The 72,089-nt window shown below is 39.2% G+C and overlaps 1 protein-coding gene across 5 annotated transcripts; it reads right to left on the bottom strand.

The window, feature by feature from the left end:
- Positions 1–47,026: 47,026 nt before the first annotated feature.
- On the bottom strand, positions 47,027–68,074 carry MACIR (macrophage immunometabolism regulator). Of its 5 annotated transcripts, none has more exons than XM_049871744.1 (3): positions 67,905–68,074; positions 60,461–60,550; positions 47,027–50,196 (listed from the first exon to the last, which is right to left on the bottom strand). In XM_049871744.1, the coding sequence occupies exon 3, from the start codon at positions 50,171–50,173 to the stop codon at positions 49,550–49,552; it is 624 nt and encodes a 207-aa protein (XP_049727701.1). In that variant the 5' UTR covers positions 50,174–50,196; positions 60,461–60,550; positions 67,905–68,074; the 3' UTR covers positions 47,027–49,549. The 5 variants fall into 5 exon arrangements, with proteins under 5 accessions (XP_049727701.1, XP_049727709.1, XP_049727717.1 ...); XM_049871752.1 differs by lacking the exon at positions 67,905–68,074 and adding an exon at positions 67,087–67,608; XM_049871760.1 differs by lacking the exon at positions 67,905–68,074 and adding an exon at positions 67,144–67,608.
- Between the last annotated feature and the right edge of the window lie 4,015 nt (positions 68,075–72,089).

Genomic DNA, 72,089 nt, shown 5'->3' with positions numbered 1-72,089 from the left:
AATTGTGGTATTGGAGCAGAATATTGAATATACCATGGACTGCCCAAAGAATGAATAAATTTGTCTTGGAAGAAGTACAACCAGAATGCTCCTTAGAAGCAAGGATGGCGAGACTACGTCTCACATACTTTAAACGTGTTCTTAGGAGAAATCAGTCCCTGGAGAAAGACATCATGCTTGGTAAAGTAGAGGGTCAGTGAAAAAGAGGAGGACCCTCAATGAGATGGGTTGACACAGTGACTGCAACAATGGGCTTAAGCATAACAACGATTGTGAGGATGGTGCAGGACCGGGAAGTGTTTCCTTCTGTCGTACATGAGTTGGAATTGACCTGATGGCACCTAACAACAACAACAACGGAGAGTTTTAATGTTCTATTGTTTGAAAGCTAACTTAGGTTAAAATGATTCCTATAATCAGTACTATATTACACATTGTATAAACTGTAAAAGGAAATTTATGTTTATTGAGGATTCTTTGCCGTTATGTACCTAGACATTTCTATGTTCGGTGTAATGCATAAGTCAGGCTGTACTGTATGGAATGTCAAAAACCAAGAAACCAAACCCAGTGCCATCGAGTCGATTCCGACTCATAGCGACCCTATAGGACAGAGTAGAACTGCCCCATAGAGTTTCAAAGGAGCGCCTGGTGGACTTGAACTGCCAACCCTTTAGTTAGCAGCTGTAGCACTTAACCACTATGCCACCAGTGTTTCCGTATGGAATGTATTGACTGCCAATTAACTTCTATAATACTTATTCCATTGTTCAAATATAAAGCATTCAAATTAATCACGACAGAATTTGCTGAGGCCATGTTCTTTGTATCACTCAATATTTGCCTTTTCTATATTGCAATAAGGAGCCCTGGTGACTCCATGTTTAAAGCACTCAGCTGTTAACTGAAAGGTCAGTGGTTCGAACCTACCAGCTGCTTTGTGGGAGAAAAGAACTGATGATGTTCTGTAAAGATTACAGCCTTGGAAACCCTATGGTGTGGTTCTGCTCTGATCCTGTTGGGCCGCTGTGGGTTGGAACCAACTCAACGGCACACAACGACAACATATTGCAAAACTTTGGAGAGTATCTCATGCTTGACCAGTAATATTGGCTTCAATTAACCTATAATTAAAAAAAAAATTATCATTGCCTTAATAATAATATGTTGCCACTCATTTGTGAATAATTATTGTTGCTTGTAGTATAATGACTTCACTCTAAATGTCTGGGGGAAAAAAAAAAAACTAGTTTTTTTGCCCTGTCTTCAGAGATTATCAGAAGTCAAAACGGTATAATGGCTGGGGGGCAGGCAGCCATTTTTTTTCTAAGAACTTGTTCTGACTCCAATGATTCCAGCTAAGAGTTGAGTCAGGAAAGTGTGACACCTTGATATTAATAGATCTACTTCCATGCACTGGGTCAATGTCTGTAGACAGGTTTTTATTCACCCACAATAATGATTTAACATGCATTACCAGCCTTTTTTTTTTTTACCAGCCACTGATTAGATTCATCAGGAACTAACACTAATGAATCAGCTGGAAATTTTATGCACATAAAAATCTGGCATTTGTATTTTTACAGTATAGAATACACTGATATTACCTTGTTAATAAGAAAAATATGAATAACAACTAACATTAGTTGAGCCCATCCAAGACACTCTTGCAAGTAGTTCATATGGATTAGCTCATTGAATCCTCACACAACCCTGTATTGTAAAATAGAGACTTTCAGAGGTTCAGTAATGTGTTCAAGGTCACATAGTTATTAAGGGGCAGAGACTGGATCAGAACGAAATCAATTTTACTCTAGAACACCTATTTAAACTAGCATGTTATGTAGCCTATAAACTGAATTATAAATCACACCTCTACACAGCCATGCCTGAAATTGTTTTGGATTAACTCCAAAAGGACTAATTCCTATGATACCACTAGACAGTTTCTTTTCCTCCACTCCTCAACACTCAAAAGGCACAGGTGAAATGCAATCACCTTCTGAATTTCCTAACTGTTCACATATCTAAAGCACAATTCTTTATTGGCCACTGTGAATTAGAAAACAACTGCATATACGAGAGTGCATAGCTCCTTAAGAAACAGATTTTTCTTTCATGAGAATAAGAAATCTGTTAAATATCTAAGTGTCACCCATCCAGCACAAACTTTTAAATTTGTATTGGTGCAGATAGACAGACAGACAGATAGATGTAAAGATACTTATGGAAGAAAGTCAAGATAAAGTTACCTCAGGATACAGAGAGAACTGTATCGCCCAGAGCTAAATGACCAAGGGAAGGTTTCTGTGTGAATACACACATGAAAATTCAGGAAAATTCACCTTCTGATGTTAGTGATATAGACCTTCAACAAACAGGTATTGGGTGTTACTATATGTCAGGCCTGGCTGGAGTCAGAGATCCAAGTATGTTTGCAGCCTAATATGGGAAGAGAGGTGTTTAAACAAATTGTAACACTACCAACTGGTAATTGCTAAGAAGAGGTATTTACAAAGTGCTGGTGGTGCAATGATTAAGAGCTCGGCTGCTAACCAAAAGGTTGGCAGTTTGAATCCACCAGTCACTCCTTGGAAATGCTATGGGGCAGTTCTACTCTGTCTTATAGAGTCGCTATGAGTCGGAATTGACTAGAAGACAAGTTTGAGGTATGAAGAAGAAGGAGTAACTGCCTACCATGTAGGAAGAGGATCCTAGAAGTGGATTGCAAAGGCTTTTTTTTATTAAGAGCTCAAAGAGTGAGCAGTAGTGGGGGTTGTGGGGGTAGAGTCAGCATTCCAGGTAGAAGAAACAACACAAGCAAGGTCTCAGAGATGTGGCCACGCATGGCAATTTAAGGAACATCAAAGACTTCTTCTTGAGGACAGATCATTGTGTGAATGGTGGAGAATAGCAGGGATCTGATTGGAGAAGAGATTGGCAAGGATTGTAAGGGCCTTAGAAGCTTTGCTTCAGAGATTGACTTTTGTCCTGAAAAGACATCTAATCTTTTCAGCACATGGGCAGTTTTCATTTTTGTAGAGAAAAAACTGGAAGCAAGAGAGACTAGTCAGCAAGCTATTGCAATAGCATAGATGAGAGATTAAGAGAGGGAAGGGCCTGAGTGAAGGCAATGGTGGGGGAATGGAAAACAATGGATGGAGTGAAGAAATAGTTAAAAGGTAAAATCACCAGCCTGAAAATAGGAAGTTCAGGAGATAAAGCATTCAGGCCAGGTAACTTAGAAATATCCTGCTGGATCAGGGTGGAAAATAATCACCTCGTAGAAGCCAAAAGCAACTTGGAATTTAAAGTAATGAACTCTGACTAAATCAAGGAAATGAAAAAAAAAAAAAAAAAAGAGAGAGAGAGATCAAGGAGTTTATAGTCTTATTTTCTTACCCCCTGGATGACTCATGTCACTCCAACCTTATCTCAGACGTATCTGTGTACACCACGGCCTACTCATCATCATATACCCACCACTAAACCCCTTTTCAAAGAAATACCAAGAACTTATAACATACTTCTCCCTCTAAATTACCAGTCCATTTTTTGCCATTAATTTCAGATTTCCCAAAATCCATCTTTTCCCATAAACTCATTCAACATTGATCATTGAAAAGCTATGGCTCAGCTATCTTCATGCTTGGTATCGGAGTTCAATAGCTACTCTTTCCAAATTCTACCCAACTAGTATACACATACATATAAACCAGTATAAAACCAATTACCTTTGTATCAACTCTTACTCATGGTGACCCCACGTGTGTCAGAATAGAACTGTGGTCCATAGGGTTTTCAATGGGTGGTTTTTAGGAAGTAGATCACCAGGCCTTTCCTCCAAGGTGCCTCTGGGTGGACTCAGGCTTCCAATCTTTTGGTTAGCAACCAAGCTCATTAACCATTTCACCACCCAGAGACTTCCCACCTACATATACACTCCTCAAATGCACACCTTCTCAAATTTATGTTTGTTATAAATTATCCCAAACTTTTCTGTTAGATTTACATATGGTCCAATATCATTTCAAAGTAAGTTTTCATTCAATAGCTACTAAACCATATTACTATAATTTGCGGGATCCCTGGCGGCATAGTGGTTAAACTCTGCTGCTAACCAAAACAGCCAAAAGATCAGCAGTTTGAATCCACCAGCCACTCCTTGGAAACCCTATGGGGCGCTATAAGTCAGAATTGACTTGACAGCAAGAGGTTTGGTTTTGGTATAATACATGGGGATTTTGCCATTATAAAGAATCTTTCATAATAAATATATTTCACACCTTTGGTGGAGAAGTACACAGACTAGTAGATAAGTTGTATTTGTTGGGTATTTTAAAACACACTTATTATTTGTTAGAAAATGATTAGCTACATCACAACCTTGATTTTGCTTGCTAGTGTGAAAGCAGCTAACATGCACATTCACACATACGTTTTCTTAATGCTAGGCTGCTCAGTTTCAGCGTATATCCATTTGCTTTGCGCAGATAGCAAACTGAATGGCAACAAGATAGTCTTAATAATAACGCCATTGACAAGCTTTGGATTTCTTTGCTAATCAACTAGATAGTCCATTGTTAAGTAACTTCTTGTTCTAAAATTTGTTTTATTTCTTCTACCCCTTAAAAGTCTTAAGTAGGCAGCATATATCTCCTTATATGAAATATAATTTGGAGAATGTCACCTGTTTCCTTCTAATGCAACAAATATTTTTAACATGTTGCTAGGCAATACAAGACCTATAGTCTTGTGATTGAAAAACCAGATAACATGAAATACTGACTAGTAAGACAAGATGTCATATGAACAAGAGAGAAGGAGTGTCATGGGGTTAGCAAGTGGGATCAGAAGAAGATGGCATCAGTATGGATATGTTGCAAGCATTAGGAAAATATCTCAAAATAGCTGAACAGATAAAGGAAAACACTATTGACTCACATGACTCATAGGCACAGAGGCTGATCAAGCTCCAGGGAAGATTGTTTGTGATGTATCACGACTAGCTGGAATTCTCTACAATGCTTTCAGTTCCTCAATTCTAACTACAATCCTCCGAATAATTCACTTCTGAAAACAAAAATGGCTGCTCCTCTGCCTACCAGACAAGACCACTTGTTTTCCAGCATTCCCAGAACATGTTCTAACCTCATTCTGATTGGACAAGATCAAATCACCTCTGAACCAGCTACTGTATTTGGGAGGATGGAGTTCCCTGATTGGATTAGATCAAACCTGGTTTGGTGTCACCTTCCCATATCCACAGCTGGTGGGATGGGAAGAAATAGCAGCATCAGATAGGTATCTTTGTAACTTGTTTTCCCCTTGGCTTAGCTTTTCTACGTACCTGAGAATTTTCACTGTAAAAGTAAAATATTAAGCTAAATTTATTCTTTGTCACTCTGTTCTCATATATGGTGTAAATCCAGTGTGATGCCCTTCTAAGGAAGCCATTGATAACTAAATGAGAGTGACAAATTGGTCAAAAATTCCTGAACTTACATGTAAAAGTGGCCAGTGTTTCAAAATCAAATAAAACTAGACTCGGTTTTTTCATTTGTAACCTGGATTTAACACCACTGACTTAGAGTATTGCTGCAGAGGTTTGTGCTAACAAAGACAAAGCACCTGGCCTTTGGAGGTGATCACAGAAGTTATTATTGTTGTTGTTGTTATTGTTGTTATCATCACCACCCACATGATCCTCTCAACCCTGAACAAATGGAAGAAACAGAGTCATAGATGGATAGACTTTTAGAATAAAAGGGCTGCCTTAGTAATCAAGGGAAGATTTTCTCTAATGTCTTTCTTCCTACTTAGGAAGCAAAGGATACAATAAAGAGCCAGTTTTGTGAGCCAAGGACATCATGTCCCTTCTTTACAATGAAATGAAGATTTCTCTTTAAAAGACAAAGTTTTCATTTCAAAAGTTTAAATGGGAAAATATTTAACAAATAATTCCAGTTAGTTAAATTCAGGGAAATGGAAAAGTCCCATAAAATAATGTGTTCTCGACCATTTATTTTATTTGTATATGTTAAGTTTGAATTCACTATAAGCTGCTTGCCTCTAAGTTTTTATTCTAACATAGTTGATATAAAAATAAACCCATTTGGACTTCTAAGTCAATGGGCAAAATAATTCTATTATGAAAACACTCTGCATCCCACTTTGAATTGTGGCGCCTGGGGTCCTAAATGCCAACAAGCGGCCGTCTAAGATACATCAATTGGTCTCAACCCACCTGGAGCAAAGGCAAAGGAAGAACACCAAGGTCACACGACAACTAAGAACCCAAGAGACAGAAAGGACCACATGAACCAGAGACCTACATTATCCTGAGACCAGAAGAACTAGTTGGTGCCCGGCCACAATCGATGTCTGCCCTGTCAGGGAGCACAACAGACAACTCCTGAGGGAGCAGGAGACCAATGGGATACAGACCCCAAATTCTCATTAAAAGACCACACCTAATGGTATGATTGCGACTAGAGGAATCCCAGAGACAATGCTCCCCAGAACTTCTGATGGCACAGGACAGGAACCATCCCCGAAGACAACTCATCAGGCATGAAAAGGACTGGTCAATGGGGGGGAGAGAGATGCTGATGAAGAGTGAGCTAATTAAATCAGGTGGACACTGGAGAGTGTGTTGACAACTCTTGACTGGAGGGGGCATGGGAAGATAGAGAAAGAGGGAAGATGGCAAAATTGGCACGAAACGAGAGACTGAAAGGGCTGACTCAATAGGGGGAGAGCAAGTGGGAGAAGGGAGTAAGATGTATGTAAACCTACATGTGACAGACTGATTGGAATGGTAAATGTTCACTTGAAGCTTAATAAAAAAAAATAAAATAAATAAAAATAAATAAATAAATAAACCCATTTGTACTTCAGTGGACACTATCAAGAAACTAAAAAGACAGCCCACAAAATGGGAGAAAAAATTGCAAATCATATATCTGATAAGGGACTGTTGTCAGGTGCTGTGGAGTCAGTTCTGACTTACAGCAATTATGTTTGGTTCTGTTGTACATAGGGTTGCTATAACTAGTCAGTCAATAAATACAAGTAAACATCTTTCTGGTATTCTCTGCTTTCAAACAAGATCCATCTGACATCAATGTCAACATCCCTCCTTCCACATCCTCTTCTGAATCAGGCTTGAATTTCTGGGAATTCTCTGTCAATGTACTGTAGCAACTGTTTTTGAATGAGATCTTGCATCTGGTATTAATGATATTGTTCTACAATTTCTGTAATATGTTGGATCACCTTTCTTTGGAATGGGCAAAAATATGGATCTCCTCCAGTAGGTTGGCCAGGTAGCTGTCTTCCAAATTTCTTGGCATAGACATTTGAAGAGTGAGTACTTCCAGTGTTGCATCCATTTGTTGAATTATCTCAATTGATATTTCATCAATTCCTGGAGCCTTGTTTTCACCACTGCCTTCAGGGCAGCTTGGATTTCTTCCTTCAATGTCTTGATCATACGTTACCTTCAGAAATGTTTGAACATTGACGAATTCTTGTTTGTACAGTGACTCTGTGTATTCCTTCCATCTTTTTTTGATGCTTCCTGAATAATTCAATATTTTGCCCACAGAATCCTTCAGTATTGCACCACGAGGCTTGAATTTTTCTTCAGTTCTTTCAGCTTGAGAAATGCTGAGCATTTTCTAACTCCATGTCTTTGTACATTTCATTATAATACTTTACTTTGTCTTCTCGCGCTGTACTTTGAAATCTTCGATTCAGTTCTTTTATTTCATCATTTCTTCCATTGGCTTTAGTAACTCTACATTCAAGAACAAGTTTCAGAATCTTTTCTGACATCCATTTTGGTCTTTTCTTTCTTTTCTGTGTTTTTAATGACCTTTTTCTTTCTTCAGGTATGATGTCCATGATGTCGTGCCCAGAATATATAATGTACTCATACAACTGAACAATAAAAAGACAAACCAATTTCAAAATGGGCAAAGAATTTGAATAGACATTTCTCTGAGGAAGATAGACAGATGGACTATAAGCACATGTAAAGATGCTCAACACCATTAGTCATTAGGGAAAGGCAAATCAAAATTACAGTAAGATATCATATATTAGGATGGTTAAAATAAAAAAAGGCAAAAACAAGTGTTTGTGAGGTTGTAGAAAAATTGGAACCCTTTTACACTGCTGGCGGGAATGTAGATTGGTGCAGCAGCTATGGGAAACTGTTTGTCTGTTCCTCAAAAAGTTAAACAGAGTTTAACGCAGCAAGTTGACCCAGAAACACGCAGGTATATATGCAAGAGAATTAAAAACATACATCTATATAAAAACTTGTTCATGGATGTTGATAGCAGTATTATTTATAATGGTCAAAAAGTAGAAACAATCCAAATGCCCACCAACTAATGAACACGTAAATATAATGTGGTATAACCAACAAAGGAATATTATTCAGCCATAAAAAGGAATGAAATACTAAAACATGCTTAATATGAATGGATCTTGAAAATATTACACTAAGTGAAAGAAACCAGACACAAAGGCCACATTTTACATGATTCTATTCATATAAAATGTCCAAAATAGACAAACTTACAGAAACGGAAAGTAGATTAGTGACTGCCTAGGACTAGATTGGGTGAGAGGATAGCTAAAGTGTATGGGTTTCTTTTTGATTAATCATGTTACCAGAATCAGACTGTGGCTATGTTAACAAAACTTTGTGAACATACTAAAACACCTGAATTATACTCTTTAAAAGGTTATATTATACCGAATTGAAATTTTTTATGTCAATTAAAAATGAATGCAGGGTCTATAATACTCTCCACTTTATTTAAGTAAAGTAAATACATTATTCTTTCGTTGGATAGCCTATTCTTTACTGAAATATTTTCATTAAATGATTCTTAAAGAAGTGTTGGAATTAAGCATTATCATTTTGCATATTCAAACATGAACCTACCCTTCAATATATTGCCTTTTCCATTTTGAATAACTACATTTTTTAACAGACATCTTTTAGAATCAGTGTTTTGATCAGCCACAAACATCTAACGATTGGAATTTTCAGTTGCTGTAGATGATTTTTGGAAACACCAGTGGCATAGTGGGTAAATCCCTCGGCCTCTAACCAAAAAGTCGGCAGTTCGAATCCACCAGGCGCTCCTTGGAAACTCTATGGGGACAGTTCTACTCTGTCCTATAGGGTCGCTACGAGTCGGAATCGACTCGATGGCAACGGGTTTTGGTTGGGATGGGTAGACGATTTTCATCAGGCGAAGACGTCATCTTGGTAGGTGATCACTTTAACTGTGGTTCTGCTGTTTGCTGAGGTTTTTGTTGTTTTTGATGTCCTTGCCTTACCATCCTTCTCAAAATTCTCCATGGCTGCTTGTTGTGCTCTGGTGCCTCCACCTTGGAAGGTCTTGATAGAATCAGTACACTTGGGAGGGAGGAAGGGAGTGGCCAAAGGGAGATAAGCAGTGGTGGTCAGGTTTGGTTTTGGGTTTTGGTTGGTGCATGTTCTGACTGTTCCCACTTCTGTTACCCTAAATAAATCCCTGAAGTTTGTTCCTGTTTTGTCATCAAAATAAGCTAACCCTTATAATTTACAGTAAATTTGACTAGGTTAAATAAAGTTTTAAAATACCATTCAAGATTTTCATACGCTAATGTGATGTGTGAATCTCCTATCATGTGGCATTAACAGAACATCTATTAATATTTGTTGGAACACAATTTGAGAAATGTTGCTCTAAAGTTATGCCATTAGACTGGAAATCCCATCAGACCAAAAACAACACAAATAGACAAAGCATCTAGCTATGAATATGGAAACGGAGACTAGTAAAGCCCATAAGATTTTATATTTTGTTAACAAATGTTTAGACTCTCTGCTTAACAAGTTGCACCTCCTCCCCAGGGTGGGAGGCAGGGGAAAGAAGCTAGAAGAATTATTTGATCACTCTTTAAGCCTCAGTTTCTTCATCCAAAAATAAGTTTATTGGACTAGATGATCTATAAGTCCCTACTAGGAGTAAGGTTCTATTTGAATTTATAACTCTAATACCAATATAGCACACATGTGGTATAATTTGATGATCCTAAGAAATTTCCTCCATTTGAATATTATCCTCAAAAATATTTTGAAAACAATAGTGCACCCTTTTTTTTTTTTCTAAATGTGCCGACAAAAACAGAATGTGCTTTCTTTTTTCCCAGAAATGGTCACTATGAAACAGGTTGGGAGAATGGCTCCCTGTTCCTAAGCTAACACAATGTCCAGGCTGAAGGTAAGCTCCTGGAGACAGTGTCCTGGGGGAGTGGGATATAAACTCTCCAGTGAATTTCAGAACTAGACTTAGTTCCATCTAAACTTTTTAACCTACCCAAGATTTTTATTGACTATTTAATCCTTTTTCTCTATACTTTCTTCCATTTACTTAGCAGCTTAAAATGTTGACTAAGATTGATGGTAAAATGAGGATGTCTTTCATTTTTATACCTATTTCATGATTATAAAAATAAGATATGAATATTATAGCACTATTAGAAAATATAGAAAGGGCCTTCTCATCATCTGTAACTACTTTATACCCAAAGTTACTAATGCAAGAATTCCATTCTTTAACCACTACTTCTACACACATTTGATGACTCCAAACTGTGGTTTATCTTTGGCCCATATGAAGCCACCCCACTGACCCTCTATTTCATGCCAACTCATCATCCCTCTCCTGTCTTCACATGTCTTGTTATCCAGCTTAGGTTCCATAGTATATCATTATAGAAAAATCCATCCCAATATACTAAACCCTCTTGCCTCTCTACATTTACAGCTCACTCGTGTGGCAAAATCTCACCTATGGATGAACCCAACCATTAGCTTTCTCCATTCTTGATCTGAGTGGCTGAGCACTGCTGGAGAAAGTCAAACACCAGGGCGGACTAACATCACTATGAATTCATTGTCACCAACCTCAAATGGGCTGACACCTCTACTTGACCTCTCTATCCTGTTTCACAGAACACCCCATACTCACTCTCTAAAATGGCTATTTAAAGTGTCCCCATTTTTCTCAAATTTCTAACTTTCCCACTTTCAATTCTTCTTACTCTTTCTGTCAGGAGATGATATATCCCACTTCACAGAGGAAAAATAGATTATCTCCCTCAACATATCAACCTACTTATTCCTGCATCCTTCCCTGCCACCTATTAGAAAGGAAAAACTGTCTTCTTCCTAAGGACTAACCTGTCCCTCAGCTTTTACTTATTATCCTCAGCTTTGAATTCCATCTCCTCTGACCTTTACAGGAAATTTATATAATAGATTATCCCTATCTTTCTATTATTTTCGAATCCTACACACTCATACACATACATAATCTGAATCCATCCTTCTCAATGGCATCTAACCAAAATCAAATCCTTGGTAATAAAAAAATAACAATAATAATCTTCTTTAACCTCCAACATCACCTTTCAGATACCAGCCTTACTCCCTCCTCCTCTTATCTCCTGCTCATTCTTCACCTAAATAGCTCTTGCTAAGGCCACCAGTAGTATTCAATAGCTAAACCCAAAGGACATGGTTGACTTCTCCCTCCTGGTTTGTATAACACCACTCCTGGGCTTTTTTGCTCTCTTTCTCTCTACTTCTTTGTGTCCTTTCCCCTCCTCTGAAGTCATTAAATGGGGATTTTCTGTCTCCTCTTCTTCTCGTTCTATACTCTGCTCTTATGAATTGTATCAACATTGGGCTTCAGTTATTAACCATATGCCAGTGACCTCTGTCTTGGTCATCTAGTGCTGCTGTAATAGAAATACCACAAGTGGGTGGCTTTAACAAACAGATATTTATTCTTTCTTTCTTTTTTTTATGTTGAAACAAATTACTCAAATTTAGATTTTCAAGGCTGGGATAGACTAATCAGGTCATTGCAAGCACTTACTCAAATTTCAAAACAAAAGCTTATGCATAAGTCACCCCAGGGCAACCCTGACGAAATGTTTTGCAGGATGCACTTATTTTTCAGAGCTTTGTCCTAATGCCCAGTAATGAATTCTTAAAAAAAAACTCTCCCAGTTTTTTCTGCTTTACAAATCCAGTAACACTTGGTAGTTCAATAGGGGTCTCCACAATACATTTCAGGAACAGTTGTAAGGTTTTATAAAAAAAAAAAAAAAAAAATTTATATAAGATGAACATAAATAAATCCTAAACATGGTGACAGTTGTATATGCTTAAAAGTTGTTCCAAATATTTCTTTGAATAAGTTAATTGAGGTCTCCTATCCCGGGATGGTCCATGGGATCAATTAAAGGATTAGGGACTAGGGATTCAGGAAGGTGAAATTATCTGAAATCTATACACTCTCTCCCTGCTATCATCAATTATGGATTTCCCTCTGAGAAGATTCCACACAAGGGTCTCAATTGGCAAAGTCTTTTAACAAAAACAAAGTCTTCAATACAAAAAATTTTGCAAGAATATTACATTGAAAACAACTGTAGCAATACTTTCAACAGTAAAAATGTTTATAATATTTTTGATGCTCTTTCAATATAGAGGTCAGAATCTTCCATTCTTCATTCCGAGAAAATTCAATTCCCAATCTACTGTGTAAGCACATATAAAGCTAGGGAAAAAAATACATGCACAGCATGACCTACTTTTGAGGTACTGACTATTTTCTCAAAAAGAATTAAAAACTGTCATTAAAATGTTAGATAGCCGCCTGGGGTCTTAAAAGCCCATGAGCGGCCATCTAAGGTACTCCACTGGTCTCAACCTGTCTGGAGCAAGGGAGAATGAAGAAAACCAAAGACAAAAGGCAAAAATTAGTCCAAAGCACTAAAGGACCACATCTACCACGGTCTCCACCAGGCTGAGTCCAGCACAGCTAGATTGTGCCGGCTACCACTACTGACTGCTCTGACAGGGATCACAGTAGAGGGTGCCAGAGAGAGCTGTAGAAAAACGTAGAACAAAATTCTAACTCACAAAAAAAGACTAGACTTACTAGCATGAAAGAGACTGGAGAAACCCCAAGACCATAGCTCCCTTTTATCTCAGTAATGAAGTCACTCCTGAGGTTCATCAGTTAGCCAAAGATTAGACAGGCCCATAAAATGAAACGAGACTAAATGGGCACACCAGTCCAGGGGCAAGGACGAGAAGGAAGGAGGGAACAGGAAAGCTGGTAATAGGGAACCCAAGGTCAAGAAGGGTTTGGGTTTTGGTATATTAATATAAATTCTCTCAGTTCTCAAAATATATTTACATTCACACTCATATGCTTAGTTGCCTTTTCTGGTATATAACGCTTTTTGTAAAGGAAAGAACAACTTTAAGATAGGTTAAATTTTGGTACTGTGACTATTAATTTTTTATTATAGTATTTTCCATTTAGGCATGCCCAGAGATACCATTGCCTCCAAAATAGAATTTTATTTTCATTACCTATTTCTTCTCCTTTTGTTATTATAAAATGTATTATAAGTCCATTTCCTCTAACATTTACAAACAACTCTATGACTTAATATATCTACCCACTTTACAGATGAGGATATGGAGGCTCATAAATATTAAATCACTTGCCTACAGTTCAACAACTACAAAAGGGTAGAGGTTAGATTTGAATCAAGTTCTTTCTGGATCTGCACCTGTGTTATTTCCACTGCGTCAAGGTGACAAATGACATGACTGTGCTACATGTAGTCATGAGCATCAGAAATGATATAATGTCGAGCCTGTTTCTGGCATTCAGGAAACGGGCCTGCTTTTTGTCATCATCATCATCATCATCATTTTTATAGTGCCATCTAGTTCTGAGCATTCCTTTACCAGTGAAACACCCTATTTAACAAATCCTTTTCAATCAAAGCATATTCTTTCCCTACCCGTGCCTGTCAGTTAGACATGGAAGTTGGGGTAGAGAATTCAACTGAAAGAGTAAAACCATCCTGAAGATGTGTCCTTTTGGCTGAGCTCTCTTCTCTTTCTGTCCCTACATGATACCCTGCATAGAGTTCAGGCTTCTTAGTTTGGTCCCCACGTATCATTGCATCATTTTCTCCTCCATATACAGAAATTGAGAACTGTGGTACAGTAGAAAGAACACAAGATTTTGAGCAGGTCAGGTCTGCATTTGACTCCCAGCCCTACCACTGGCCAGCTAAATAACTGTGGGAAATTTAGGTGACTTCTCTGAGATGGTCTTTTCATCCACAAGGGGAATGATAATGCCTATCTTATAAGGTTGTGTCCATACAATGTATATACATAGCAGTATCAGTAAGTAATTTCTCATATTATTATTATTATCATTGTAGCCAATGTTTGAGTCCACTCAGACCATATGGCATTTCCGAAATGATACCTGTGCTTTGCCACACTATCATTCTGTGATCCTCTCCCTATCCCATTGTCATCCAAATTATTGTTTAACTTTAGCTCAAATGTCACTTCATCAAGCTTTCCCAGATCCTAACTAACCAAAAAGTATCTCTCCCTTATCTGAACTTGCTTATGAGATCTACTGTATCGTAATATGTTTACTTTGGTCTGTGTCATTAATCTGTAAGAACCTCAAGGACATGGACAATATCTTATTCACCTCTGTCTTCCCCACAGCACCTAGCTCAATATCTAGCACTCAATATATTGTATAATATTTGCAAAATCTCTTAGAAATATACAGGACCTCCTGAGTTAACAGTGTTAGGGAGCATCCACTTCTAAAGGGACTAAATCCAAAAATCTACTTCTTGGCCCTTACTCAGAAAACACCCCTACCAGGATGGTTTGAATGGACTGAAATTTCCAGAGGAGTCTTAGAAACAGTGAGATGCACTGTAGAAACGTAGCCTGAAACGAAAAGAATAGGAAGATTACCAATGCCATGAGCCAAAAAGGAGAGGTGATACGAAAATTTGATGGAAAAAAATTTTTTTTCTAATGAGGACGTACATCTTGTTGTCGAGAAAAGTTCTTGTGTCATGAAAGCTCCACAGACACATCCAAACTCCCTGGGGGACTGAATTACTGGGCTGAGGGCTATGGGGACCAGGGACTCAGGGAACATCTAGCTCAATTGGCATGACATAGTTTATAAAGAAAATGTTCTACATTCTACCTTGTCGAGTAGTGTCTGGGGTCTTAAAATCTTGTGAGCAGCCATCTAAGATACTCCACTGGTCTCACCCCATCTGGAGCAAGGGAGAATGAAGAAAACCAAATGCACAAGAGGAAGATTAGTCCAAACGACTGATGGGCCACAAGTACTACAGCCTCCACCAGACTGAGTCCAGCACAACTAGATGGTGTCTGGCTACCACCACCAACTGTTCTGACAGGGATCACAATAAAGGGTTCCAGACAGAACTGGGGAAAAATGTAGAACAGAATTCCAACTCCCCAAAAAAAAAAAGAAAAAAAAAAAAAACAGACTTACTGGTCTGACAGAGACTGAAGAAACACCGAAAGCACTGGCCCCCAGACATATTTTTAGCTCAGTAATGAAGTCACTCCAAGGTTCACTCTTCAGCCAAAGATTAGACAGGCCCATGAAACAAAATGAGACTAAATAGGCACACTAGTCCAGGGACAAGGACAAGAAGGCAGATAATAGGGAATGCAAGGTCTAGAAGGGGGTAGTATTGACATGTAGTGGGGTTGGTGACCAATGTCACAAAACAATATGAACACTAATTGTTTAATGAGAAGCTAGTTTGTTCTGTAATCCTTCATCTAAAGTACAATAAAAAAAATACATACACACATCAAAACATTCACCAACACAACAAATTTCACGAAAAAAAGAAGTTCTTGATGTACTTCTGAGAACTTAGTTTGCTATTTTAATCAACACGAATTTAAAGGTATCTAATTTTAAGAAAAAAATAAGAAAATTCTGCAACTTGAACCTGAGTAGTTAATAACTCATTAATCTGTTGCTGGATACAGCCACAGGTTTATAGCATGAACTTGAAGGGATTTAAATAACAAGTGTATTCAGACCTAAAGGGGGCAGTGGTGGTTCCGTTGGATGCATGAGACCTGGGTTCCATTCTCAGCCAAGGCACTTATGTGCAGCCACCACCTGTCAGTGGAGTCTTGAGTGTTGCTATGATGGTGAACAGATTTCAGCAGAGATCATAACAGTTCGATTCCCAACCAATCATGGGAATGATGTAGGACTAGGCAGCGTTTCATTTCCATTGTGCATGGGGTCGCCATGAGTCAGAGCCCACTCAATGGCAGCTAAAACAACATGCAAACTTAAGTTTATCAGTGGTCACCAGGGCAGGTGGGAGGGAGGAGGAGAAGAGGACTCATTGCTTGGGGGACACTAAGCTTCTGCTAAGGGTGACGTGGAAGAATTTGGGAGCAGGTAATGACGAGGGGTTGTATAACATGACGAACACAATTAATGTCACTGAATTGTTCATGTGAAGAATGTTGAAATGGCAAATGCTTTGTTATTGTTCCAGTTGTCCCCTGTGGCAAATAGCCTGTTGATAAGCCTTTTTATCATTCTGATAAAAGGCTTCCTCTTCTTCCTGTCACTAGTAGGCGTAAAAAAAACTGCATCCCTTAAAACCGCCTGCTTTAAGCTGGGGCTGTGAAGATTAAAATGTTCAGAAATATTCAGAGTGGCAAGTCTTCAGGTGGGCTTTCACTGTATATAAATTAATTTAGGGCAAGAAAACCTCCTTTAAAGTATTAAACGTAGACAGCTCTTTGATGAATCTTTGAAAATAGACATGCTTTCAATCTATTGTTTTATGTAAGAATAACAGAATCTTAAGTGGGAATCCCACTATTTATGCAAATGGTATCAGATAAAGACTTGTCACATGTGTTCCTGAAAGGAAAATTTTCTCCCCTACTACTCCTCCCACTTCTCAAGCTTGTTTCTTTAAAAGCTTCAGAAAGTAGGGGAAGAAAGGATGACAATGTCATTCTACGAGACAGCCGCAGCATAGTACAACGAAAACTCCTCTACCTCCCACCTCAGTGTATTACACTCATGGGGACAAATTCTGACTCTCTGCAATCTTGACCTCCAACCACTAGTAAAACTATCATAACTATGGACTTGCAGCCTGGCCTGCTTATAGTTTCCCTCCCACACAAGCCATGTAAACCGAAGCGTCAGAAAGCATGAGGGTCAAATCACATCGTGTGGGACAGTGGGAGGACAGAGGGTAAGAGTGCTGACTGAACACAGGGCGTCTGAGTTCTGAGACTGCACTGAACTGCGTGCAGAGAGATGACAGAAGGAGACTTCCCTTCCTCAGAAGCTGGAACAATGCAAAGACAATTTTACAAGTGGAAACACTGGACAAAAATAGGCCAGGAGTGGCACCATGCAATTCCCTTTGCCTGGAATGCCCTTGGCTACCCCAACCCCTTATAGGAATTCTACCTACCTTTGTTTGAGTTGGTCTTGACTCTTGGCAACCCAATACACAATGGAACAAAATACTGCCCAGATTGCAGATTGAACCATTTTGATCCATAGGGCTTTCATTGCCTGATGTGCAGAAGTAGATCACGAGGCCTCTCTTCCTAGTCTGTCTTAGTCTAGAAGCTCCACTGAAACCTGTTCAGAATCATAGTAACATGCAAGCCACATGGGTGGTGGCTGCACATGAGGAGCATTGGCCAGGAATCAAACCCAGGTCTCCTGCATGAAAGGTAAAAATTCTACCTGAACCATTAATGCCTCGTCTGTTGTTGTTAGGTGTCGTTGAGTCAGTTCCAACTCAGAGTGACCCTATATACAACAGAACAAAACACAACCAGGTCCTGTGCCATCTTCACAATCATTGTTATGCTTGAGCCCATTGTCACAGCCACCGTGTCATTCCATCTCGTTGACGGTCTTCCTCTTTTTCGCTGACCCTCTACTTTACCAAGCATGATGTCCTTCTCCAGTGACTGATCCCTCCTGATAACATGTCCAAAGTATGTGATTCAAAGTCTCACCATCCTTGCTTTTAAGGGGCATTCTGGCCATACTTCTTCCAAGACAGATTTGTTCATTCTGTTGGCAGTCCATGGTATATTCAATGTCTCATCTCCCCACCCTAAAAGCCAACACCAAAAATCAACCAGTTGCCTTCGAGTAGATTCGAACTCATGGTGATCCCATGTGTTTCAGAGTAGAACTGTGCTCCATAAGGTTTTCAATGGCTGTGATTTTTCAGAGGTAGGTTTCCAGGCCTTTCTTCTGAGACATCTTTCAGTTGGTAGTCAAGCACTTAAATGTTTATGACACCCAGGGACTCCTGCTTATGCTTAAGGATCACTGAAGTAACAACTTCTCTAGAAAGCCTTTTCTAATCTGTCTGTGCCTTCTCCCTTCCCCTCTTCCATCTCCCCCAAAATATAAACTCAGAATTCACCTTGACTTCCTCTATTATATCAACATATATTGTGCTTACTCCTCTTTATCACTATTTATGTGTGTCTTATTGTTGTTAGATCTGTGTTTGTCTGCTGAATACATCCTAGACAACTTGAGGGTAGGAACCAAATCACCTTCGTCCTTATATCCCTCCAGCATCAGACACAGTGCCTTGTACATATGGTATCCAGGGCCTGCACCGGAACACCTCCCTGTTCCTTACCCACCACCCCCTTTTCCTACTTGACTACTACTTGTTTATTCCCCACTCCTCATGCTGCCATTCATGAGGAAGATCCACAGTGACTTTTGTGGTCTTTTGTCCATTCTGACTTTCTCCTCTTCTTTAGGTCAAAAAGTGTTATTTGGTTGGACTGTTTCCAAGAAGGGATTGAACATGCTCAACCCAGCCTTTATCTTACATTCTATTCCAGCTTTAATGAGTGTGTATTCTGACCTGCAATTTTGCCTGCATGTTTCTAGCATAAATTCAATCCAGAGGAATGTTAGCAAGCTCATTTGACCACATCCTAAATTGTGTCAGTAATAAAGTTAACATTTGATTTTCAGCTATCTGACTCCTGTGTCTTTCTCTCAATTGATTCCAAACTCAAGCAGGAAAAAGAGGAGGGTTATATACCATCCTCCTAAAATCTCAAAACTATGTGCCCCTCAAGCAACATTAGGATAAACAGATAATATTAAAAGTGTCAAGGATTTCATTTTACTTGGATACACAATCAATGCCCATGCAAGCAGCAGTCAAGAAATCAAACACTATATTGCATTGGGCAAATCTGCAGCATAAGATCTCTAAAAAGTGTTAAAAAGCAAAGATGTCACTTTGAGGATTAAGGCACTCCTGACCCAAGCCATGGTGTTTTCAATCGCCTCATATGCATGTGAACACTGGACAACAAATAAGGAAGATTGAAGAATTGATGCCTTTGAATTATGGTGTTGGTGAAGAATATTGAATATGCCATGGACAACTGGAAGAATGAACAAATCTGTCTTGGAAGAAGTACAGTCAGCATGCTCATTAGAGCAAAGATGGTGAAACTTCATCTCAGGTACTTTGGACATGTTATCAGAAGTGACCAGTCCCTGGAGAAGGACATCATGCTTGGTAAAGTAGAGGGTCAGGGAAAGAGAGGAAGACTCTCAATGAGATGGATTGACACAGTGGCAGCAACAACGGGCTCAAGCATAGCAACTTTTGTGAGCGTGGGGCAAGATCTGGCAGTATTTCGTTCTGTTTTGCATAGAGTCGCTATGAGTTGGAACCAACTGGTTGGCACCTAACAACAATGTACCCTTCAGATTATAACAGACACATTTCTTCCTTGGAAACTCATTCCTAACCACTGGAACTGCTTAGGTCCCCTCGTACATTATATATGTTTTTTAATTTCTCTTCATGGCACAATAATATATTTGCTTGTAGGGTTGATTTCTTAAAATTTTTATTACAGTAAATTTCAAATGTATAAAGACATAGAAAGAATAGTGTAATGGACCCACACACACACCCCTCAACCAGCTTTATTTATCAATAATCTACTCATAGCCAAGCTTTTTCATCTACATTCCCATTCACTACTCCTCCCCCAGCCCCTCACTATTATAAAGAAAAAAAATTCCAGGTACCACATTTTTTCACCTGTAAATATTCCCACATGCACCTCTAAAAGATAACCACTGGCCTCTTTTTGTTTGTTTGTTTCTGAACCTAATTGTGGGAATAGTTTTTTCAGTGATTACTTCTATACACGTGTACTCCCTCCCCCAGATTATGAACTCCATGTGCAAAGACCTTTTCTGTATTTATCCTAAGTACACCTCTTATCCCTGGCACATAGGAGGTACTCAATAAATGAGATGAAGGGAGAATTTTTAAATGGAAATACAGAAAACCGCTTGCAACTTTGGGGTCAGCTAGCATCCATTTTCCTTCTTTTAGTAACCAAAAAACAAACTTGATCCCGACTCACAGCAACCCTATAGGTCAGAGTAGAACTGCCGCATAGGGTTTGCAAGAAGTGGCAGGTGGATTCAAACAGCCGATCTTTTTGTTAGCAGCCAAGCTTTTAGGCACAGTGCAACGAGGACTTCCTTTTAGTAATGATATCCAGAATTTCCCTTCTGGACTCTCAGGGGCAATGATTCAGGCTCCACCCTCAGCTCCAGGGGCATGGCACATGTCTCAGGTCTGACAAATTGAGTACATGACCTGATCAAATATGGGCTCATGACCCAATCAAAAACAATTCAGTGCAATGAAACTTGCTAGGTATGATAGGCTAGTGGCAAGCATTGCCTCCTATTGGGCGTGAACCTGGAGAATTAGAGGCTGGTATCACTGCAAGTCAGAGTATATTTGCAAATGCATCTAACACAGAAAAAGCGGAGTTAAGAGATGGAGTGAGAGAAATCAGGTCCAGTGGAAAGCACGTGAGTAACTGAATCCAGCCTTGCTGGACCCAACCCAACCTGTGGATTTTTAGTTATCTTCCTGAATAAATACCCCACTAGATTAAGTTTTCCAAGATTTTCAATTGAAAGATTCCTATCTGATTAGAGAAGAGGGAAAGCATAAAAGGAAACCACAAATCCACTTGGATGATAAATAAAATATATTATTTATTAAACTAATACTTGGTCTAGTATGTAAGTACCGTATCCTGAGTTCTCAAGACAGATCAAGTCTCTAGACCTCAAACTTCATGTTTATAAAACAACAGGAACCAAGTGATTTCTAAATCCCATTTTCCTGATAAATTCAATGAGTTTAGTGGAGAAACCTGGGAAAGCATACTAATGGATCTGGATTTCATTGCTGGAAATAATATTTGCTTACTGGCATGTTTATTTTAATTAATTTTTAAAGCATTTTATATCTTCCAGGAAAAAAATAATAACTTCCAAAATGAGAAAGACCCCAGGTCAGCATTTCTCCATTGGGCAGTAGATACTCCGAAAGAAAAAAAAAAGTCTTTCCTCATTCACTATGGGCCAAGAGTGTAATGTCAGCATTATGGAAACACATCCAGATATTAGACATGATCAACAGGGAGCCAGAGATAGGCACTTTTAAATTCTCCCCAGCAGGGACTTTGCCTTCTGCAAATAAGGTCTCCCTAGCTGCTATGGAAATCATTTGTTTCCTTACACGTGCATATGTCTTTATTTCTAGCTCCTCTTTTTGGAACTGTAAGAGAATATTCAGCTGGTTGAGAGACAAACCTCTGAATAATAAAGGAAACAGAAAATTCAGCTATATCTAAAAATCTCTTGGCGTTACATTCTGACATGGTTCTTAAATTGTTAAGTCAAAATATATTTAGGGAACTCCAATTGGGAATTTACTTTTACCGGGGTCAGAATAAACTGAGGTGGGAAAAGGAAATGGCTTCAAGAAGCATAGGGATAGGTCCTTTGGATGTAGACTTCCCATTTTCTACCTGCCCTCCTACCACGTCAGAAGGAAAGGCGTCTGGATTATTAAAGAGCCTGGTTTCCCTTTAAATTCTCAAAAAGATGCATAAGCTAGGAAGATTGTTCGCTCGAAAGACGCTTTCTCTAATCTCACGGAACTTGTATCTATCCAAATTCCTAGTTCTAGAGATTTATTCAATCTTTTTAGGGGCTAGTTTGGCAACCTCAAAACCTTAAAAATAGGCATATTTTTTTTTATGGTAGGCAGCATCCAAGATGGCTCCAAGTGATTCTTGCCTCCTGGTATTCACTTCTTTGTGTAGTTCCCTCCGACAATGAATCATGGCTGTGTGACTCTATTAGTTTCTTATCGCTGCTGAAACAAATTATCACAAACTTAGCAAACTTAAAACAACAGAAATTTATTATCTTACAGTTCTGAAGTTCAGAAGTCCAAAATGGATCAGGCTGTTATAAAATCAAGGTGTTGAAAGGGCTGTGTTTCTTCTAGAAGTTCTAGAAAAGATTGTTTCCTTTCCTTTTCCAGTTTCTAGAGGCTGCACACATTTCATGAATGGTGGACTCCTTCCTGCCAGCAATAGCATCACTCTGAAATCTGCTTTTGTAGTTACATCTTCTTCTCTGACCCTGATTCTCCTGCCTCCCTCTTTCACTTATAAGGACCCTTGAGAGTATACTGGGGCCAACTGGATAATACAGGATGATCACCCTGTCTCAAAATCCTTAATTTAATCACATCTGTAAAGTCTTTTCTGCAATGTAAGTTAACATATTCACAGTTCCCATGTTTTAGGACATGGACAGCTTTGGGGGGCCATTATTCTGCCCACCACAGTACTTAATAAAACATGGCAGAACTAACAGTGTGTTATTTCCTTGGAGAGGTCATAAAAGGCATTACAGCTGTTGCCTTGCTCTTGTGAATGTTTTGTTCTGGAGAAATCAGCTGCCATGCAACAGGACATTCAAGCAGCCCTATAGAAAGGTCTATGAGGAGAACAAAGGCTTCCCACCCACAGCCAGCACCAACTTGCCAGCCATGTTCATGAGCCATGAATGAGTGGATCCTCCACCTTGGTCAAGCCTTCAAATGGCTGCAGCTCCAGCCACCATCTGACTGCACCCCCATAAAAGACCCTGCCTAGCCACTCCTGAATTCCTATTCCAATAAAATATGATTATTTTTGTTTTAAGCTGATAAGTTTTGAGGTGATTTATTATGCAGAATTATAATTAATACACCCTTTGACCCAGCTATTCCACTCTTTGGAATTCCATTCTCGATGAATAATCTGTTATTTGCTCAAAAAATTCTGAACAGAAATGCTCATCATAGTTATTTATTATCAAAGCATTAAAAACAACCTAAGTATTCAACTATGAAGAATTGATTAAATGAAGTAAGGCACATCCATAGAATGATGAACACTAAAAATTGCGTGTTATAGAACAGTAGTATTAAAAATAATAAAATGATGCCATAAATCCTAGGGTCTGTGACATTCAGGACATCATGGTATGCAACTACACATTCATACTGGTTATAATATAAGAACCAGTTGACATTGATTCATCTCTGCCTTATGGTGACCACATGTGTATCAGAGTAGCACTGTGCTCCATAGAGTTTTCAGAGGCTGGTTTTTAGAAAGTAGACCTCTCGGGCTTTCTTCTGGGCCTTTGGGTGAACTCAAACAACCAGCATGGTAAATATTTGCACCACCCAGAGACTCTAGTTTAAAAAAAAAAAAAATCCCGTCAGAATAGAAACTTTATTTTTGATATATAGTTCTGAGAAGAAAAAAAAAAAATTCACAATTGCCTAGAAACAGAAAATTCATATTCCCAATACACAAAGAGAAAGGGGGTAATAACCTCACCATACTAACAGGAAAAGCCCTTCTTACCATCCATAATAGTATTGGATTTAAGACTGAAAATTTGGCTCCCATTCTGTGTACATTAAAATCCTTCCTTTCCGTTCTCCCTTACACATGCCATAGCCAGCATGCCAACTCAGCTTGAAACTATATTATATTAAGAAACTGTATTATTTACTTTAAAATTTTAAAAAAGCTTCAAGTTGAATTAATTGAGATCTAAAACCATTCACATAATATGTCCAGTGTTAATAATGTTTTACTGCCAAAAGAACAAACAAATCTGTCTTGGAAGGAGTACAACCAGAATGCTACTCTGAAGTAAGGACAGTGAGACTACGTCTCCCATGCTTTGGACGTGTCAAGACATATCAGTCCCTGGAGAAGAACATCATGTTTGGTAAAGTAGAGGGTCAGCGAAGAAGAGGAAGACCTTCAACAAGATGGACTGACACAGTGGCTCAAGAACAATGGGCTCAAGAATAGCAACAATTGTGAGGGCGGTGCAGGACTGGGCAGTGTTTTGTTCTGTTGTGCATAGATAGGGTCGTGATGAGTCAGAACCGACTCAATGGCACCTAACAACAACAACAGCACTGTTTTGGAGCCCTGTTTTAATCCCTTTAAAAGAGATTTTCAAGAAGTACAAAACTTCCAAGAAAAAAAATTAGTAAATGATTTTAAAAAAGAAAAAGTCATGTATAATCTTGCATAATCATATCAACAGAGGCCTTCTTATAAATTGAAACTAATAACTAGAATAAATCCTTTCATTTCACTGATAATATAAAAGGTCACCAACTTTAGAAGCTTTCAGGACTCTGTGCTCTGGCCTTCAGTCCCTGAAAGAGGATGCTTTCAGGGAGAGTTAACTGTAAAAGGTGGGCACGTTGCCTTTTGCTCAAACAATCCTTCATTTTATCTAAGCTGCTGCCCTCCTTTGCTGGCCTTCCCCTTACTAATTCCTTAAATCTATCATTCTCCTCCTTCTAAAACCAGAGAGCATAATTAGAGGGCATGGGCTCCACCTTTTATGGAAATAGCTATATGCTTTATTTGCATGTGTTTGGACCCATTGCCAGCTGCCCATAAAAGCAGGAGGGTGACCATACCTCCTTGTTATCAAGGCAGATTTTGTTCAAAGCCAAAGATTAGAACAGTGCAAATGGTAGAAAATAGCTTTTCTCTCTGAAAAATACGGGAGCAGTTTAAAGTGAATAGAAATTAGTGGATCGGTGAACTGGAAGGAAACGTTATTGCCTCTGAAATAGCCTTGCTCCCACCCACCTTTGCATAACAATATTCAGTTTGCCATTATGCAGCATGACTTCAGCCTGCTTCCCAGTCCAAATCAGGAAAGTTCCCTTCTCTACGCTTCGATTTGTGGGAATGAAACGCACAATGCTACCAAACATAGTCAAGTCTTCTAGGAAGGATTTTTTTCCTTTTAATCTAAGCAATTATTTCTGCCATTAACAGGTGTAAAATATCTTCTAACAAGAAAGTCCAAAACAGCAAATGTGCATTTGAAATATGCAGCACAAGTTGCATATAAATAAGACATTCTAGGAGTCTATCTGCTTCAATTTTATAAAGCAGATGTCTGCTGTCCTAAGCAAATAGTTCAAGTTGTTTCCAAAATACGGAGGCAAAAAGGAATAGAGCTACCATTACACAGTCATTAGTTAAAGAGGAAATGCATCTGCTTTGGAAAATTGCTGCTCACTGAAAAGCAAGTTTCCCTAGCAACGGCTACATCACACAACTCTTAGACCGCATCTAAGCTATGAAAGAAATTATAGGGAGAAATATAAAAAGATTTTTATGAAATATTTTTTCTCTTTGTCAGGGGAACATTCCCCCTAAAACTTCACAATGCCTAGGGAAATTGAGACTTGTCGCCAAAATTTTTTTTTTTTAATTTTATTTATAATTACTAGTCCTTGGTGAGGGCAAATCAATGTCTAAGAGACAGAAAACCATTACATGTCATCAGATGACACACACAGAGAGATTATGTAAAATCAGGGAAATACATGGAGAGGATATTCCCCACCTCTGGCTCCATCTCAGTATGGGGTAGGGTTGGTCTGGGCACCCTGACTTTATTCTTTTCTTTGTGGCTTTTCTTACTCCATTCCTTAACAGGAAGATTGTTAAAAATGAAAGGATTTGTAACTGGATGATAATAGAGTCAATAAGTAGAGGCTCTAAACCCTATAATTCCTTTTACAGTTACTTAATCTCACTCTCCATTCCTCCCAGCTGCCGGAGATGACATCAAGAGAGATGGGTTGTTTTGTTTTTTTTTTTTTTTTTTGCCATCCCTCTGTCTAAAAGCCTTCATTATTCAAAAAGGAAATTAGAATTTTTCCCAAAGTTCATCCAAAGTCAGTGGGGAATATCTTAATTTTTCAAAGAAAAAAACTGTAAAACAGGTCTTTTTGCCATGAGCATTGCAATGCATCTAAAAATAAACGGGAACAACTGAATTTTCCAGCATTTCTAGACTATTCTGATATGTACATGTTGTTTGAACTGAAATGCTGCTTTGGAAAATAAGCATATTTTCTCTCAGTGAATTGTTATTTTTTAATACCATATTCAAAATATTTAATTGGTAATTCCTGTTTTAATGCTATAAATAATATTGTGTTTGAAATGTCTCTTAATTGTACCAGGTAACATTTAATAGTTTATCTCTTCCTAAAAGATCACTTTCAGGCCTAGATTTGAGAGAGCAAGCATGAATGAACTAGTATATTAGGAGCAGTCTTCAACACTGCCATCAGAGGAGCACAAATGGTTAAGTGCTTTACTACTAGCCAAAAGGTTGGTGGTTCGAACCCTCCCAGAGGCGCCTCAGAAGACAGGCCTGGTGATCTGCTTCTGAAAGTTCATAACCTTAAAAACTCTATGAATCATTTCTACTCTGCACACATGGGGTCTCCATGAGTTGGAATCCATGGATAGTAACTAACAACAACTGATACGGGGAAAAAAAGAAAAAAAAGAAGCAACTGTAAGGATTTAAATTTAAATGCACCATCTTGCAAAGACCAAGCTGATATCAGCAGAGACAGAGGGCGCTAAGACAGTCTCAGTACCTGTTCTGTGCCGAGCTCTGTACCTACATTCTCTTTGGTTCTCATATCAACCTCCTAGGTATTATTACTAAAGGCATTTTTCAAATGAGGTTTTTGAATTTCAGAGATCAAGTAACTTGACCAGCATCATCTAGTAGTAGCAGGAGAACGGAGATTCAAATTCAAGTCTGTCCAAAGCCAAAGCTTTGTATATCACTCTGTGTAGCAGGGGTGATGGGTTCTATTAGGCAGCTGTTTGGTTTTTCATCTGGACTTCTCTTTGGCAGGGATCACAAAGAGTTGAGCCTGTGTTTTCTTTACCCAAAACACTTTTATTTTAAGGTTGAATTAATTGCCAAATTCAAAAGCCAGCATAGGTTATATGATACCTTGGTTTGGGGCTTCTCCTTAAAAATAAAAACATAAAAGGATCTAACAGCACCAGGATTCCCTTGTGGCAACTGTCAGCTACACCTGAGGGGTGGCTGCGCCCTTTCTTCAGGGTTGGTGGTCTCCAGGTCACCATAGCCTGTCACACACATTTGGGTTACTGCCTGGCTTCAGTGGGCATCTGAGTTTGCCATTGGTTAATGAATGGTATCAAATAAAGTCACCTAGTATTCACTGAACATTGTCTACAGGTTGGGCCAGTGCCTTACAACTTGGGAATTGGTGCAGTGGGTATGGTCGGGAGCTGCGAAACAGAATGAAGGCAATAGAACCAAAAAGCAGTCAAACCTTGAGTTCATTTAAATTTGCTCACACTCTGTCCAAGAAAGATAATGGGCCAAGATGTTTGAAAATCGAATTAAAAAAAAAAAAAAATTGAAGACTTGTTCTCAGCTAAGGAGATAAAAAGAGCTATGCGTCACCTTCACTCTGTTACTACTTACCTCCTGATCTGCAGACACCACTACACCTCAGTTGGCTTCAGGTCCCATACCTGTAAATGGAAAGAACTGGTGGACTAAATGAGAGATTTAAAAACGCCAGTGTTTACAGGAGCCAAGCAGGTCATATAATTGAAGAAGGCCTTGGTTGGGGTCTGGGTCTAAAAAGAGGACACCAAAAGGGGCAGTTGCTACTCTACTCCAAAGTATTGTCACCTTGGAGAGTCTGGACTTAGTGTTGCCAGATTGTCCCACTTTTCAGAGTGACCAGAAATATATATGCGTCTGTGTGTGTGTTTTAATTTGAAATTATCTGACTTTTAAAAATATTAACCACTAACTCAAAAATTTTAAAACACCATATAGGCCAAGCCTGTCCAGGTGAAACAAAAGGTCTCTGGAGTGTGTTGGTCCTCAAGTCTTCAGTTTTCTACTTCTGGACTAAACCCTACTTAGCATCAAGATTCTACGATTTTAACATACTGAGTAGATATTATAGTCCCTGAAGAAGAGCAGGTGTAGGAGGGTATGTTTGCAGTGGAAAAGGCTCAAAAAGATGAAATGTGTGGCATTCACAAAGTGGCCCACTTTGCCATCCTCCTCTGAATCTTGCATTTTGTGAGCACGAAGCAAGAAACGTGGGTAGACGCACTGTTTGAGCATCACTCACAGAGACTGCTGGAGAGGAGAAAAGGGAGCAGAAGGTGGAAATTACTCCCCAGGGAAGTATGAGAATTGCAGCAGTTCCCAGGAAATGAAACAGGAAGTAGGTAAGAACATCTTTAAGTCATCTACTATGTGTTAGGTGCTTTATATATCTCATTTAATCCTTAAACCTTTTAAAAAGGTAGATGTTGGCATCCCCCATTATTATAATGACAGCAATTCATTGTGTATTTATTATGTCCCAGATACAGTGCAAAGTGATTTAACTTTTATGCCTTATCTTATCAGCTCTGTGAAGGAGATTGTTTTATGGCTATCTTACAGATGAGAAAATTGAGACTTCAGGATAGATTCAGCAATTTGGCCCAAAACCTACAGGTAATTAATTAGCAGTAGGATTCGAACTGAGGTCTCTATTGTGCAACACTTGATCTTTACCCTTTTCTGCTTCTCCAAGAAATCAAGGGACTGATTCATGATCCCAGCAGTGGAGTCACGAGCCTCAGGTTGCTTTTCCTGCTATCCCCCAAGAGAGCACCATGCCAGACACAGCCCCAGGGTAAATGCCCTTGAAACCCTACCTCTAAATTCTTTCTTGAATCCACAGATCTCTAATCTTTAGTTTTCCTTTCTGGAACACGATGTACTCAGTACCCCTATCCCTGGCTCTCTTAGAAAGTGAAAGCAGTGCCAGGCTAAGATAGTTAAAAAAAAAAAAAAGATAGTTAGACAACATTTAACAATCAATGTTTCTCCTTCAATAAGGCAAAATGTTAGAGTGGAAATAAGGCAGTACTTAATTAAAAAAAAAAAATGGAAAGCATGTGAAACAGTGCTAGTGCGTTGAATATATTTATATTCAGTTTAGCACTTGCTTCTCATGCAAAAATACTTCCTGTAGACATTATTTCTAAGGACAAAAACAAACAAAGTATACAAACTTGTCTTGAGCCAGGTAGCAACAACAGCAGAGCCTACACCGACACTGACGTCAAGGAGCAGGTACATAGGCTGGGCACTGGCCTAAACACTTTGTTTGTGCTATCGCATTTCATCCTCGCAACGACTCAACTTTTCAGATGCGGAAACTGAGATACAAAAAGGTTAAGGAACGCATCCAAAGTTACACAGCTAACAGGTGGCCTTAACCTCTTGAAACAGGCACACGACAGAAAACATGGTCCAGTATGACTAAGCGTATCATGATTTGTAGAGTTTGAACATTTCTCATTTCTTCGGTTCTTTCCCACTCTCTGAAAGCACATGAATCACTTAGAATGATTCAGACAGATACATTTAGTATTTAAAGTATGCCTGTAAAAGTCTTTTTAATATGTGTCAATTCTCATTGATCTGTAGGGCTTTATTGAATACAATGAGTTGTTAAATAGTATATTAGACAAAATACTGAAAATCACAGACTCCTTGGACTTCAGCATGCTTGGAATTGCATATTTAAGAATATGTTAACTAAATGGATATAATCACAAACCGAGATAGGTGCTTAAATAAATCGCGGGGTAGTGTCTAATAAATGTCTTTTGAATGAATGAAGGAAGGAATGCTGTATCTTTAAATTTCATTTATTCATTCAACTATATTTGTTGAATTTAGTACCAGCTTAAATTGGTACTTAAATGTTTTCTGTCACGTGCCTGTTTCGAGAGGTTAAGGCCACCTGTTAGCTGTGTCACTCTGGATGCGTTCCTTAACCTTTTTGTATCTCAGTTTCCACATCTGAAAAGTTGAGTCGTTGTGAGGATGAAATGCGATAGCACAAGCAAAGTGTTTAGGCCAGTGCCCAGCCTATGTACCTGCTCCTTGACGTCAGTGTCGGTGTAGGCTCTCCTGTTGTTGCTACCTGGCTCAAGACAAGTTTGTATACCTTGTTTGTTTTAGTCCTTAGAAATAATATCTACAGGAAGTATTTTTCCATGGGAAGCAAGTGCTAAACTGAATATAAATATATTCAACGCACTAGCACTGTTTCACATGCTTTCCTTTTTTTTTTTTAATTAAGTACTGCCTTATTTCCAATTTAGTCCCAACTTAAGCATAATGATTGTGAGGATGTCGCGGGACTGGGCAGTGTTTCGTTCTGTTGTGCACAGGGTCGCTATGAGTCGGAACCAACTTGACACACCTAACAACAACAGCGATGGCATACCAGGCACTGTTCTCGGTAATAGAGAAACAACATTGAGCAAAACAGACAAAAAATCCCTACTCTCATAGAGTTCACATTCTGCAGGAGAGAAACAGAAAATAAAGAGAATAAGTAAGAAATTTCATAGTCATAAAATCTAAGAGAAAAAATACAACAAATTAAGTAGGAAAGTTGGTGGTGATTTGCAATTTCAGACAGGGTGGTAGGGAATTTCAGACTGGGTCCCTGACATAGTCAATGCTTTTAAAATACCGACCTCAGCAAAGATTTTAAAATATTTCTTAAAAACATTCAAAATTTTAGTTCCCATATATGTGCAGTAAGGAGCCCTGGTGGTGCAGTGGTTAAGCATTCAGCTGCTAATGGAAGGGTCAGTAGTTCAAGCCCACTAGCTGTTCCAAGGGAAAAGGATGTGGCAGTCTGCTTCCGAAGGATTTACAGCCTTGGAAACCCTATGGGGGCAGTTTTCTTCTGTCCTACAGGGTTGCTACCAGTTGGAATTCAACTTGATGGCAATTGGTTTTTGGTATACATGGGCAGTAAATTTAGCCAAACGTATTTAACTAATGTAAAACCTGTGGTGTAGTGGTTAAGTGCTATGGCTGCCAACCAAAAGGTCGGCAGTTCGAATCCACCAGGAGCTCTTTGCAAACTCTATGGGGCAGTTCTACTCTGCCCTATAAGGTTGCTATGGGTCAGAATCAACTCAGTGGCAATGAGTTTTTTGGTGTGATTTTCTGCAATTTATCCTTGAGAGTCTAGAAAAACCACATCTCTCATACATAACAAAAAATACCCAACCATATTAATTGAATTAAAAAACAAACAAACAAACCTGTTTCCATCGAGTCAATTCCGACTCATAGAGACCTTATAGGACAGAGTAGAACTGCCCCACAGAGTTTCCAAGGAGCGCCTGGTGGATTTGAACTGCCGACCTTTTGGTTAGCAGCCATAGCACTTAACCACTGCACCACCAGGGTTTCCAGAAAATCCTGAAGCATAGAAAAATAGTATACATCTTTCAGAACAGGTGTAGATCATTATTGTTCTGTTTATTTATATCACTGTCTGAGAAGGACCTACCATTTCAAAACAGGGTGTATCTCTAAATAAAATCTAAACAAATAAGTAAAATTCCATCTGGAGCCTTCTTGAAAATAACCAACTCTTGTCCTTGGGTGACTCTTATGCATTCTGAGTAGCATTTGAGGTGCAGACTGTGTGACATGGCCTGTCACCCACACACCACCCTCCCTCGTGTTGGCAAGCAAATCACGATGCAAAGAGCTACGGCCAGCAAGAAGAGAAATGTTGTTTTTTTTTTTTTCCTCTCTCTCTAAAATGCAAAGACTCACTAATGAAAACCACTTAGTACTAAAGCAAAATAATTTCACAATAATAATAATTTCACCTTGAAACTGTTTATTATGGAATTGGGGCTAAAATTAAGATTACCACCTATGCCATAACCATATGTAGCTAACGCTAAATAAATGATGAGAAAAAAGGCTTTTTTGCCTTCTCAGGGTTCACCAGCCTTATCAGTCCTTGGTAGGGTGAAATTGCACATTAGGCTCTTCAAAAAAAATGTTTTAAGGGGTTTTAATTTTCAGTTTTTATTGTCTTTTTATTTGTCCACGGAGAAACTTTTATCAAGCTTTCAGTCCGTGAACTTGTCTTCATCTGTTTATTCGTTATTACAATATGAGTTCATTTTTAAAATGAGTATTTGAAATCATCTTGCTTTTTAAAACTCACTAAGCATTAGTCAATGTTTTCTCCCCTTTTTGTCACATTTCAGTTTTTCATCTGATTTTTAAATCTACTTGAATAAAAGCCAGATACCACTATTTAGGAAATCTGTCAAGTTCTTAATTATACTCAGGCACACAGAGAAATACCCAAATATGTTAGAAGTGAGACCTCTCGAGTATTCAAGCCCTCACTCCTTCAGCTCTATTCAAGATGCTTCATTCCAGCCTAATAGTTAAATGTCACAGTTCCGTGCCAAACGCATCAAGGACTTTCCTGGCACCAATGTGCCTGCTTCAGAATGAGCAATATTTCAGCATCATCAGAATTAACCATCCACTAAATTCAATCTAATAAGGCCGCATCATCCTCAGTGTTTCACCTTCATGCACAATTTATTATAATTTCACGTGAAAACCTAAAAGCTCAGAACACACACGCATTCTCTCATAATTCTGAAATGAAAGCCCTTTTCTTGATCAGCGTTAGACACAGTATGGCAACTCAGACTGTAATTAGGTATCTTCTCAGAGCGTCTGGAAGAGTTCACGTTGAAACAGAGATTAAAGACAAAATGGCGGGGTACACTGGATGGTGAGAAACCCCCTCATTCTTCTTCAGCCCTTGAGCAACACAAGGAGAAGCCTCAGACAAGGATTCCCAGTGCCTTTCTGAATGCAGCCACGTTCCCTGTCTCTCCTCAGGAGAATCTCGCATACACTGACAGAGGGAGGGAAGACAGGAACATCTTTACGTACTTCCAATGTACCTCATCTGCAAGTACGTCTTTTCTTAACTTTTATTTTTTAATACTTTCTTCTGTTTTTCATGAAAGAAAGAACAGACCCTACGGTGCACAGAAAAATTGAGAAAGAAAATAAAGAAGTAAACTGTAAGTGGGAACTTTCAATCAACTAAAATCTAACATAAGAGACTTAAACAAGGATGTTATGTATCCCCTCTACCTCATGTCCTTGGCCTCTAGTTACAATGGTACATCTCAGGCTATTTGAAGTTCAGAATAAAGGCTAGAACTTCATACAGAGATCCTAGTTAGATGTAGGCGATACGAATCCGGATTTCCCACTTTTAAAAACCAAGGCACTTAAAGATGGGGGTGGGGAAGTGAATCTTCTCCATGCAAATCTGATTCATTAGGTTGGTCACTTGTCACCAACTAAATATGCTATGTATTCATCTTATAAAGGGACATACGTTCTGCACTGGAAAAGCAGAAACCAACCACAAGAGTGTTATTTCCTCAACAGGACCAGTGTATAAACAGGTGTCTACAGTAGGCAAAAGGAGCCCTGGTGGTATAAAGGTTAAGCACTCAGCTGCTAACAAAAAGGTCAGTGGTTCAAACTCACCAGCAGCTCCATTAGAGAAAAGACCTGGTGATCTGCTCGCATAAAGACTACAGCCTTGGAAACACTATGGGGCAGTATCACTCTGTCTCAAAGGGTCGCTATGAGTTGGAATCAACTCGGCAGCACACAACAGTGGGCAAAGGCATCACTAAGAGGCTTCCAGCATTGCTGACTACGATGTTACGGAACTCCGCCTACTCTTACATTTTGAACAATAGTTCAGATACATCACAAGATCACTTGTCAGTCCTCCTCAGTTAAATGGGTCTTTATTTTTCGAGAACAATGGGAGTTATAGGAAACTAGAGGCCTTACATCACAGACCTATAAATAAAAGTTGCTGTTAAATGCAGCCCTGTGTTTTTGTTTTTCAATTCTAAGATGCAGTTTATATTTGAGAGGCATTATTCATCTGTTGGACAGTTTATGGCACCCTAGTGATGTCATTTTATCTAAGTGATTAAGGGCCTATTTAGTTTTCCAATCAGACAAATCAGAGCCCTCAACAGGAATTTTAATGAGAAGGATTGCTTGCTGTGCCGAGATTGTCCCCAGCCAACAGAACATTACTGACCTTTCCTCCACAGGAAATTTAAATTTGTATCATCTGGTTGGTTGGGGTTTCTGCCGTTTCCCTGTGGATCAAGATGAGAGATGAACTTTCAGGCTCAGTCATACATTAAAAACACAAACACATAAGCTGTGAAAAGCCAGAAGCAGAATGATGTCTTTCCCCTGATGGAAAGGTCACTGCTGTTTCTCCCTCATTCATTTCAGCTGACCACAGGCTCCTGTGCTTACTGCCACCATTTAGAAAACTCAAATTGGAAAAGAGCCGTACTTATTATGGGCCCTCAGCATGTTTACTGCATTATCTATTACATTTAACTTTGCTCTTGTTTGTTTATTCAAGGAAAAATATATATAGTCCAAAGGATTTCCCTTGTGACAGTCTAGACCTAACACAGCACCTTTTTTTTGATTGTACGAATAGACTTACTATACCAGAATAGGTCAGGCTTGGTTTAGAAAGCTCCTGATCTGTGTCACTGAGAGAAAAATTAAAAAGTCCCAGGTAAACATACCTTAGAGAAATCTGCTGCTGTCAGAATAAGCAATCTCAGGGTAAAAACTCTTAAAAGTGCTGTATCATCGAGTATTACTTAAATAGGTTAGGGAACTGCACAGAAAACAGAGTCCCCAACTTCCACCCCAATGTAGTTGATAAAAAATAACATAGAAAAGAACAGGAAAGCTGGTTCCCATGGTCTCCAGCATTAATTGTGTATTGTTTTTACATTTCGAAAATTGTATTCATAAATTAATAAACTTATGAAACAAATTCTAGGATCCTATACAACATTCATTTAATGACTTAGCACTGAAACAGGAGAGATTAGAAGCCAAGAATTATACCAAATATTAAGCATATTTAATAACTAAAAAGACTCAGCACTGAATCTTCATTATATCTTACCGAAAAGGTAATTTTTTGAAAACAAATTAAGCCTCTGTTTCCACCTAACTTAACACTTGGCTGCTAAATTAATTTCAATTTCTTTAACTACACTATAATATCTAATTCCAATAAAATGTGCATTTAATTATCACTATAGGATCGCTATGAGTTGGAATCAACCACAGCAGGTTTGGGTTTTTTTTTTAATGTATCAGAAAATACTAAGTAAAAATTTTTTTAAGACTTACCAGTAGTGAATAACCTATAGATCTTGGCCTGGAAGCAGTCTAAGAATGCTTTTAAAATATGATATTGTTAGGTGCCGCCAACTTTGTTCTGACTCATAGAGACCCTATGTGCAACAGAATGAAACACTGCATGGTCCTGCGCCATCCTCACAATCATTGTTATGCTTAAGCCCATTGTTGTAACCACTGTGTCGATCCATCTCCTTAAGGGTCTTCCTCTTTTTCGCTGACCCTCCACTTTACCAAGCATGATCTTCTCCAGGGACTGATCACTCCTGATAACATGCCCAAAGAATGAGAGACATAGTCTTGCCATCCCTGCCTTCAAGGAGCATTTTGGTCACACCTCTTCCAAGATGGATCTGTTCCTTCTTCTGGCAGTCCATGGTATACTCAATATTCTTCGCCGACACCAGGATTCCAAGGCATCAATTCTTCTTTGTTTTTCCTTATTCATCATCCAGCTTTCACATGCATATGAGGCGACTGAAAAACACCATGGATTAGGTCAGGTACACCTTAGTCACCTTAGGTGACATCTTTACTTTTCAACACTTCAAAGAGGTCCTTTGCAGCAGATTTGCCCAGTGTAATGCGTCTTTTGATTTCTTGACTGCCACTTCCATGGGTATTGATAGTGGATCCAAGTAAAATGAAATCCTTGACAACTTCAATCTTTTCTCCATTTACCATGATGTTGCCTATTGGTCCAGTTTTGAGGATTTTTGTTTTCCTTATGTTGAGGTGGAATCCTTACCTAAGGCTGTGGTCTTTGATCTTCATCATTAAGTGCTTCAAGTCCTCTTCACTTCCAACAAGGAAGGTTGTATTATCTGCATTTTAAAATCTGTACCTATACACTAATTTCATTAATTTTATAATCTGACAGAAGATGTTTTTTAGTTTAGTCATGGAAGGCCAGTGGTTTTTTGTTTGTAAAGAAATTTAAATCAGTGGGTAAGAGACAGCCTGTTTTACCCTTAACAGGTAGGTTTGATTATGCATTGTCTTTACCATTAAAATGAGTCACAAATATGAAAGAGAAGAAAATCATTTCAGAATCCCGCTAGGACCCAATGTACAATCATTTACACTCTTCTTAGAAACTTGATTCAGACTTAGCTTCAGCCAGATCACTTCTATTGCCCAATAGCAAATAAAAAAACTCTTAAAAGAATAAACTGTTCTTCATAGCAGAAAAAAAAAAAACCCAAAAGTGTTTTGAAGCTGAGTTTTCACAGTCTGTGATATACCTATGGCATTTTTTAATGATAAAACAGTCGGTAAAAATAAATTATACAAACCTCCTTTATTATATGCCAAAGGTGATTAGATGCCTACTTCTTTATTCTAAGTAAGCTTAGGGGCAGGGGGGGAAATGAGTAGCTACTGCACCAGATATTGTGCTAAGTTATTACATGTAAACTTAGTTCATGTCCTCCATGGTATATTAAAAAAAAAAAAAAAAAGGAAAGCTGAAAGACAGTAGCTCAAGGTCATACAGTTATTAAGTGTCAGTGCTAGGTTCCAAGCCCAGCATTTGAACTCAGGTTTTACCTGATTTCAAAGGGTGGTCCAATGGTTAAGCACTGGGCTGCTAATCGAAAGGTCTGCAGTTTGAACCCATCGGCCACTCTGTGGGAGACAGATGTGGCAGTCTGCTTCTGTAAAGATTACAGCCTTGGAAACCCTGTGGGGCAGTTTTACTCTGTCTTACAGGGTTGCTGTGAGGTGGAATCAACTTGAAGGCAATGGGTTTTTTTTTTTGTTCTTTACATATCTTGCTGCTTGGTTTCAGGTCATCTGGCACCTTCCAATCATGCAGCTTTCAATGTGATGACCTACCTTAGCAGTGCTGAATAGCTGTATGTAGAACAAAGATAACTGTTTTCCTAAATTCACATTACTCTTTCCTGGGAAGTTTTCTCTCACTACCCTATTCTGGGAATTCTCAGTAGGGCTCTCGGATTCCTTCTCTAAAAGATTTCAAGCAGTGCCATGCCAAACGGTGCATACAATGTGATTTTAAAATCATTCCAGCGTATTTGTCTGAATCAACAAAAACCAACTGTAGCTCAACCAAACTTTGGAAAAGAAAAGACTACATGGGAGATAAACAAATTAAATCATAAGGCCAGGTTTTTAAGGTGCCCCAGATTGTATCACCTCGCTCTTGCATATCTCAGCAGTCACGTTTTCGTGTGTGTGTGACTTCACAGAAATAACAAGCCATTTTAAAAATCCTGAGATGCTTAGAAAAGTACTGTTAACAGACACTGTGCATCCACATATAGCCCACAGCACTGAGAACACTGGAATAAACTTGGAAGTCTGCAATTGAGAAGTTATTTTTAAAACTAAACCAGGTGATAATAAAAAAGGAACGCAGTAAGTGTTACTGAGCCAACAGATTTTATTCTCAGTTTCTGTATTGTTTGTATTGCTCCTTTCATTTCTGACACTATCAGTGGCATGACAGTCTGATCAAATCCAGGGCAATTATCCTGTGTCCCTCACACATAGGCTCATTTGATTGTGCTGTGGTCTTTGACCCATATTTTTCTTCAAACAAAAAGTGAAATTATTTATTTGCAAGAATTCTTTTGAACAGTGATTTCAAAGTTTCTTTTTTGAATAGTACATCAATTATAGTTATTATCAAGTTGTCAAACCAATGATAAAGCTGTCTTGACAACCCAACTCCATGATACTTTTAGATTATATAAAACAAAGACCATAAAATATTTAACTAAAAATGGCCACCAAAGTCACAACACACATGAAGCATCCTGTGCCTTTACTCATGCAGTGTTTACGGGGAGACACATCTATGAAGCGCTTGCCTTCCTTCGTCATTTCCATTCCTCACAGTGAAAACTCAGAGGCTTTCTGACCATCCTGCCGTTTTTGAAAGCCACCAACTACCCAATTTGGTTTAGTGCCAAAAACATTCTACGTACACAACAGGTTCTTAATACATGCTGTCAGAATAAACCTAAGCACTATTAATCTAGGAAATGGTCAAAGAGGGGAGAAAAAAAACACTTTATGATAATGACTGATTTCAAAACAAAACGATGCTAGAATGAGTATTAGGCATGCCACCTATTTCCACCCGGCCCTGAAAAGCGGCAAGACCTTCCAGGTACATTGGATGCAAAATTTGTGAATGTGGAATTCGTAGGTAGTCCACACAAAGAAAATCATTGGTATAGGTTTTTGATGGGGGCAATCTCTTAAAACACACAGGGCTGTTATAAACTGATGGCGTATCCAAATTTGTATGAATGAAATACTGCTTTGAAAAGCCTTTAGGTACAAAATGTTTACTGAGAATTCCTGTAATTTCAAGCGCACACTCCAGAGCTCTTCTTCACCCCGATTTTCCATTGCTTCTGCTGTTTTTACTAAAACTAGTAGCTGCAGAAGTGTAGTGAAGGCAGATTTAAAACCAGACAGGCTATTTCGACTTTTCCCTTTGGAAACAGATAGGAATTGATTTTTTTTTTTTTTTTTTTTGCCAATTTACCCGTCTTGTAGATGTATCATGCATGAAGCCTCAAGTGGGAGAATTAATATCATTTAGAGGCTTTGTCACAGAAGGAAGAATTCTAGAGTTGTGAATAAAAATGAATGAATTGTTTTACTGCAGAAGCTATGAAAAAATAAGCTGCACCAGCCATAAGAGGTTTTTGGAAAAATAGATCCAAAGATGGTTAATATATTTCTATATGAAAAGTGAAGACAAGCTGAATTCCCATCAGTTCTTGTCAAAGTCGGTTTATATAGTGGCTAGACAACAAGTAAGGGCATCGTTAGCAGCTCAGGAAAACCCCAGCAGAAATCACTGAAAATTTCCCCTCTGGGTTCTCATTTTACCCTGGGCAAAACAAAAACAAGCCTAAAGACAATAATACACACTAGAAACTGGACCAGGCATTGAGATGACAGCGAAGTTAAGTCCAACAGAGATGTAGACATGTAGGTTACGGTACAGAGACTAAAAAGAAAAAACAAACATTTTCTTCTCTACGAGTTAGGAAATGGTGAAAATGGATCCCTTTCATATTAAGCAGAAGTAAAAGGTATGCCTTACAGCAAGTTAAAACCACAGCACATATTTGCTTCTGGGACTACATTATACTTGTGGTTCGATGAAACTGGCTGGTCCTAAAGACTGGGGAGCACAAAGCTCCTAGCACCACTCCTAACCCAGTCCCTTCTACATCATGCCTGAGCAAGAGCACGTGGGCCTAGAGAAGGCTGCCGTACATAAACTCCATCTGCTCAGAATTTGTGGCAGCATCAGGGAAGAGAAGGGAAGGAATAGGAAAAAGAGAAGGGAAGGTAGAAGAAGTCACTTTCTGGAACATTTCTTTGTGTCATTAGTGTTATTTCTCATTTTGTTACCAAAGTTTCTGACAAAAAAAGTATGTTAGATTCCAGAGTCTCTGGTTTTACTCTTTTTTTTTTAAAAAAAAAAAAATAGTAAAGGGACTATATGAATAGCTTACCTGTCAGTGCAAGAGAAATCAACCTCTGGAGGACATTTTGTATGAATGTCGTGGATCAAAGAACGAGATGAGGAATTTTGCTAATCCTTTAAAGATGTAAAAAAAAAAAAAAAAAGGATGCAGACTGCCAGAGATGGCTGCCTGAAAGAACTGCGGGATGGGAAGTAGAAAGCTCTGCAGAGTAAAACGGTATCACACGCTTAAAAGATATGACTAAAAACCACGGTCAAGAACACAACTTCATTTGAAGCACAAATAATGGATTCTGTAAGTGGGATATTCAGCAAATGTGTCTCTGCACGATTCAGAAGTCTCTAACCAGGAATGTAATGAGTGCACAAGAAAAGGTTCAGAAACCTATGGAGACTGGTAGGTTCTCTCATCTTCTGGTATCTTTTACTTTCCAAATTATATCAAGTCCTAAAATTAGGAAACAGAACACAAAGCCAAGATTTACTACTGCACCGGACTGAAAATTATTAGCAAATATAGAATGAAAATAAAACAAAATGTCCACAAATACCTAAAAATTGTCCTTCATTTTTAATCTTGCTAAATTTCAAACCCATGTTCAAGCATTTAATAAGCAAAAATGCCAAAAAGGTAAAATGGATTCAATAATTTTCATGTCATAATGGATGTAAAAGTTTAGATCAGTAATGTCCAAACTCTTTTGGTCCTGGGCTAAAAAATTACGTTAAAACAATTGAGTTGGTATCACCAATATATTTATTTAGATAGTATTTACTACTATATTTGTGCACTATATATGTGCCACACACTACCAATAAAAATTTTGAAAGGATATTTTTAAAATTTTTTTAGAAATATTTTAAAATATTTTCTTCCCACACTGAAATGGATCATCTTTGTACCCCTTGGGATGGCAGCAGCCCACTTCAGAAAATATGGATTTAATCCATTAATGGGTGTGAAGGACAACATGGAGTCACACAAAACTCTCACACATACACGTGTTGAGATTTTGCAGTATTTTACCCCAAATACCTAAAATTTAAATGTAGATCTGTTCTTTTACTATCTAGAACCTTTTTAAACCAGTGGTGAGGAGAATAAAAACACAGAAATCAGGGGTTTCAAAGATTCTGTTTTTATTATTTCCAACTGCTGGACTTTATTCAGCAACTACTACGTGACAAGCATTTTATATTATTTACATGTTTAATTCTCACAAGAACTGTAAAGTAGGGATGATTTTCCCCATTTATAAAAAAAAATAAAACCGAGGTTTCATGTTGACTATATCTTGCAAGTAAGTGGTCTGAGACTGAGACTTTAAAACCACAAATCAAAATGGTCAAATTATGGGACCTTATGTGAAGAGCCCAATGGGTTTATGTGAAGAGCCAAGCATTTAAGCTTTTTCATTATTTTATTTATTTGTGGCTGCCTCCTTAAAGCAAAGAGAAGGAACTGAGAAATAAGCTCTTGAGTTTTAAAAATTACCTCAGAAAAAAAAAAAAAAACAGTTCCGAGACACCCTTCACTCCCCCAGCCCTGACCAAGCCAATAGTCCTTTTATGTGCTTCAAAGAGGCCCATGGGAGAGAATTCTGGGGTGGCCTCAGTTGTTAGACAAACTAGGCCCACAGGCAGATTCTACTGATGTGGAGTCATCAGAAATCACAGAGCCTCACAAGCACTGTTTCCAAAACAACATCCCCTAAACTTAAAGATACAAGGGAAAGATTAGTCCAAAGGACTAATAGACCACATCTACCAAGGCCTCCACCAGACCAAGTCCCGTACAACTAGACGGTGCCCAGCTACCACCACTGACTGCTCTGGCAAGGATCACAATAGATGGTACCCGACAGAGCTGGAGAAAAACGTTGAACAAAATCCTAACTCAAAAAGAAAAGACCAGACTTGCTGGCCCGACAGAGACTGGAGAAACCCTGAGAGTATGGCCCCGGGACACCCTTGCAGCTCAGTAATGAGGTCACTCCTGAGATTCACCTTTTAGCCAAAGATTGAACAGAGGCCCATGGAACAAAACAAGACTAAAGGGGTGCACCAGCCCTGGGGCAGGTACTGGATGGCAGGAGGGAACAGGACAGCTGGTAATAGGGAACCCAGGGTTGAGAAGGGAGAGTGCTGACATGTCGTGGGGTTGTTAACCAATATCATAGAACAATGTGTTTACTGTTAGATGAGAAACTAGTTTGTTCTGTAAACCTTCATCTAAAGTACAATTAAAAAAAAAAATTCTCAAACCTAAAAAAAAAAAAAAAGAGCGAGCAAGAGGAAGAACTTGTTAAGGATGTATTTCAGAGCTTGCAGAGCAGGGCATTCTCTTCTGCATGGGGGAAGAAAAGCTGTGGAGAGAAAGGAAGCGGGATCCCCTCCCCACTCTTCTCACCAGGCTGATTTTGCAGTGACTTTCTCTCCAGGGTACAGAGTGTATAGCTGTGTTTCCAGATAGGATCCAAAACTGGCTACTTGGTACCCCAAAACTTGTCCACCTTCCAGACACAGATGCAACTGACAGCTATGTAAACTCTGGACCTTCAAAGATGCACTAAATGAGAAGCCCCTAGAGGCTAGGGAAGTTTTTTGGATTAGAAGAAATGCTGATTGCAAAATCCTGCCGGGCAGTTTAAGTACCATGATTTGAAATCTCACTGCTAAGTTCTTCACCAGAAAATGTGGGTCAAACTTCAGTAATGCTCAATATGATTTCCTTTCCTGGAAACTTTTACAAAGATATATGACATACTTTTGTCTGAGTTGGTTTGAATAGTAGAAGTCAAAGGGATGAAACCTGAGGTCTTTTCCAGTTTGATATTGCAATATAGGCATTTTCTTTGGCCTGGGATGTCTTCTCGCCTATCTACTTGACAAACTCCTCTCTACCCTTCAGGCTCAAGCATAGCTTCCCTGGTGAAGCCTTCCCCACATTTAAAGGTAGAATTAGAAACTTTCTCCTCCATGTACTCAAAAAACACTGAAATCTATTTTTATTAAAAGTGCTATTTTCAAAATGTTAACTATTTGTTCTTGACTGAAGACTTCTGTGTCCTACTCATCTTGTATTCCCGTGACTTATCACAGTAGCTGGCACATAGTATAAATGACAATAAATACATGTTGGATGAATAAATTAAGCTTGAATCCATGAATTTTAAGATAAATTACAGTAGTTTGGTCTTAGTGGTTCTATTTCAAACAGGAGTACTTGTTTTTATATATCTTATAAAAAACTATCATAGCCCTCTGAGCATTCCATTTGTAGCCTCCTAAGATCTCGATGGCACTAGTTTTTTTTTTTTTTAAGATCACTAGGGAAACCCTGGCGGCATGGTGGTTAAGTGCTATGGCTGCTAACCAAAGGTCGGCAGTTCAAATCCACCACTAGGCTCTCCTTGGAAATTCTGTGGGCCAGTTCCACTCTGACCTATAGGGTCCCCGTGAGTTGGAATCGACTCAATGGCAACGGTTTGGTTTTCTTTTTTTGGTTTATGATCGCTACGGTTGCCATGAGTCAGAAATGACTCAACAGCAACTAGAAGATCACTACATCTGGTCATGAATGTTATACAAAAGAACTTTCTTTCATTACTAGTTGGATTATAAATCTAGCATAATACAAATTAGACGGCCCTTACAACTCTTCTAATTCATGAATTATGAACCATTATTTTCAGCATTTTCTATGGTTTCTATAGTGAGAGACCTGGTCTGGTGTGGAAAGTCATGCTTTCAGTTATTTATTCTCTAGTATCTATTCTAGTCAAAAAGTTCCTCAAAAAAAAAAAAAAAAAAAAAAACGGAAGACTTAAAGAAAATTTGAAAAAAAAAAAAGCATACTCTCTATCTATTACACTTTGAGGGCCTGTCCCAGCAAACAAATAAATTTCTAGGGAAAAAAAAAAGTTAGCTAGTGTTATACCAAATGCAATACAGTACTCCCTTTCCCTAAAAAGAATAAAAGTCAATTTGTCATGCTTAATGAATATCTTTTTGAACTGTAACTGGATTACCTTATACAGCCTACCACAAAATAGTATTTCAAAAAAATCTTCTATGTATCCTAATCCTTTACATTTTTTCCTTATAACTGAATTAATCTATTAGATGAGCATGACATTGAAAATATACGTGAAGTGTTAATAGGACTAACAAAACAAATTTTTATAAGTATTAGAAAACAAAACACAGAAATCTACGAAATAATCCAGGGTTCTAACTGATCATTACAAAAGATGATCTATAACTAAGAGACTTCTTAAGCAAAACACTTTTCATAGAGTTTCATTTCTTACACAAACTGTGTCAGAAAGGTACATTCATAAATGTACTTCTGACCTTATATAACCAAAGAAAACATTCTTCCCTCAGGATGGAGAGAAGGGCTGTGCAAGGGGACAATCACTAAAATATCCATTGATTTATTCTCATATCTCTCGCCTCCCCTGGCCCCCACAGCTCCAATGCTTCAGTTCCTTATTCCTCCACCCTGACCCTTTTCTTCTAGAAACTGTCAGCAGGCCACCAAGGAGGCAGGTGGAGGTAACAACTAAACATTGTTGACACACCATTATCAGTTTCAGAATCAACTGTTCTGCTAAGATTTTTTCCTTCCCTAAAGTCTTAGTTCTCCCAACTTCCCTAGGAAGGTATATTTGAGAGAAAAAAAAGTCTTACATTCCAAGTTCTATACACATCAGCCATGTAGGTAAGCACCCCCAATAAGCCGACCTAGCTACTGCAGAAAAATGAACAAGATTGATATTTCTCAGATTTCAGCCCCAGAGGATTTATGTCCCCTTTCTTAAATTGCTTTTTTTCTGCAAAACACTCACTTGGCACGTAGCTTATGCTAACTTATCTCCTCTCCCAGTAAGAAGCATGTCCTTGAAGGAGAAAACTCTATCTTGAACCCACTGTCTCCAGTGTGCCTGCCTGTATGTGCTTAGTATATACCTTGTGGGTGACAGCAGTGGAGACCATTCTCCTGCTCTCGGGTTTTAGGATAAAATCCAGGATGGACTCTTAGTCAACAAAGTTGCGATCACTTTTCAATTCATACTGTCAGCCACGGCAAGGAGGGGGAGCAGGTTTTACCTCCTATGCAATGCAGCAGATTCAGCTGCAGCTCCTGAAGTGCTAGGTTAAGAAAGAAAATGAGGTCACATATGGATGCTGAGAAAGACTGCTGTGGTGGATTAGTGATGTCTGCCACATGCATAGGTGAGTAGTACAGTAGTACACATGCTCCGTATTTGTCTTCCAAGCTTTTGCCACTTAACCAAGATCTGAATTTCAGTAAGTTCAAGAACTTACCATATAAATTCCTTTCCCTCACTGAAACACTGGCCAAGGACAGAGGATTAGGTCTTCTAAATACATATTTCCATGTGTAACTTTTACATAAAAGTTTGGTCAAGAATCCTCTTCCAAGTTAATCACACTAAAGGTCGACATCATGGGCCCCAAATTCTCTCCTCTTGCCACAGACACACAGTATGAACCCTTTCTTGATAGCCTTCAGTAGAACTTTGAAAGGGCCACCAACTTTTCCATGAAAGCAGTAGCATCAAAGCTCTTCTTTGCAGAAAAATATCTCAGGATCACTGAAGGCTTCCACTGACTGTGCATCACTCTCTTCTATCTCAGCGGATGCTGTACCCTTCTGTTTAAGAAGTTCCCTTTTCTTATCCTGTGTCCTCCCATAAACCTGTACATCAAACACAGCCCCAAGATCAGAAATGACAAAGTTCAGGAGATTTGAGTTCAGACTTTTCTTCTGAAATCATTTGATAAAACCTCGCCCAAAGCCATTTCACCACGATTAAGACTACAAATTCAACATTCTTTCTGGCTGAAGTAAAGAGATGTCCTAGAGTCTCGGCAAACTCAAAATAACAAATTAAATACGTTCTTCTTTTGATTTGCTTTTAGTAGTGTTCTAATCAACCAGAAAAATACTGAACTTCTTTCTAATGTAAAATATCAGAGAAGTGCATTTCATAATTCTTACCTTAAAAAGCACATCACGAAAGTGAAGCCCATCATGTGCTGACAGCCTCCACTTCCAGTTTTATCACATATATTTCCAAAACAATCTTACTAATCAATTTCCATTTCCCTAATCAAATCATATTGTCTAAAAAGGCAATTTTACTTAATACTTGAGTCCTCTGCACATTAATGTACACCCTTGCTCTCTCTCCACCCCAACTATCCTAGAGCATTTATGTGGTTTATAAATCACTTGACATTTCTCCTATTTCCTCTGATTGAGAACAAACCACTCAGGTCCGGGTCATTTAAAATTTCCCTTAAAAAAAAAAAAAAAAAAACTTACAATGGTTATAATGGAATTAAAGCCTTCCCAAAAGTATGTTAGAAATACTATCCTTCGTAGATAAGTGAGAATATAAGTTAAAATGGATTGCTTTTCTCAAAAAAATCTTCATTCTTTAAAGACCAATTTGCCTTTAGAAGTTAACTTAGAATCTTCCTGAAAGCTTCCCAAATCCCACATATTGTTACCATCATTTCAATGTAGGAAAAAGACAGTGACATACACACTGGCATGACAGGGCATGAGATGCCATGACAGGCCTAGACAGAGGGGTCTGGAATAGCGACCAGGGTAGGCGGGGGTCCACAAGATCTGGGGGTCCTGCCAACTGGGAAGGACCAACCCCACGGTCATTTTCTTCACTGACTGCTGGCTACAGAATCCCTAGAACCAGAGGTGCAAAGCATAGCCAGATGGAAGTCAGAGGAACAAAAGAAACTCACCTCAGACTGACGTAAGGATTGGCATACTATTGCTGATTTATAAGTCAGCTGAGCCCTACCTAATACATGGCATTTTGTGAAACAAAAAAAAGATTTTTTAAACCTGTGTGGTGCTGTAATGTGTAAGAGGAAAGGTACTATAAAATAGTATCAGGTATATTCTATCTGAAATTGTGCCCCGCTTAGTAAGGAATATTAAATTGAGTGAAAGTTTTAAAAAAGGGTTGAAAAACAGAAACTATGTTAAAAGCCTGAAGAAAATGGGATTTTTTTTTTTCAGGTAGAAAAAGATCCAGCCTACCATATGAGCACAAATCCAGAGTGTAGAGAAAGCAAGTCTAAACTAACGGAAGCCTCAGCAAAACACATTTTGAAAACTACTGACACAGAACTTTGATAATTCTCTTTCTAGAAAACCAAATTTAAAGTTCTGTCTCTACTAACCAGGTAACAGTAAATATCTCATATGTATATTTCTAACCCTACCTTTATTTTTGCCAGAGAGCTTCACCTGTCTTTATGTAAAACAAAACAAAAGCTTTTTTTTTTTTTAATTTTGCTGAAGAAGTTATTCAGGCACATGAGCAGTGCCAGATTTCACCTGCACACAGTCGTGTTCCCTAACAGACCGAGTACGAATCATTATCAGGTTTACAACCTTTCCCTTGAAATGCCAATGAGCACACAGCTAAAGGTTTTTAACAAAAATGAAGCCTAAAAATAAGGGACTCATAGGAACCCTGTAAGATAGAATTACCATAGGGTTTCCTAGGCTATAATCCTTACGGGAGCAGAACGCTAAGTCTTTTCTCTCATGGAGCCACCGGGTGGGTTCAAACTGCCGAGTCTTCGGTTAGCAGCCGAGTGCTTAACCACTGAGCCGCCAGGGTTGCTACGACTCAGAATCAACTCAACAGCATACAACAAACACCAAATAAGTGCTAAGGTGGAACTCCTGAACAGTAATTCGTCTATTGATGATGGCCCTCGTTTAAAGCACCACACAACAATGTGTGTTTACATCACCCTTTTATTTCATTGTTAAGAGTTAGAAATAACACAATTCCACAGGGTAAATCATCAATAAATAACGGTGTTTAATCATTAAACGTAAAAATTCCAACTCTTTGGCATCTGACAGGATTCTATTTCTTGTCAAACTAATGACTGTATATAGTTAATCTTAGTGATCATTCGTCAATACAATATGTTACAAAGGTGCAATTTACTTTGAAATATACAACAGCTGAAAATTTCCAGCCTACCAAGAAATCTGATCAACTCAGTTAAGATCTGCGCCAATTTACCCAAGGCTCTTTCACATAGTTTGCCTCAATGAAAGTATAATAAATGCTCATTAAGAGAGTTCCTAGGGTTTTCTTATACTTACTCTGTTCTAAACAAAGTTTGCCATCCATTCTGGCTAAAGAAAAAGTCACAATTACATCAGGAATGACCCACTCATTAATTAAAAGGTGTTCCTATTTCGTAAGCAAGATTGCTAATACCTAAGAAACTCACAGCTCCCAGAACAAAATTTAAAATATGCAGTTCTATGCTGCCAGAAATGCCAACCAATTCAGTAATAAATTGCACCTTCAAGAGTCAAAAAAAACAAAAGAAAAAAAAAACTTTTACAAAAGGTAAGTTACATACATTTTTCTTCTCAAAACATATTCAAGAAGAGTTGAGCTGTATTTGTTACTAAAGCCAGGGCATTATTCCTTTAGCAACAAATTAAACCAGTGCAATTGACATAAATTTTTAAGTAATCCAGGATTAACCCATTAAAACTGTAAAAGCACTTTAGGCTCCTACACTAATCCTAGAAACTGGAATTTCAATGAGTGCTTGTGCCGCACAGAACTAAAACTGGAATGACCCAATGTCATGCTGAATGGTATCATTTCATACTTAGTTTAAGCATTCGATAGTAGAAGTCATGAGTTCATCTATTAAAAGTTCCATTCACTTACAGAACATTCAGATGCAAACAGTATTATGTCTATAATCCACAATTGGAAGAATCCTTTCCATATTAAAGTTCCAGATAAATTTTAAATTAGAAAATAAGCACTAAGGAAACTTTTTCAGCTTACGAAAACTTCATATTGGAAACCTTCTGGAAAAGCTTCCCCCTACTCATTGCAAAATAAATACTTTGTATCCCAAATTTAATTTTATTAAGACACACTTTAATAACGCTATAAAGAAATAGTTTACAACCATAGAGAAGATCAATAACTTTCCATGCGGAAATAAAAAAATTCATAGCTCAATAATATTACTGAGGCAAGTGAAGAAAGGTTATTCTCTTGTCAATCTGAAATGTTAATTCTTTTTTTTTCAGTGCAAAACCAGTTATAAAATATTTAAACTCAATATTTAAAAATAAAAAGTGGTCCAATTCAGCCATGTTCAAGTTCTCAATTTCATAAAACAAATCATTACATACATTTTATAGTAAAATACAGAGATTAAAGTACTTGAGTACTTAAGATATAAATTTCTAATGAATCATACCAAGTCAGCAACAATCAAGCAGTTAACATTCCCAATCTGAGTGTCAGAACCATAAAGATGGCATTACTGTACCAAAGCCTTTTTTTCCTAGCTAAAAAGCTATACAAACTACTGGTCAACATTCTGTTTCCTTTGCAGTTGCGTGCTCTAGAATGATTTTCCCAAGTACCTGTGATTTCATTCCCATATTCAAAATTTGATTCAGACAATTTTTACGTTCCAGGAACACTTAGCTGATATAACCATCTATAATGTGAAGAGTCTTGTACAGAGTACAGCAGTGGATTTTTCTAGCCAAGTGTAGGCTGACCTAAACTGGTTTAAACTCTCTGCAAGTCATTCATGTGTTATTCCTAGCAAACACACGGTCCCCTCTGAGGGTTAGGTGTTGAAGCTGGTACTGTAGCACTTCTGTGTCAGCTGGCTCCTTGATGTTCATTTTATCTAGATTGAGGTAGTCCAGGGATTTGGAGTGTGCCCTCTTACCTTTAAGAAGACAAAGTGGCAGAGGCCCATGGAGGGCTTTATAAGGTTCATAAGGTAAAGATTTAGTGCACTTGTCTCCTGAGCTGGGCATCCGCCTTCTCCTCCTGCCATTGACAGCTGGAATCTCATACGGCTGGTAGTACCTACTTCTGGTTTTATACAAACGAGAGGAACGTGCGAGTCCTGCATCTAGCTGTTTGGAGCGCAAGGAAGGCATGGCTTCTCCCTTACTCTCTTCACCTCCCGTGCACTTCTGGGCTAACTTCAGGAGTTCCTCACCAGTTGTGAAGCCAACCAAATAGTTAGAGTCCATGTGGAGGATCTGGTAGCCTGACACAGTCCGACGCATTGGTGAGCATGGCGTGCTGGAGCAGCGGGGCTTCTCTGCCTCTGCCTTTCCTGGGGAGCTCGCCTCGGCCGCGGGTAATGGCAGGGAAGCCAGGGTACTTCTGGACTCTCCATTAATATCTACTTCCATTTTGGGTACCAGTCTGCACACTCCTAAAAGTAAACAAACTCAGATTAGAAAAATGCAATGTCCAGAACCTTTGGCTAAGCGGGATCATTTTAGAAGGCTCAGAGAACATGAACTAGCACTTGCCTGAAAACCAGCCTATACAACTGACAGATTGTCTCCGTTAAACATTTCACAGCAGGCATGAAATGACCACTACTTCTCTGCCTTCGAGAACTCAAAGGTAGGTGAAACTGAAGCCTGAAGTACTATTTAAAGGTTCAGATGATGAAGCAAACAGAAAACACCACCTTTCTAACTGCAGTGCTCCCTTCAATTATGAAAAGTTTATTCTTTGGTGCAATATTAAGCTAATTATAATACAGATCTCAACACTAAGCAAATAAAAATAATCATTCTCGGTTTCATAAGGGTCCATAAAGTATTTCCAACTTAAAAATTAAAATCATCACATTTTTCATCTTTGACTTAAGTGTTCACCTCTTCATACCTGTATTCCTTTTCAACTGTGTTCAAGGGGTAAATAATAAAAGATAAAAGCTGATCAAATTCTGCGAAAAATCCAACTTACACCTAAAAAATGATTTTAACGGAGGGAGGAATTTTAAGGGAAGTTTCTCCCAAGCCTTGTAAATGTCCCTTTTCCATACCCACAATGAATTATTTTCATAAAACCATTTTGTGGTATAAAAGTTAATCCTAAATCCAATAAATCAGGTAATTTTTAATATTAAAGATACATAAAATATCAAACATCATTTGGGTATTTAATCATAAAATATATCACTGATTTGACAGCTTTTTTTTAACTTTGCAATAATTAAGACATTCTACTTTTGAGTAGTCTGACAGAAAAGTATTCACAATGACTACTGTTGCTCATTACAATTATCCCATTACATAATTTGAAAATGCCACTGACCAGGAGCACCACGTATAATGGCCAGATTCCTAAAAAAGCTGCAGATAAATCAAATTTTGGAAAATATTTTTCTAACAGAATTAAGTGTCAATGTCATTCCTGAAAAAACTGCTTCTGAGTAATCTTCAATTTGAAGTAGATAACCCAGCTTAAAGTATCTCAGATCACTAACCAAAATAATATCAAATAACTGATTTTAAGATAAAAATTTTATAGAAACAGCCTAACATATTAAAGAACTCTTATGAATCCTTTCATAAAGCAAATATTCATTTCCTAATTAAAGCATTTTCTGAAGTTTGGGTATTAATTAAAATCCAAGAAAGCTAAAACAAACAAAAAAAACCAACAGAACTTATTCCTTCCTTTGTATGCTAGAAAATAAACAAATCAAACTTACAAAGATGTTACCAGATATTGTACCATTCTCATTTAGAGTTATTTTAATTCCTAGACTATTTCCAATTTTAATTTAACCAAAATACCCTATTCCTTCAAACTTCTAGAAGGAATGGCTTTATTATATTTTATTAATGCAAAAAATAAATTTACTTTGGATTATGTACTTTATTTCTCTATCAATAGGATCAGACTAGCAAGTGACTACCAGCTCTTTACTTTGACCTGCATATAAAAACCTGAAGGTTTCTTGTCTACTAAGCTTGAGAGGACCATTATGAAGCCTCGCCAAATTTTCATGCTAACAAATAAATGTTCACCCTAAGCCAAACAACAAAATTTCTCTTCCTCACTAATACCCTTCCTTTCTCACTAATTCTGTAGACCAGAAACAGTACAAGGGGACATACCCAAGGCTTCCACCCTATATGGCCTGATAAGCAGCTACAGACAGAGGCTATTTCTCTAATACTGCATTCTGAAAGACAAGGAGGGAGAAAGACCTGGTGATCTGCTTCTGTAAAGATTACATCCAAGAAAACTCTCATGGGGCAGCTCACATGGGGTCACTATGGCTCAAAATCGATTTGACGGCAGCTAACCACAACATCTTCAGTTACGTTTGCAGAGCCAATAACACCATAAAAATTATCACAGAGCTCAGGCAGAACCCGGAGGTTCATTAAGCATCTATTCATCTGATGGACAATGATTTAACCTAGATTTTTAAGTAGAAGAAACAGATGTGATTTAAGAGCTCTTTTAAATCAACCAAGCAGCCTGGTGGAAGAAACTTACCCATGATTTGCTGAGGCAGACAACACACTTCTGATAGAAAATACTAGTTAGCCAGAAAGTTGGAGAAACCATATCTGATATCCTCTAAAACAAATATTTAACCCAGTAACTAAGCCAACGCAAAACAGGCCCATTCTCTACACAAAAATCCAATTCCAGGGTCTCTCTGTGATAAAACCTGAAAAGGCCGGTTTTAAATATTACATACACACCTACTACCTGCTTAACTTCTGATGAATAATTCTAAAAGCAGGAAAACAGTTTGGACCTTTTAGCTATTAAAACATCAGTACTGTTGCTCCAAACAATAAATAATGTGTTTTCAAAACTAAAAGCTTTTTTAGGTATTCTTATTGGTCTCTCCTATGTATTGCCATACACAGTAAAGAACAATTTAAAGGAAAAAAAAAAATCTGCTGCAAAAGACCTCTTTAAAGTGTTAAAAAACAAAGATGTCACTTTGAGGACTAAAGTGTGCCTGACCCAAGCCATGGTGTCTTCAACTGCTTCATACGCATGCAAAAGCTGGACAACAAATAAAGAATACCGAAGAAGAACTGATGCCTTTGAATGATGGTGCTGGCAAAGAATACTGAATATACCATAGCCTACCAGAAGAACAAACAAATCTGTCTTGGAAGAGGTACAGCCAGAATGCTCATTAGTAGCAACGATGGTGAGACTTTGTCTAACACACTTTGAACATGTTGTCAGGGGTGACCAGTCCCTGGAGGACATAATGCTTGGTAGAGGGTCATCGAAAAGAGGAAGACCCTCAACAAGATGAATTGACACAGCGGCTGTAACAACGGGCTCGAGCGTAACAGCGATTGTGAGGATGGCACAGGACCAGGCAGTGTTGCGCTCTGTTGCACACAGGGTTGCCATGACTCGGAATCAGCTTGACAGCGCCTAATAACAACAGCGTATTGCCATATGTACAAGGACATCTTCAGGTCTTGAAAGCCATGTAGGAACATGAATGGTACAGCCTGGAGTCTCCAGTGGCAAATGTTTCATTTTTAGTTGGTGGAATACTGACTAAGCAACACTCCTCCCATCCTTCAATGTGATAGGAAACAAAACTGTTTATGTTATTAAATCACTGAGAATTTCCCAACTAAGTTAATAAATATTGGAGCGTGATCCTGAGAGGAGTAACTAACATAATGCATTTTTCTCAGGTTACCTTTCAAATAGGCAGAAGTGGTTTAGGCACTGTCCCGTGTGAAAAAAGGGAAGTCCAGGTCCTTCTAATTCCAGAATTCTATTTTTAAAGGGTGATGCTAAAGACAACAAAGATTGCATAGTTTCAAAGTCAACATGTTTTGTCATGTGGGTGTCTAATCTTTTCCACTGCATAACTGCTTACTAAAAAGCATTCATCAAGAAGCTGAGCTACTATATATACAGCCTCTGTTTAGCAGTATATTCTTCAGATTTTACCAGGAAAAACTCTTCATGGGTTTGTTGGAGCCCTAGTGGCACAACGGTTAAGGGCCTGGCTGCTAACCAAAAAGTCGGCCACGTGAATCCACCAGCCACTCCATGGAAACCCTGTAGGACAGTTCTACCCTGTCCTATAGGGTCGCTAAGAATCGGAATCAACTTGATGGCAACGGGTTTGGATTTTCAGTTTTTGGTAATTTATGACTTAGCATCTTGTTTCACATTTTATAATAAACCTTGTATCCAAAAAGTACACTGCCAAGATAAATGATTACAAAGCACTCTTGTAAATATTATTGTAGGTATGTGCAATGGGCGCCCCTCCCACTATATCAGTAAGAATAAACTCTAAATCAAGAAATCAGGTCTACTGCTAATTCCTCTATCTCAGAACACTAAAACTCAGAGACCCGTTATGCCCTTACTGTTTCCATTAATGCCCTTCTTGTAGAGTTTGGAACAAACACTGGAAACATAAAACAGAAACAGTTTAAATCTTATAATAACAAAAGCAGCAAAATTTCTAGAACCGAAAATGAAACAAGAATAGAAAAGTCACCTTGAACAAGGCTTTTAAAACTGAGTTTCTTAGACAAATACCAGGAACAAATATAATTTTTTAAATGACACCTGTGGTTGTTAGGTGCCATCAGGTGGATTTTTGACTCATAGCAACGCCATGTGACACAGCAGAATTGCCCCCATTGGGTTTCTAGGCTGTAATCTTTACAGGAACAGGTTTCCAGATCTTTCTCCCATGGAGCCTCTGGATGGGTTCGAACTGCCAACCTTTCAGTTAGCAGCCAAGCGCTCAACCATTATTGTACCAAAAGGGCTCCTTAACTGACACCTAGGCATGTTCAATAACAAATTCCCCATAATTCAATCAGTAACAACCGAAAAACCTGGCAACGTTCATAGATGCTACTATATCTCTTTGAATTACAGGAAGATTTAAAACAAGACAAACTAACAGTTACATATACCAGAAACATTATACACAGAGCATGTTTTAAAAGCATCAGTACAGCAAGCAAATGTCAATTTCTGCTCCAATCCAATATACTGGCTGAGACTAAAGCAAACAGGTCCAAACCACAACACGTGTGTAGGAGAACCTGGTACACCAGGGTGAGTCCATTCAAAGCCCTGTAACCTGTATGGAATCTGCACAGCTCTGAACGCTCTCTAAGAGGTCAAACTTCCCTAAACTTTTGGCACAAACAGCAATATTTTGAAAATATAACCTATATGCCTTAGCTCCTTCAACAGGTTCTGAAAATAGCTGGTAGGTTTCACAACTGCTATACAAAGAATTCTTTTTGAGAAACACTGCATCCTAACACCTGTACTTCATCTAAGAAACTCAAAGAATTCATTGCTTCACTAACTTTCACATATGTGGGTTTAGTTATGCATCAGTGACACACTTATTTCTTCTTGGAAAAAAAAAAAAAACCCACATACTAAAGCTTTAACTGAGATGTCAAAAGGCATGAAATTCTATCAATAAAAGCTCATTCCATTGACTTATTTTCTTTTTGCTGTATTCTCTTAGAACACCTTTATTCTCCTCTGTCACTGACTGAATTCATTTATCAGAAATGTTTTTCATGACTAGAGGGATCAGGTAAAGTTTGAGTGTAACGGATAGAAAGGAAAGCAACAGTTCCCAAAAAAGAGAAGGTGAATTTGCTCCCAGACACCTCCTGATATTGCCGCTGACCAGAGTCAGTGACACATTCCAAAACCCAAGACTTCTGTAAGAAATTCCAGAAATGAAAACGATGAGTCAGAATACATGCTTCTTAAATTCTGACAGCAAGTACCACAAAACTTTATTTTAATGCTTTCACTTTTTTACAAGGAAAATGTACTTATTACTTCATGTAAGTAAAAATCAATTTAAACAGTTTTTTTAAGAAACTTACAATCCACACCCTCACCAGAAGTGTTTGGTTTCTCCATAGTTTGCTCATTAGCAGGTATTACCAAGGAACAAAGAAAGAAGATGTTCCTAATAGATAATGTGTTTGATCTTTTCAAAAACAGGCCAAAAAAAAAAAGACACCATGTCTATTCTTTGACCTCAACTCTGGCATTAATTTCACATGTAACACTAAGACATTCCCCTCCTCAGTTTAAAACAAACAAACAAACAAAAACTAATTGTTACATTTTCCTTCACAATAAAGGAAGATAACATTTATACTGTTTTTTATACTGTATACCTGTTGCCATCGAGTTGATTCTGACTCATAGCCACCCTACAGGACAGAGTAGAACTGCTCCATAGGGTTTCTAAGGAGCAGCTGGTGGATCTGAACTGCCGACCTTTTGGCTAGCAGCCTGAGCTCGTAACCCCTCCGCCACCAGGGCCCCGTATATAACACTATAGCACTTTAAAATGCTAGTACTTGCTGGGTACAGCAAGCCAGTGCTAATTCCTGCTCCAACAGGAACTTTTTGGCTGCGACTAAAGCAAACAGGTAGAAACCACGACACACGTGTAGGGGAGCCTGGTGCACCAGGATGAGCCCATCTGAAAGACTGCAATCTGTATGGAATCTGCACAGCTTTAAATGCTCTCCAAGAGGCTAAGCTTCCTTTTGGCACAAACAGCAACATTTTGAAAGTATAACCTATATACCTTAGCTCCTTCAACAAGCTCTGAAGTTAGCTGATAAATTTCACAACTGCTATACAAAGCAGAATTCTTTTGGAGAAGCACTGCATTCTGGGATTTTTTTTTCTACCAGGCTTATCAAATAAATTCACTCCCAGTAATCAAAAAAACTGCTCCATATGCTCGTACTGTTTTTAGTAACACAGAATACCATATAAGAAAAAATAGATATGAGCCTGTCTTAAGTATATAGAACAAAAGTGTCATGTCAACAAAATCCTTTTCAAGAGAATTTGAAGCAAGCCATTCAGATGGAGCAAATTCTTGGGAAATGGGGTCTTCTAAGCATGACTCTTAATCATCAGTCTAAGGATAATATAGAGTCATCTAGTTTCAAAAGCCAAGATCATTTTGGAGATCACCTATCACAACCTTCTGATTTTAGAAAAGAGAACCCTGAAGCCACAAAGGCAGGGACTTGCCCAGAGCAGGCAGTCAGTGACAGTAACTACAACTCAGGTCGCCTAGCTCCAAGTTCCAGGGTCCTTCCACCTCATCAGGCTGTGTGTGCTTCGAGCATGTGGTTCCCAAACATGTCTGCACACTGCAGTCGCCAGTATCAAAAAATACTCATGTCTGTGTTTCACCCATACATTTAGGATTTAATTGGTCTAGGGTGTTGCTTGGACTTTGTAAATTTTAAAAGATCCCCACTTGATTCTAATACACAGGCAAGTTTGGGAACTTGTCAGAATGAACTTACCAGATAGAAAAATTTCACTCCTGTGAACTCCCCACCCTTTTTTGTTTTTTTTTTTTAAATCAGTATTTAGTCATATGGTGGGTATCATTTTGGGCTGCTTCCAGTCCTGCTAACAGCCTATCCCTGAGGCCTTCTAATTTACTGTTTCTAATCAATTGTGGGCTGGAAATATCTGCTAACCACACTTGTTAAAACTGGATTAAAAATAAAACTAAATCTGTGCTAAATGAGGATGGGGGCTCCCTCATCTACATACACTTTCATACAGTTATTTTAGCTACTTAGAAACCACTGACGGGCACTTTGGAAAACATTTTGGGAATTTTTAATAAACATAAATACGTACTTATTGAACAACCCAGTAGCCCCAATTCTAGGTATTTACCTAAGATAAATGAAAGTAAATGCCCACACAAAGACTAGAATGTGAATGTTTATAGCCATTTCATTAACAATCACCCAAAACTGGAAATGATCCAAATGTCCATCAACAGGATAATGGGTAAACACACTGTGGTCCAAGGGAATATCACTATCATAGATTGAATCGTGTCCTTTAAAAATACATACATCAATTTGGCTAGGCCATGATTCCCACTACTGTGTTACAGTCCACCACCTTGTCATCTGTTGAGATTTTCTTATGTGTTGTAAATCCTATCTCTACGATGCTGATGAGATGGGATTAGCGGCAGTTATGTTAATGAGGCAGGGCTCAATCTACAAGATCGGATTGTGTCTTGAGCCAATTTCTTTTGAGAAGTGAGCAGAGAGATACGGGGACCTTATACCACCAAGAAAGCAGAGCCAGGAGCAGAGGGCATCCTTTGGACTTGGGGTTTCTGCACACAGAAGCGCCCAGACCAGGCAAAGACTGATGACAAGGGCCTTCCTTCAGGCAGGGCCAACAGAGAGAGAAAGCCTTTCCCTGGAGTTGGGACCCTAAATCCAGACTTCTAGCCTTCTAAACTGTGACAGAATAAATTTCTCTTTGTTAGAGCCATCCACTTGTGGTATTTCTGTTACAGCAGCACCAGATAACTGAGACAACCACTAGCCAATGAAAACGAGCAAACTAGGATTATGCTAAGTGGAAGAAGCCAGACACAAAAGGGTACATACTGAGGATTCCATTTATATGACATTGTAAAAAAGGCAAAACTGTTGGGACAGAATCAAATCGATGACTGTCAAAGGCTTGGGAGGTGGGAGGAGAGGCACTACAAAGGGGCATGAGAACTTTTTGAGGTGGTGGCCATTACATAACTAGATGCATTTGCCAAAGCTCATCAAACTATACATGTTAAAAGGCTGGATTTTACTGTATATGAATTATACTTCAGTAAATCTGACTTTTAAGAAAAGCCTTTGACACATATTTCCAAGTTTTAAATGGTCCTCCGGATTTAGGACTTTTCAAATCGTATAATCTCAGAATCAGAAAGAATCTTAATGACAGTTGTCCAGCCTGTATTTGAACACTTTCAATGATACGTGACTCACTACCTCCCAAACTGGTCCATTTCACCTTTGTCACCTCTGCTATGATGTCCTTCAATTTAAAATACATACACACGTACGCATATATCATATACAATAATACCAAAACCAAACCCGTTACCGTCGAGTCAATTACGACTCACTGCAACCCTACAGGACAGAGTAGAACTGCCCCCTTGGGTTTCCAAGGAGCACCTGGTGGATTCGAACTGCCGACCTTCTGGTTAGCAGTTGAGCTCTTAACCACTATGCCAAAAGGGCTCCAATATCATATACAGATATACCAAAAAAAAAGGAAAAGAAAAACCAAAAACCAGTTGCCATCGATCTGATTCAGACCCATGGCGATCCTGTGTGTGCCACAGCACAATGCACTCCACAGGATTTTCATGGCTGTGACCTCTGGAAGCAGATCACTAGGCCTTTCTTCCCAGGTCCCTCTGGACATACACCTACATATATTCCTGTAGCTTCTACCCACTGTTCCTGTTTTGTGCTTTCTTTCAATTGTATGAGTTACTGACCCAGCTGCATTCTTTCTTATGAAATATCCTCTAAAAGCACTTTGTGCTTATGGCTTTCAAACTCCTTGTTCTTCCCCCAAAACTAAAAATTTTAGTAAAGTTTCCATGTTTCCAGTACTGTAAAATGCATTTTCACAAATTTCATAGGCTTATGTCCACTAACAAAAACTAAAGTGTTAGTTTGCTTTTCCCCATCACTCCTTTTAATCATTCTGCTGCTGACTGCTAATCTGAAAATCCATTATCACGAAACTCTGCTTTTTCCAAGGATTATGACCTCTCTAAGTGGTTCAAAGCAAGGATCTGCAGAGACGCTAGCCAAGTGGAATGCCCTACCAAAGCATGAACTCACACTACTGCAGTTTTAAAAACTCTACGAGCCAAAAGATCAGGATTAATTTTTTTCCCTTCAAAGGCTTGAACAACTGTGTCAGAGAGACACACAGACCACATACTGAAAGCAGACTAGAGAAGGAAGACAACACCACCACATATCTGTAACAGTTTAAATTCACGGTGTGAGAAAAGGAATGTCACATTTGCAGTGAACTGCTACACAAATAAGTGAAAATGATGCTCCTTTCAGTGCCTGTTTGCCCTTCTTTATTTATGGCAATATAAAGTAGAACATTTTGCAAATTATTTCTCCAATCTTTAGAGATTAATGTATTCACTAAAATTTCACCAAAATTAGAACTACCACCTCTCACTACTACCCATTGAAATATTCTTCTATAGCATCTCCTTTATCTTACAGGACTAAAATAAGAAAACCTAGTCAATCAAAAAGTTGAACACCTCATACAGCCCCCAGACACCTTTTCAGCTCAGTAAGGAGGTCACTCCAGAGGTTCACCCTTCAGCCAAAGATTGAACAGGTCCATGGAACAAAACAAGATTAAAGGGGTGCACCAGCCCTGGGGCAGGGACTGGAAGGCAGAAGGAACAGGAAAGCTGGTATTAGGGAACCCAGGGTTGAGAAGGGAGAGTGTTGACATGTCGTGGGGTTGTTAACTAATGTCATACAACAACGTGTGTACTGTTTGATGAGAAACTAGTTTGTTCTGTAAACCATCTAAAGTACAATAAAAAAAATGGGGGGGGGGGAGTCGAACATTTCAAATAACACTAGCATTTCACAACAATACGTTTCAGTTCTCACTGAGTTTTAAGTTTTGTAATTGTAGCATACATATCTGCAATAATACAGATATTTCACCTTGTTTTTATCTATGTAGCCCTTAAAACACATGATAGTATTATGTTCATACAACTGGTTAACACACAGAAAAAGCAAAATACAACTCACCAGACTAAATCCCAGAAGATGTCAGTGTACAATTTCCAATGAGTCCCAAGGGAACACAGGCATAATAAATTTTCTCCTCTACTCCAGATACTAAACATGAAATACAAAAATAAAACCTTTAATTTAACGAATAAAACAATAACTCACCAAGCAATTAAATCAATTCTAACTGCAAAACAGGATGAAACTAGCAGGAGGTACTAGCAGGCATATTAAAAAAAAAAAGAAAAGAAAAACACACCAAATCCATGGCCTTTGAGTTGCTTCTGACTCACACCAACCCTACAGGATAGAGTAGAACTGTCCCATAGGGTTTCCAAAGAAGGGCTGGTGGATTTGAGCCGCCAACCTTTTGGTTAGCAGCCTGAGCTCTTAACCACTGCACGACCAGGGCTTCAGGTAATAACTAAATAATTCCATTAAAGTAATTTTCAGTTTGTTCAGCTAAGGGAAACTTCAAACATTTTACCATGCCAGTTATCTATACTCTGCATCATAAACTCTGGACTAAAGACGCAATTAAAATGCAGGGCTTAAATGCTGATTTCACTATACTAGTTCTATGTGCGTATTCAGTAGTTTCACAGTATCCTAGGAAAAAAGTAATGGTGAAGGTGGGGTCAAAAGACCAGGTCCTAGCCCTGGCCTTGCCAAGATTTCTGACTCTTGACCTTACATAAAGAATAATCTTTAAAATGAGGATAATAATACCACCTTCCTCCCTCATACACTTGCTATGTGGATTATATGAGATGTGGAAGGTGAAACAGCTTTACATGCTGCAAAAAGCCTATAACAATGTGTCATGTTACTATTATGCAATTAATTTTTGAGGATCTACTCATTTTAGTCATAAAATAGCAACAATAAAAATCCTTCATAACACTGATGTGAAGCAAATGATTGGAAGGCTCTTGGAAAACGTTAAAAGAGAGAGAGATAGGGAGAGAACTACCAAGAAAGAAAGGAAAAAACAAAGAAACAAAACCCAAAAACCCACTTCTTTATAGTTACCACATTGCTCAAAGTTTTCAGCATCTCACCTGTGCCTTCCCCCTCTTACTTGGGGAGTTAAAGTGTAAGTGAATCTATCTTTATCTTCTACCTCCCCTGTTAATTGAGTTAATTTGCTGAGATCAAGAAAACTCCCCAAAGTCCTTTTCCACCTGTAAATGACTTTCCTTTGGTTGTTGAGCTTCTGCTGTTGTTGTGTTCAACTTTGGGAGAAGGAGCTCAAAGGAGCTGAGTGGAGTCATTTTACCTACACAGGTGCTTAGAGTCTGAAAAAAATGGCAACAATATATAACATGTTCTCAAAGAGAATAAAAACAACATGAGAAAAGGTAAGGAGTTTGTCACTGGATTTACTTTCCTTGCCAGGACAGAAGAGCTTTATCCAGAGGAAATGGATAATTACTGACTTACAGTTATTTGTTTCCTCAGCTCCTTGAGCATCTTGCGAGAGCTAATGCACCAAGAACTGTCACTCTGAGAAACTACACGCTATCAACCTTTGGAACTACTTTAGATTTACAGAACAAGGCATGCTCCTTTTCATTTCTTTTGCCACACATTATTTTCAAATTGGGTAATCAAGAAACCTAAATTTGAATTAAGATTTACTTCTACTCCCACCCATCAAGCCTCTGGTTTTAACATAAAGTAGGTGGTAATACAACAAAATTGTTATCTAATAATCTATTAACTATAGTACTTTATTTAATGTATCAAAAAACCCAAACCCGTTGCCACTGAGTCAATTCCGACTCATAACAACCCTACAGGACAAAGTAGAACTGCTCCACAGGGTTTTCAAGGAGCAGCTGGTGGATTCAAGCTGCCCACCTTTCGGTTAGCAACTAAGCTCTTAACCACTGTGCCACCAGGGCTCCGTTTACTTGATACAAATCCCCCAAATGATTTAAATAAACATTTTTTAATAGGACGGTGATAAAAATAAACCAATATTTTTGAGCACCTACTATATAACAACAGCTATAAAAAAAATTCTATAATTTAATCTTGACAATCGCTCCGTGAGAAAAAAATATCTGCGTTTTAAGGTATTTGGCCAAGAAATCTAAACCTCCATCGTTGACTCCAAAGCCCATTTACTTTGCTTCATACACAGTGTGGGCACTATTCAGCGGTAAGCCCTGATGTAGATCTTTTTAAAAAATATTTATGCTCCACAAAAATGTTTATCCATCAATTTCTGTAAATGGAATCCTACCTTAAATGTGTGAGAGGCACTTTCTTTAAAAGTCTTATTACCTCATTTATGCAACAGTTGGGGGAACTCTGTTTTAACTACTAGCTCTAAGGTTACTTCCTACTTGAAAAACGTCAGGATCCTTAGGCACACAGTGGAGAAAATTTTATACAAAATATCTCTAAATCATGGTCTCTTCGTTCTAAGAGATTATAGTATACAGTATTTTTAAAATTGTAAATTATAAGGCAGGATAAAATACATCAACTAATACTTGCTGGTTATATGGCTGAATGCCAAATACAGATAGGTATTTTCACTTAATGTTTCAGGACTGCATCTATGACAAAGTGAGACATATTTCATTTGGACTTTTCAAACTTTTGACTGAAAATCAAAAAGTTGGAATATTAGAAAAAACAATCTCTTTTAATTCTAAAAAAAAGTTTTAAAAGTCTAAAATCTCATTCAAACTTTCACATAATTTGCATCACGTATTTGGTGATACAGTCTTCTTTTCAAGCTTTTAAATGCATTGGAAAAATATTTATACTTTCAAACATTTTTTCCACACCCAAAGAAAGAAATCAACCTAAAACTTCAATCTGGATTTGAAAGCAAAGGACCTTATCTAGCTCTTGCACTGGAGCTGATGTGCAAGTCTACGAAATGGATGGTGATTTCATAGTAAACAAAGTGTAGTAACTGATTATCCCTATTATGCCCGTGCCAAGCCAAAAATAGAACACAGAGTCCAAGAGAGCCATACAAGGTGAAACCAAGGTGCAGTAGCTCCATCCTACTATCTTTTTTTTTCACTCATTTCTGACTCTTCTTACTGTTCTGTGCATAACTGAGTGCTATCAGCTCACAGCTGCAAAGAGCATGGTGATGAAGATGATGAAAAAAGGAAAAAGAAAATAAAAATGAGGCCAGAAACTAGTATAAGAATATACTTTAAGAGACTGCTTATAATGAAATCTACTATAAAATTACAGTAAGGTTTTTACCCATCCCCCATTTTAATAACAATTAAAAGACTGCAATATAAAAGTCCCCAATATATATACCTTCCAAATAACAACACTCGCTTTTAGACTACTTTAAAAATCTATAAACCTCCAACACTTACAATTGATCTGGCTAATGCTCTGAACATGAAGGCTTGGAAAGATAAGACTTAAATGGATCTCCTTTCGACAGTCAGCAAGGGGGTAAAAAACCCATGTGAAATTCCTACAAGATGGACTAAATGCTGCATAGAAACAGACTGAAGTAAAAACAGAGCAAAGCTATAGAATATGAGGCTTCCAGCTATAAGCAGTGGGTATTCCTCTGCTCACGCAAACAGAAAGCCCTGTGACACTACCCTGCACAATAAAAAGGAGAAAAATTAAGCATGGTCAAGAGCTGCCAAGGAGGCCTCTAGGGAAGAAAGCTGTGGGTGACTAAGCAAAAGACACCCAGTACTGAACTGCAAATATAGCTTCTACAGATAGAAGAGTTTACAAAGATTAACTACCAAGTGTGTCAAATTTCTCGGGTAAGGTGATAGATCTCATCACAGGTGAATAAAGTTCATAGCTCGTGTCCTAGCATAATAATTTATAGCACCTCTATTATCTCTAAACGCGTTCCAATTTGGCAATTATATTGTTATCCTACTCAAAAGTAATATATAACAATGCAAAGGTAATGAATTAAGGAGAAAAAAAAAAAAAAGTCTGCTTTCACAATGGCTTCCCAAACAGATCTAAGGAGTATTTCTTTATGTGTATCCACTAGGCCATTCAATCATTCATTTACTCATTCAGTCATTCAACAATATATCTTCAGTCCTATTATTTCCCAGCACTATACGGGCACTGGGTCAAATACAAAGAGTGAGAGCTGAGACCAGGCCGGAAAGGAAGACAGGCAGACGAGAAAGTTAATAAATCTGTCCTGGTGGCAGAGCGGTTAAGAGCTCAGGCTGCTAACCAAAAAGTTGGCAGTTCAGATCCACCAGCCACTCCTTGGAAACCCTATGGGGCAGTTCTACTCTGTCGTATAGGGTCGCTATGAGTTGTAATCAACTTGACGGCAACAGGTTTTTAATACATGTAAGTCCAACAGGCACTGGGAACCCAGAGAAGAGAGTGGCTATCCCAAAATTACAGAAAGCTCTGTGTTTATGAATAAATGTCGAAGTTCAGGTCCACACAAAAAAAACCTACACACACACACACACACATAAAGCCACAAATCTCAAGCTTCAGCACAGATCCACTATCAAAAAAGAAGAAGAAAATTAACAAAATCTACTACAAATCATTAAGGAGATTAATAAATGTGTAAATAAACACGAAGGCCAGCATACAGCCCTTCTGAATTTTGGTAAATAAATCCCACTAATCCTTAAGAATTTTATTATGGAAAGCAAGAGAAATTTTAGGCAAAAATGGGTACAGTAAAAGTTCTAATCTAGCTCCCAAAACATGAAGGAAAGAAAAAAAAAAAAAAGGAAATTGGTAGTATTTCTCATAGTGGCTATTTGAAGAGAGATCAATAATGAAAAAGCACTTGGGGAAAAAAAAAACGATTTTTAAAAATTCCATTCAGACTAATGAAAATATGTTGCAACCACTAATCTTAAACATCATTCCAAAAATGGGTTAAAAAAGAGAAGGGCCGAAACATCTCTCAAATAGCAAAACACTGAGCAGAAATAAAACGGTTTAACTGCCAAAGGAAGCAAAGCACTAAACTGTTACCTACATGCTCATTTTTTGAGGTTACTTTCAAATAACCTTATTTCACCATTTGCAACTTATAAAAACAAAATCATCAATAGTTTTTAAGAAAAGCTGTTAGGGTGCGACTCTTCAGAAACCATTCTTGACCTTTACAAAGAAATCATTAACCTCACCAACCTGATAAGACAACCTATATCAGGTGCAGTAAGACTAAAATGTCTTTCTCTTTCTCTTTCTAGTAAGTTCTTTTAATAGTAGCAACCTCCTTAAAGTACAGCCTTCATTTTCATCTCCTATCTGCTAGTAAAAATTAAAACTAGGTTACCCATGATTTCTTATCATTATGGGAAGTCACCCTTCTACTTTTAGAAAAAAGAAATTCAGTTTCACTGAGTACACTTGACAGTAACTGGAACTGCAGGTCTACATGCAGTCTTTACAAGAAATTTGCCTCTAAGGAAGCATCACCAAAATGAGACAGGTGTACACACGTGGAACTGGCTAACTTTCCAAATGAAAGCGTAAAACCGTTTTGATAGGCTGACGACAAAGCCAGAGTTCTCTCTGGCTCTAAATACCTTTTTTTTTTTATTTCTCCCCGGAGGCTATAAATCAGCAAAGAAATTTTAAATCCTGTATACGAGGTTTTATTATTTCCAACACACTAATTTTAAGGGTCAATGTAAACAACAGCTCTGTGAAACACACAGAAATAAAAAACACTAAGGAAATAAACAAATTCACTGACCATTACTTAAGGTCAATAAATAACTTATAACTTATGTCCTGGAACATTTATCTCTAAACAGTATCATCTGAAATTAAATAAACTAAAATGTTGGCGGAATCACATACTTACACACCTACTGTTAACAAATGAAGAGGTCTCTCTGGACCCAGTAACTCTTATTTCATCTTGTTCATTTTACTTTAAGCTTATAATATATTCACTGTTATACAATAAAAACACTGAGAAATCTGTGAAACATTCATTAAACATAACTGTATAGTCATATATCGTGGCCTTGAATTCATAAAGTACCAATACTTTATTCTGAAGTATCTGGGAAAATAAATTTTGGGAAGGGGTCATTTCTACCAAGCCTGTTCTATAGGGTTGGAAAAAAACAAAGGCACACCCCAAACTGTAAAGTGGCTCATCTGAGGAAAACAACGTAAAATAAAGAGTCTAGTAGCGTCAGAAATGTTGTGTAAGAATTGTTCTTTCAGCTAGTAGAAGCAACCACACTACAAAACGCTGCTGCCTCCATTCTTCCTCCTCAACTGACTAAAAACTTCCCAGTCCGTCCTACCTGTGCACCATACCCATACACATACACACAGAATGCTCACTCGACACAAATCACTAAGCCACCCGGGTGCAAACTGGCATGGGTGAAGAAGCATGGGTCCCTACGGAAGCGAAAGATTTGCAAGGGGAAAAGGACGGGGCCATCATTCCCTTCGGGTTTCCTCCACCTTCCAGCAGAGATTTGCAGATTCCACCACTAGAGAGAGTTTGGCAGCTTCACAATGGGGGTGACTGCTCAAGGTCTGACTGCCTCCCGCCTCGAAACCCTTTTCCTCCGTTTCCCACCCGACCCAAAGTCAACCCGCGACAGGTGGGGCGACGGAGGCAATGCCCAACGACATCTGCCGCTTTCGATTCTGGCCAGCACCTGGTCCGAATCCACGCGCGCACACGGTCACGGCCGGCCCGCCCGCTCCCGCCGTACCCGCAGACACGCAGCGGGCGGTGGCGGCAGGCGTTTGGGGGGCCTTGCCCCCTAGACTGCAGCGGAGGTGACAAGGGCCGGCGAGATAAGGCCTCCAGGGCTCGCCCGGAGGTGCTATCTGTCCCAGGCAGTCAAGCCGCGCGCCGCAGGGGCGCCCAGGCGGCAGCGCAGCAGTCCCGGAGGAGAACTACTTCTCAGTGGGGCCCCCAGACCCGTTGCCCCGAGGTCCGGGCACGGCGGCCGGGGAACCGAGCGTGCGCGCCAACGCGCACTGACTTCCGCACCGCGGCACGGCGGGAGAGGTGCTCCGGGTCGCCGAATCTCCGCATCTCCCCGGCGAGCGCACGCCGCGCGCGCACGGGGGCGCACGCCCCCGCACACTCACTTACACGCGCTGCACACTCACAGCGTCTCCGGCCCCACCCCTGTGCCAGGGAACCGCGGCTCCCCACACCCTGCGAGGGCCCCACCCAGTTCACCAGACCCCAACCCCCTGCTTGGGCGCCCGGAGACCTCCCCACCGAGGCCGGGGGACGCTGGACCCCCCAGCCGCCCATCCCGGAGGCCTGCCTGGCCGGGGTTCCCCAGCACCGCGCGGACACCGCGCGCCTAGCCGGGACACGAGGCAGGAGGAAGGGGCGGCGCTGCGATTGGGCTGGCACCGGGGATCAGTGACTGGGGTACCCCCCCCCCGCCATCACCACCACCTTTTCTGCAGCACAAAAGGTTGCAGACCGAGCCGCCGTTCCCGTGCAACCTACCGGTGATCCAGAGCTTCGTCGCCTCCGCTGAGCCCGGAGCCGCAGAGCCGGAGACTAGGACAGGAGAAGCGCAAGGCTGCGGAGCCGGGATCCAGGCAGAGGCCGCTTGCGGAGACAGCGGGGTACCCTCTCCTCCCAGCGCGCTCGGCGCCGGCTACCGCCCGGCGTAGTCCCCGCCTCCTCCTCCTCCGCCTCCTTCCCGCCCCCCTCCCTCTGGCTGCAGAGGCACAGCCCGTCAGCTGGGCCCGCCTCCCGCGCCCAGCTCCGACACTCGGAGGAAGGGCGGGCGAGAGAAAGGCGCAAAAAGGTTTGAAGAAATTGGGTGTGTGGGCAGTGACTGCGGAGGAGAGGAGGAGCCGTAACACCCTTTCCAAGTCCAAACCCTACACTCCAGCTAAAGAGCTCCAACTCGCAGGCCTGGGGACACTGTCTTTCTCAGTCGGGTGGTGCGCCGTTTGTCATTTGTGAGTTTTCTCTTAAAGAACTCAGTACTGAGCAGAATTAGAAGACTGGAAGCCCATGAAATTACAAATTGTATGGTCAGTCTTAGAAAACTGCTTAATATCCAGTAAATGTGTGTGGGGGGTGGGTGGTAAAGTTCAAATCGAGATGTATTTGGATTAGCTATTTTTTGAATCTGCAAAAACTTGAACTTTTTCGTTCTTGTAAGAAATTATTTTCTTTGATCAAGGTTTCTTTTCTCAATTCATGTTCATCTCGTCGGCCAAACTGGTTAATAAGCTTAGCGATAAGAATATTCACTGACATTTATTTACCTCACATCGTATGCCATGCCTTTATGTAAACCAAAGGAGAAAAAAAAAAAAAAAACACTGCCGTCGGGTCGATTCTGACTCCTAGCGACCCTATAGGACAGGGTGGAACTGCCGGGTAGTTTCCAAGGAGCACCTGGCGGATTCAAACTACCAACCTCTTGGTTAACAGCCATAGCACTTAACCACTACGCCACCAGGGTTTCCTGCCTTTATATACAAAAAAAAAACAAAACCCAAACCCGATGCCATGAAGTCCATTCCGACTCATAGCGACCCTATAGGACAGAGTAGAACTGCCCCATAGAGTTTCCAAGGAGCACCTGGTGGATTTGAACTGCCTACCTTTAGGGTTAGCAGCCATAGCTCTTAACCACTAGCCACCAGGATTTCCTACCTTTATGCTTTCAAATTTACACCCTTCAATAGTTCTGAGGGAGTGACCAATTATGATCCAATTTTAAAGATACGAAAAGCTTAAGTAACTCTCTCAACGTTATATACCTCCTCAGTGTCTAAGAAGGAATCTGAACCCAAACCTTGAAACCCAGATTGTTTATAAATGTTGTTAATTTAGGTACCAATCTCCAAAAGTGTTGTTCTTTTTTTTTAGCAAAATGTTTTATCTGAACATAAAAGGCATAACCATCCCAAATTGGTAGAGATTAATACAAATTTAAGCAAAGCTTGATTCAGACTTGTCCCAGAATCTATATATGTCCGTAATAATATAAAGACAACTCTGAAAACCTCTAGCTCAACAAAGGGACGCCTGGAGAATCTTCAGTAAGAAGACAATACTGCAATGCCCTAAAGTAAGTGTGAGAAGGTAGAAGATATTAGTTTTAGCTAATACTCTCTGGAAAAGCAATTCTAGAAAACATGTTACTTTATCTCCAACATAAACCTAAAAAAACCTAGTGCCCTGGAGTCGATTCCGACTCATAGCGACCCTGTAGGACAGAGTAGAACTGCCCCAACATAGGTATTTGCATAACTTCTCGACTCAGGTGTGGAACCTAGCACAGCAAGATACGTGCTGAATAAATAAATGAAACTTTTTTTTATTTTGCACCAGTACTATAGAATGCACTTAAAGTTATTTCAGACTACAATCTGTTTGACACAGTATTTTTCTGATGATCAGTCTCTTAACACCACCTCCAAAACAATGCATATTTTGTATTCAGAAACTTACTTTCATTTTGCCCTGTCTGAAATCTTATAACCTTTTCAAAAGAATGGCATGTACTTACCCTTTGCTCTGAAAGTTTGGCAATGTTCTTTGGCCAAAAGTAATAAAATTCTGACTTGCCTTGAAGTTTATTAGGCTCAAGGCTAGCCCTCTTGAGCGAGCACTGTTTCCAGATTGTCTTCCTCCTTGGTTAGTGCTCCTGGCTCCCCTCCGGGCCCTAACTCCTCACCCAATCAAAATTTAGATCAGTTTCTGGAGTGTCACAAAGAACACCTAATAAACCAATTCGCCAGACAGTTAATGGCTGATAATAGCTTAATGTGTGGTCCCGTCAGGGATATGTCTATGCCACCTAAACACAGACTAGGTGCTTTCTTGCCTCACATCTCTGTGGATTGCAAGGGCTGTGACTAAGGGAAGCATGGGGTGGAGGATAATAACTCAGAAGCCCTTTCCAGGGCTTTTCTATGTTCTATGATGATCTTTTCAATCTAAAAAGAAAAGTGGTATGCTTATGAAGGTTTAGACCAAAACATAGAATAGGCCTTATGATCTGAAAGGCCTTCTGAACCCGAAAGGTTAGACACATCATCTCAAATACCTCTTTTGTAAGTTCCATATTTGCTTTGAGGCATCATTTCCAGAAAATCACTTTAAAATATCAGAGTTCTGGGAAGGATTATACACTTACATAAGTACTGTCACCTAGCAAACAGCTTCAGAGAACAGGATAAATGAATTTTGATCACAACATGAAAACCCATTGTCCTCAAGTTGATTCCAACTCAGAGTGACCTCACAGGACAGTAGAATTGCACCATAGAGTTTCCAAGGCTGTAATATTTACAGAAGCAGTCTGCCACATCTTTATCCCACAGAGCAGCTGGTGGGTTCGAACCACCAACCTTTCGGTAATTAGCTGAGCACTTAACCACTGTACAACCAGGGCTCCTTGGTCACAACATGGTAGAAACTACCAAGTCAGGTGTGCAAGAAATACTGCAATGCCTTCTTTTCTAGAAATCAACTTGTTTTAGGCAGGGTCTGACCAGGAAAATAAAGATAACTTTGCCCATCTACAAACAGAGATTTAATGCAGGGAATTAGTGACATGGGTGATGGAAGAACTCTGAAGCCAAACAGATATAGTGAGGAAAACAAGAAAATAACAACCTAACTTCTCAGCTGGAGAAACAAGGAGCAGAGACAGGGTTACTGGGTTACTGGAGCCCAGGGGCCAGGAATCATGGCCAATCTCCGGTGGGAGCTGCCACAGAAGAGAAACAGCCATGACCAAAGAAGCCATCTATTGCAGAGATGAGGGGGAAATGAACCATAGATTCTCCTCTCCTCCTGCTCTCCCATTCCCTGCCAGTGTCTTCCATTGGCCAAACTTGAGTGCCGGCTGCTGTGGGAGCCAGGGAAACAGGCTGCAGTGGTCAGCACCTCTGCAATACAGAGGAAAATAGGGCAAGGGCAAGGAATGACTGAGGGTAAACAGGCCCAAGATCAGCAAGCAATTTGATTTCAATTTCAAGGTCTTAGTCTTAAAGTTTTTTCCCCACTCCCTTGGGTAGGGTCAAAATTCCAAGACTATGTATCATGCCACGGCATATGACTGGTGATGATGGGGGGAGAGTAGAGGTCCTTTGGTTTATAGTCTGCAGAGAATGCTATTGTCCCAACCTATGGCTAGGCACAACAGTGACAAACATCTCCATATATGGGATGGCCCTGCTGTACACATTTTGTCCCTCCCTTCAGGTCTCTCCTGCTCCAGCACCACACCTGGGCCAGAGAATGCTTCCTAAGTCTGAGGCCAGCCTGCTAAAAGCCTCGCACATCCTCAGTCATCATATCTAGAGTCTTGTTTCCTTCCTTATGGTCCTGCCAGGATTTAGGGCTGAATCCCACTGCCCAGGCACACACAGAATTCTTTCCTCTCCTTTCCTGATTCAAGAGAATCTCTTCTTTAGAAGAAAGCCTTTCTCATTCTTCTATTTTCCCTAGACACTCCGTCTTTACCAATAAACTCTATTCCCCCTCTGGGGCTTACACCTTTGGCAATAAGCTAGAAAGGCCAGAAAGGAGAGTGCTCTGCAGGCAACTCTTTTATATCCTGCCACATACCTCCTTTGAGGCAACGAACAAAGGCCTAAATACAAGATGAAAAGAAAAAATAAATAATACCTCAAAATAGTGCCCAGTTATAGAAGA

Source organism: Elephas maximus, chromosome 2 (genome assembly GCF_024166365.1).
Source record: "Elephas maximus indicus isolate mEleMax1 chromosome 2, mEleMax1 primary haplotype, whole genome shotgun sequence".
In the NCBI taxonomy this organism is placed as follows: Eukaryota; Metazoa; Chordata; class Mammalia; order Proboscidea; family Elephantidae; genus Elephas; species Elephas maximus.
Note: the sequence above shows the minus strand (reverse complement) of the source record. Positions and strands in the feature narration are given on the sequence as shown.

Coding starts and splice junctions, on each gene's coding strand:
- MACIR (XM_049871744.1), bottom strand. CDS start 50,173: ATGGAAGTAGATATTAATGGAGAGTCCAGAAGTACCCTGGCTTCCCTG.